Genomic DNA, 72,089 nt, shown 5'->3' on the forward strand with positions numbered 1-72,089 from the left:
CCTAAAAATACTGCCAAATCTGTGTTCTTATCAAATGTGTTTGTATTGCATTTTGGTAATAAAGTTGATGCTACCTAAATAAAAGAAAATAGAACTAAATTTTAGGTTCAAGGTGAACATGTCTTGTATTACTTTGATTTAATAATGTTCGTCTTTGTTTCTTTAATAAAAATATACCTGTATACATTACTGAACCTGCAGAGATGCATTCACAATGTGTAAGAGCGAACTAAACTCGCATTAGGCCCTACCTCACAAGATGATCGGGGATCATTTGCAGCACTCTCATAGACTACATTATTCTTCCAAACAGTTTTCAGTTTAATGAAACAGATAAAAAGGAGTGATAACTCTTTACATGGGCTTGCTCCACAAGACAGGGTCCCCTTGCACACTTCTGAACAAACAGAGAATCACACAGGAGCACTGACGACTTTTCTTAAAAATAGAATAAAGTGTGTTTGTTTAAGAGTGTCTTTTTAACTTACAGCATTTCTTGTCATGTGTCACTCGAGACGTCTTACAAGTCACCCACCTGTTGCATAGATGAACAAAATTACTTGTGTATGAAATACATTTGGACGAGGAACTCATGAACTGGATTCAGCCTCGTCGCATTTTGCGGGTGGCGGGATTTAGTTGCACACCCTGAGTGCACAAAAAAACAACAAACGTCATAAAATCGCTCATAGAAAATGCTCTTAACAGCTAAATTCAATAGTCATTGGGAAACGAGGCCCAGAACTCTATGCACGTGCGTGTCTAGGAAAAGCTTTCATTGCACTTATGAACAGCAGAGCCCACTGCCCACACAAATCAAATCAGACGCGCATCTGCGGCTTTTCTTTCGTCTGTTCTTTAAAATATAAATACATCTGCCATTCATCAAACTCATATCTTTGTGTTTAATTTCTTGTAATATGTAACTCTGAGAAGTCTTAATGGTCGACTTTCACAGTGGCTGGTACATCAGCAAAATACTCTGCATGAAAAATCCGCATTCGGCGGGTGTTTATTTCAAACCTTTTCACTAGGAGTAGCATTTGACAAATTCAGAAGAAAGGAAACTGTCATTGACTTACACTTTCAGTTGGAAAATTATGTCTAGAAAGTTTTAAAAGATCATGTGTTGGTTAATGGTGAGACACCTGAAGCCACTTGATTTTTAACAAAGAGCCACAGGTTCCCGACCCCTGTTCTAGCCTATTATTTCCTGCCGTAATTACTGTGTACATAAACTGCAGAAATAGATTTCATTTCGACCACTAGGTGGCAGCATCGCGCAAATGCAAACAGCGCGACCCGGTAATAACTGTCACTGAGTGACGTCTACACTTCCTCTTTGCTCCTGCGTCACGAGCCCTACAATGGTGTGTTATACTGTCCTGTGCTGTTTTATTGAAAATCTGTTGTAATCCTCAATTTCTGAACAACTTAGTGCGTACCAAATGGTATAATGTAAATATATACGCACTGGGCATCACATAAAATGTTTTATGGGGTCAATTACATTATATATTAAGTGATTAGTGTCGGTTTGCGCTGTCGTGTATATTTTTGCGTAGTAGCCGCATTTGAATGGAATGTGAAGTTGACAAAACACTAGCTATCTCATCTGTATTTTATATAGATGAACTTAATTGTCACAGTGCAGCTCTTCTGTGTTATCTGTATATTGAGTTTGTTTAGAGAAAAGCAGTAACGCTAACATAAGCTCGAGCGCTATTCGTGTTGTGAACTCATGACTAGCTTCATAAGATCATAGATATACAATGTGTATTTGTAGGTGAACGTGCCGAAAACCCGCAGGACCTACTGCAAGAAATGCAAGAAGCACCAGCCTCATAAAGTGACCCAGTACAAGAAGGGTAAAGACTCTCTGTACGCCCAGGGTGAGTTCATCAACCGCATAAACAAAGTTGTGGCCCTGACATCACTGACGGATTGATTAAATGTACATGTGTGTCTGTATCTTTTCCTTCCAGGAAAGAGGCGTTACGACAGAAAGCAAAGTGGTTATGGAGGACAGACAAAGCCTATTTTCAGAAAAAAGGTAAGTGGTATACCAAATGGACAACAGCAAGAGTTGTCAGATTTATAGTGAAAGCATGACAATCTTGATATCTGATCATGGTGAACTGTAAATTTAAAGGATTAGTTCACCCAAAAATGAAAATTCTCACTTATCCTCATGCCATCACAGTTGTGAATGACTTTCTGATGTCTTCAGCAGAACACAAATTAAGATTTTTAGAAAAATGTTGAAGCTCTGTAGGTCCTTATAATGTAATTATATGAGTGCCATCAAGCTGCTGGCTATTTGATGGTCAAAAAGGCATATTTAGTCAGCATAAAAGTAATCCACATGACTCCAGTTGACCAATTAATGTCTTGTGAAACAAATACAGGTTGGTGTTATAAATGCATTTATAAGAATGTTTTTTTAACTTTGTTACTTCCACCCAGCGCTGTATTGCTGTTTGAAATTAACTTCACATGCCGTTCGTTCCTCTGTTGTTTACAAAGCACGCTTCTGACTTCTCGCATGAAACCCTTCAAGTGGACTCGGAATATCATAATTACGAATTCTGAGCACATGAATGACCCAGTTAAGTTGTAAATTCAAGTGGGAAACTCTGAATTCTACATGATACCAGAGTTGCAGAGATGGGAGGAGTCCTAAACTTTCAACATGGTGGAGGAGAGTACAGTTTTTGTAGTGAATGACAGGTTTTGTTCATTTTTCTAAATACAGCTAATTGCTAGTGCTTGCCATTTTGCTCAAATTAATTTATGTATATCAGCAACTATTCTATGCATGTTGTAAATTTACACAAAAAAATAAAAATTACAAATTCCATTATTGTCAGCAAGCTAACTGATTTATATGTATTATGGTCTCAAAATAAGAGTTCCTCAAGAAATATAAAAGAATGACCTTGGCATCGTCCATGTTTACTGTCCTTTCCAACAATGCACATGAACACAATGTACTTGTAATTACCACTTCAGAATGGGAAGTAGGAAAATTCCAATAACACACAAATGCAGCAGAAATACTTGTGTCACTGTTGTGTCAACTGCTGGCAGGAATTAATTTTAAAATAAATTATCGATTGGTCTCTTACACCAACCTATCAATTTGCTTCAGAAGACATTCATTGATCGACTGGAGTTGAGTGGATTACTTTTGTGCTGCCTAAATATGCCTTTTGGACCATCAAACAGCCAGCACCCTTATGTGTGCCATTTATTTGCATTATAAGTAACTACATAGCTACAACCTTTTTTCTAAATATCTTAATTTGTGTTCTGCTGATGACAGTCATCTGGGTTGGCATCAGGATAAATGAATGAGAATTTCCATATTTGAGTGAACTATTCCTTTACGAATGCTAATTCATCACTCTATTGCACATGCAATGCATCTGCAGGAGACAAAAACAAGTGTCGTTCTGTGCATGTAAAGTTCTGGTGGTAAATCTAAAGAGATGAATACTTAAACACATTGAAGCTGATGTCTTGAGTCGTTGCCTAGTTACAGTTTTAAACAGCTGCCGCTTGTACTCACGTTAATGACTAATTCGGACTGTGGTTCGGACCCAAATAATATGATGTGAACAGAGAGACCAGCAGGAGGATGGGGTAGGAAATAAACTCTGGTGCAGTCCAAGCAATCGAACCAAGTGTGAAAGCCCCCTAATCCCCACCCATTCTCATGCAAAATATTTGTATGAATTACACTTAAAATTCAATGTTTTCAGTTGAACTTTTATCAAACAATGATGTGTTTTTTTTTTTACAAGTTTGGTATTATGTAGTTTCAGGTCACTAAATCTTTGGACATGGAATTAAGCTTTCAAGTAATGGAAATGTATCAGTTGAAAAGAGCGGGAACCCTGTAGATACAATGATTTCTTACTGAAGCTGTTTTGGTGTTTGTAGTGGATATATTTCATATTTTAAATGCATCTCTTCTGTATGTGATGCTGTCATTGTGTTTACTGGTTGCCAGTATGTCACAATGATCATTGATGGTGACAACAGAACTTAAAGGTTCAAATAAATGTTAGCATTTAATTAACAATTAATAAATAGTATGTAACTTTACAGTGTGGGGCATTAACAAAAAAACTACAGCAAATCACTTGCAAAAGTGTGGTAATGGGCACTTTAAAAATAAATATTGGTAATCAGATTGGTTTTGTATGATCACAGGGTTAAAATATAGGTGATTGGGATCGACCTTGAATTTTCTGTTTGTAGCACCACCATTTCTGTTTAAATATCAAATGTAACCGTTCTTTTGCTTTAGGCTAAAACCACAAAGAAGATCGTGCTGAGGCTGGAGTGTGTGGAGCCCAACTGTCGCTCAAAAAGGATGTTGGCCATTAAGAGATGTAAACACTTTGAGCTGGGAGGAGACAAGAAGAGAAAGGTGAGAGTAACAGGCATCAGCTGACCAATCATAACATTTGTTATGACAAACCTAGGATTGTATTTTTCTATCAGATGTAAAATCATACACGCAGACTGACACACTCTTGAACATTACTCTTGAATTACACAGGGCAAAGTGTCATGGAGGGACACATTCAGTTGGGGTAGTCCAATCAAATGTAATTTGTTGATCTTGGGTTATTTTAAAATGACCATTTGGGATTATTTGTAGAGTCGGTTAGTCATCAATTGCCTTTCAGTGTCTAACTTTGAGTTCAGTTTACAAGAATTGTCCCAAGCAGTTAAACCATGTTTATTGTTGGTACTGTTTGGAACATTTGATTAGGTTAATATCTTATTTCTGAAAGTGTAGACGAGGGAATGTTTTAGGTTGTGCATTTATCTAATTCACAATCTGAGTTGGTGTGTTTATGCATTGAGATGTCATTTGGTACATGAGAATGGGTGTTAAAATGTGACGTACAACACATGTATAATGAGTGGCAGAGAGTTTCTTCACTAGGCCAGAACCATAAAAAATTGTGTAACCGCAAGACTTAACATGTCTTAATTTCTGTTCCCTCTATCTTTTACAGGGCCAGGTCATTCAGTTCTGAGCTGGGCCATTGGCTGCTTCTCTGGTTTACCATCTGTCAATAAAAGTTGTATACAGTAATGCTGACTATGCCTTTTTATTGAGCATCAGTGTTTTTAAATGAAGTCCCACATGCAAAGTGCACCATAGGTGACTGACATAGCAACTTTTGCTTCATAAATACTTAACAGATTTGCTGTAAAAGTAAGTGTTCTGCATCTTATACTGTGGTTTGGGTTTAAGTATATTACATATCCCACATTGTAAGCCAGATCTTTACTTGGACTCTTACTAAGAATTAGTGTGTGAAGTCAAGAGAGAAATACAAGGAGACATCCTAGTCATTGCATAATTGAGAAATAATTATGACAGCTGAATGAAAAGCTCAGCCTTTTAAAAGAGCCACGTGAATTATTGGCGAAGGCATCGTTTGATCTTTTTGCTTACACTGGTGCATCTGTATTGGCTTTAGATCAACCTAAAAAAATACTTGATTGATTTGCACTTTATTTAAACACAAGCTTTGCAAAGGGTTCTGGAGATTTCAGTCTTTCTTGATTTCATTGAGGGTCATGGTCATGGAAAACAAAATGTCACAGAATTCTAAAATGACGTTCCAGGCCTGGAAAAGTCAATGAATTTAGCATTTTCATAGTGAATGTATATCTATTTTTTTTATTTTTTTTTCGTTCTAAAATATTTAATTAGCTAAATATTGTTTTTGTTTAACGCTCATGTAGTGTTTAAGAGCTTTTTTTTTTTTTTCTTGAGTGCAATTGGTGTAGACAAGCCTGTCTATATATACCAAACAAACCACAGGTTGATGTCTTGAGTCTGACACATGTGTGACAAATTTTATGATGGAATGATATTTGAAAAAAAAAGACCGGTAACAAAATAATTACTCTAATTTTTCTTTGTAACACAGTCAGATTTGACTATGGCAGCATGGTCAGGTTTGACAGCATATTGGAGGATCATTGCAAAATCTTACACTTAAACAACTGGTTTAGAAAAAAATGCTACAATTTGGCAAATAATCGTTTTTTATAATGTCTAAATAAATAGTCAATGCTTAACTTGTGATAATATCGAGAAATTACGTTTGTTTCAACAGTGATCAGCCAATGCATAGACCACTGAAGCCATCTATTAGCCATAGTTGTTATTTCATGGTTTTTTATTATTATTCCAGCAGATGTCACCAGAGACCCCAAATGCATGACAAATTGTGATGTTTTGACACTTTTTCAATTTCCTGAAATTAAGGTTTTTATTTAATTGAAAATGTGCTTATTTTATATGAAAATGAATGGTGTAACTTGGTAAAAGAGCTAAATAAGGTCTAAATACCATAAAATGCACAACTTAAATGTTTGTACATTAGTAAAATTTGTGTTTTTACATATCTTGGAGAAAAAAAAAAAAGTAAAATATTACACATGAATGCTCGGGTCATTTTTGACCAGCGAAGACTACAAGTGTGACTCACAAACTAGCAAGGGTTACAGAAATTTCATTGATCTCGGAATTGTGAGCGAGTTAGTTCTAAAGTTATTTGGTCGAAATAGTTCACAACTCAGTCTAAATTATTAATTAGCTAATCAGAATTAATATGATTTTTTTTTTTTTTTTTTTTTTGTCCGTTTGCAATTTTACGTCATGGAAAAGCTTTCGCCAAAAAATGGTGGGGATCATGTATCGTGAAATTTTTAAATTGTAGTTTCCATGCGTGGATGATTCATGGAAATTAATAAAAGCTTAAATCATTCAAATTTTTATGGTGAATATTTCTGAGCTTTGGAATATTTAATTGCCTAAAGATTGCTCATTTGGAATGCTATAAAATATTTACAAAATTACTTATCCAGTAGAAATTACATGGAAATGAATTGGTCAAAAGTGTGGGAACCCCTGCCATTCAAGTTGATTAGAGCTGGACATGCATGACTAGAAAACAGCTGCCTGGGGCTGTTACCAGGATTGCTGCCAATTGGACTGACTTGCTTAAAAATGTCTTGAATGACCTTGCCATATTTTTTTTAAATAACCCTTTCACATGACATCAAAATAGGCAGAGTGATTATCTCAGTCACTATTCACTTTCCTTGAATGGAACAATGTGTGGTTGAGTAAATGATGACATTTGGGTGAACTGTCTATTCAACAAGGCAGAACATTTTTAATACAATTTATTTATTTTTAACCACACAGACAGGAACACATGTTCTCAGAGCTAAATCAAAATGCTTTAAAAAAAAAAAAAATACTAAACCAAAATAGAAAATTTGTTGTATCTAGTAAACTATTCTGTAATTTTCCACCCGAACTCTGGCCTGCTACTTTTTTATTGCGCAGCAAGAGTGTGCTTGCATCTCAGGAGACCAAAGGCCAGAGTGATTCAGTCATTCTACATACAGAATAAAGGTCCACAAAGCCTCTTTGTAAAATGTATGTGGTCTTAGACACATGCATATAAGATCACTCATGCAGAGAGAGAGAGAATGTATATTGCACCTTTGCCTTTTCTAAGACCAAATGTCCTTGACAGGGGCAGGAAAACTCTGGACCCTAATTTTGACCACACAATGGTCAAAATTAGGGTCACATAATCTCAAGGTCGCAGGGCAGGGTGAATGTCCTCACGTCTAAGCACTTTGTACGTAAACCAGTAGAACACGTTGAAAACGAGGAAACTGAGAGGAAAGACGGCTCGTGAGATGGTGTCGATCCGTTTTGCTCGTTCCACAAAGCGCCAGCGGATATCAAACAGCATGTGGCCAGGGGGCAGACCCCCAAACATGGCAGCAGCCTCAGAAAGAGGCCCATCCCCAGAAAGACAGATGTCCATCCCGTAACTTATGAAGAGCAAGTCTTGATTCTGCGAGGTTAACTGCTCTTCCTGAAGATAAAAAAAGAACACAATTTTCTCAACATAGTTTCTGAACTGTGAATACATGTGCTTATGTGTAATTATACAACAGTTAGTCCGGTCCTCTAATATAATCTCTAATATGATCCTGCTTTGACTTCCTTTGGAACTATTTTAGTTGCTGGAGCAAGAATAAACAAAACTACAGGTAAAGTTTGTCAAGAATGAGAGGGAGAAAGACAGGTAAAATTTAAGCAGACTAAAGGTGCTGACTGTAAGTGATTTTAGCCGATCTGGAACTTCCACCAGACCATAGCTGTTTAATTAGCCACGCCTCTGCACTCCAAAGAGCACACACACAATTGAAGACAATTGTATTGGAGCAGATGGAGGGCGGGGATCTCGCTTAGCATTTCACCATCTGACCATGAGAGTTTTTATGGTTGGTAGGTAGAAAGTCTTCTGATTAACTAAACAAAGGATCTGACGTGACCCGTGGACATCTTTTTACCCACTTGTTCCCGGAATTTTTTGACAATTGGAGTTTGAAAAGTCTTGGCCCACTATAACATTCTGTCAATGCAAGTCTTTGGATTTTTTGATCGCACACTATGGGAAAGTCCGATCAGTTAGAAAAGTCATAGCACACTAGGTCAGAACAGTTCTAAAGGATGGCCTTCTGAAATGAATTGGAGAAATTGGAACGCCCAACAGATATAGAAAAGGAAGTCCCACCTTACAGGTAAAAGAGCAATTCACATTTTTCGAAACAGACATTGACTGTCAGTCAACTCAAGAACAAGCATGCGCATTATCTAGACAAGTTGGGAAAATTGTTGTTCTCTTTCATCATCTCATCTCTCCACTCGATGTTTCAGAGAACAGGGGTTACAGAATAAGTAACCTATGGTTTTTAGTGTAATCTAAGGTAAAGAAGCACAATTTATGACATCAGTTTTGCTGCTGATATATGTTCTTCATAATCTTGACCAACCGTTTTGGAAATTCGGTTTTTCCCCTTTCAGGTAAGTTGGAGCTGTACTTATATGGTGCTGGTTTACATAGAAAATAGCTGCCTAAGAGCAGCCAAAGAAGGCTGCAGAGTGGACTGACTCACATGCACAAAAGAATTTGATGTAACTTAAATGCTGATGTAACTTTAAATGCTGTAGGGGAGATACATATAAAGGTGCCCTCAGTAACTTTTTGATTGTATCATCTTGGACTTAAAGTGACACCTAATGGTGTGGATGCATCATCATTTTAAATCAATAGTTTTCAGTTACAAATGCCATTGTAGAAGTTCACAATCAACAACCATGATTAATTTAATCCAATAGTGAAAGTATCCAATAACAAAATGGTAACTGAGATTAAGCGAGTTGTATTCAACCTGTCATGTGATTCTAAAATGGCAGCCACCATTTGGGCACCCCTGCTCCATGTGTAAGGTTTCTGACATGAAGTGTCCTCATCTCGTATGAGTGGTCATGATTTTATACATGTGTTTCAAATTACAATTAATTTCTTAAGGAATAAAACATGTTAACTGGGAAAAAATTACTGAGTATGCCTTTAAGAATTTTTGACTTTGTTTAGGGATTTTGGAAAAATCCCAGTAAGTTTATCCATGTTTTTCCTGAATGCATAAGTGTTTCAAGAACAGTTTTTTACTCATATCAGTGTATGTTTAAGTGGCTAATGGCAGGTAATCACAGTTTTGCCTGCTATTTAATACAACCGTGATTGTATAAAATTGCTTAAATATATGTTATATGTTATAGTGTGTGTGTACCTGTGAACAAGCGCAACATTGGCCTTGGCATTGTGCATTTCTGCATGGAGTGCTCCCTATGACGTTGTTGCTTTTGTTTTTTGTCTCCGTGATTCCAGTCTGACCAGAGGCCTGAACACAACAAAAAGACAATTTATTTAAACAATAATAGATTATCTTCCCTCAACAGACTGGTCTCTCTGTAATCATGCATACTAACTTAATCTGAAACCGGGTCACAATGTACCTTATTACAAATCTCCAGTGAGCATGCACATTTTTGCTGTAAGACCTCTAATTTGTCAAGACATAACTAAGCCAGCGAGGACATGTTCTCACACCAGCAAATTCCACTCTGAACCATTTAGTGTTTAACAACTCATTTGACTCTAAGATTAATGTTCCTATGTGGAAAAAATTGTATCTATTATAGGGGAGGCTGGGGCTAGTTGTCACACTTTTCACTCCACTTATTATTTCTCAGCATAGTTTTATTTTTGAAAGTCAGTTTCTATATAAGCACACACCTTACATCTTGGCAACAAAATAGTGGGGTACAATAAAAATGTGCCAAAAAGATTTTTGAACCTAAAAAATTAAAATCATTGTCCTGAGAACAAACTTCAGAACATTTTTAAAATGTACAATCAACCTTAATTGTATAGTTGTACCTTGACTGAATGTATGCCAGGTTTTATTGTGTTCCCTTGTTTACCCAAGAGCTATTTCACATTAAATAGTTTTGTAATTTTTATATATCATTTTTATACATAGTTACTGAAATATAGCCCTTGTGACAACTTCCACATTTGACAATGAGCCCCGGTCTCCCTTATTCCATTTTTTTGTTTGTTTTTTTCTTTTTATATAACATTTTTTTGTTGGCTTCAGCTGCTCTTTCAGCTTTATGTTCCTTTTTGGACCAGCCTTCTTACACTCCTTTGTACTTTCTTAAGTTTTCCCTTTTGATTTCCAGGTTACATATTCTTAGTGATATCTTCAATATATATCTGAATATGTGTGCAAAATCAACAGTGACAGCGTATTATTTTCTTGGGGAAAAGCTTTTTTTCAGTATGGGATCTGGTCAGTTAGGTGTTTCGAGTGCTTGTGCTAAATCACTTAGTGTACAGGTCGTGTTAGTGTACATAAGATCAGATGACCTACTGCGCTGTGCCATCTAGAACCAAACTGTGTGTGTGTGTGTGTGTGTGTGTGTTTCCATATTTATGTACTCATGCACATTGGGTTGTGTGTTTTTGAATATACAGTGCATGCGCCTAAAAGCCTGAGTTCAGAAGTGTGTATGTATGTTTGCATATTACATGCCTAACGGCAACCCTTAGACAAGCGAGGGGGCACAGCACCACCAACTCACCCACTGGGACACACACACACACACACACACACACACACACACATACATATACACTGCCTCGCTGATACTGCATACGCATCCTGTCCTGCTAGGCAATGGAGGGAAGATGGAGGAGGAATAGAAAAGGACAGGATGGTGTAATGTTTATTCATTGTGCACTTTATGGCAGAGCAGTGTCCACTGTACTCACAGTTATCACAGTACAGTACTCACTATAATTTATGCTGAATTTTTATTTACAATTTATTTGTTCATCCTGATGCATAACAGTAATGAGAATGGCAGGCAAGTGTATTAATTTGTCATGATAATGCTCCTAAAATAGGACCAAAATCATTTTCTTAATACAAAACATTAGATATTATATAAAAGATTTTCATGTGATTTGGGGGGGAAATGTGACCCGCACATGTTCTTGACAGGCTTTGTCATGACAGCCACTGTCACAGAGTATAACAACACAAAACTAAATGGCCTTCAGGAAATACTGAAAATATCAATAAGGCCTATGTATAAAAAAATCTGAGTATTTACTAAAATTTAACTATAATGGGACCGTTTCAAGGTATTAAATTGTGCAGCTGCAAATTGTGCAGCTGTCAGTTTTTCTCCATTCATGTTGCCTTACAGTTGTGTGGAAAGAATACTATTATTCTGTCAGTCCAGTATAATATTTATGAGATCACGTTATACCATCCTTTATGGCATCACTGACCTTCCCTTGTCTCTGTTCTGGAGGGGGCCAGCAAGCTGCTCTCATGAAAGATCAAAAGGACACAGTGGGTGTACAGTCTCTTTAGGGCATGAATGCATGTGTGTACATGACAGAGGATAGTTTCTGATGGCCACTCACAGCTCTGCAGCGTTGTTCCTCCCGCAGTTTTCTCCTGAGTCTGAAGAATTCTTTGTGTTGCCGAGAGACAAAGTTAACAGCCGCATACTCCAGCAAAGCCGCAAAGACAAATAGCAAGCACACTGCCATCCAGATATCAATGGCCTTCACATAGGACACCTGTATGCAAATACACACACGTTTGTCCATATAACACTCACTAAAGGAATGTTCCGAGTTCAATACCAGTTAAGTTTTATCAAAAGTCAAAATGTCTGTACAGTAATGCACTTTGGATGTCTAAGGCATTGCACCAGAGTAAATGTTATAATATAATATAAGGGACGAGTCAAAATTATTGATGTGGTAAATGGTTGTTTAACTTGTATTGAAATGGAAACATTATTTTAGGCAAATCAACAGTTACTGATACCAGATGGATGGAGGAATGGATGGATGGATGGATGGATGGATGGATGGATGGATGGATGGATGGATGGATGGATGGATGGATGGATGGACGGACTGCTTTGCTTCCTCTCACCCACCTTAGGCAGTGATGCTCTGGATCCAGAGCTCTGTGTTGTCACAGTGAGAACTGTAGTGATGCCTAGACCTACACGGGCCGGGGCAGCATCCATGTTGATCCAGAAAGAGACCCATGACAGGATAACTGTTAGAAGGCTGGGGATGTACACCTGGATCAGGTAGTAACCCATCTGCCTTTCCAGATGAAACTTCACTTCTATACAAGTGAACTTACCTGGGTGAAACACACACTCATGATAAGCAGCAAAAGATACAAATTGTAAACAAATATAGCTGGGATTCCCACTACTCAGTAGGTCCTCATGGTGGCGCGATTAGTCAGCGTCAATACTCGCTGAGCTAGGCCCCCAAGTCAGGTTACTTATTAAATGTTTCACTGCAAAAACATATAAATAATAATAGTGGATTTGCAACAGCGCTATGTTGTACTAAGTACAGACTTGGAGTGCACTTAGTGCCGTACTGATGTTGAAGTGTAGTACTGCAGAGTTTAGCGCTGTACCAGTGTTGTAGTGTTTTGTACAGTATCCCAGATCTTTTTCCTCCTTCAGGACAAACTGGGGCAGCATAAGGTCATCAGCCACTTGCACTGGGCCTTCATCCAACCACTGAAATATCAGATCATTCATAGTATAGCCAACTACAGAGAGAGAAAAGAGAGAGATAGAGAATAATGGGCAGCTAAAAGAGAAATGAGAATAGAAAATGAAAGAAAACAATTGATTAGGTCAAAATGTTAAATCTTACAGCTTTCTAACTGCATAGTGCAGGTCTGTATGTCCATTGGAAAATTTTTCAGATCCATAGGACACGACAGAATCAGAGTTAGTCTGTGAGTGACAGAGAGAGAGAGATAGAGAGAGAGCTCTTACATTTCTAATTAAAGGGATAGTTCACCAAAACATTTCAAAGTTTTTCTACAGTTAAGGAAATGTACATTTACTCACCCTTTCAAAGTCATATGACTTTCTCTCCTCTGTGGAATACAAAACAAGAAGAATGTTCACACTGTTTTCCATACAGCAAAAGCATACAGTAACCAGGGTTTGCAGACTTCCCCCAAAAAAATAAAAACAGTTTAAGTATCCAGAGAGAAACAGACTGAAGCCCCTTGGGCTTAATTTCAAAAGCTGTGTGAACATCTCCTTTTGTGTTCCACAGTAGAGGAAATGTCATACAGTACATTTCTTTAATAGTTTGCAATGGCTTAAGAAAGCTCCAGGGGGCAACATTGCACCTGATGCTGTATAGCACGTTTCCATTCTGGAAAATCCTCAGCAGTTTGTTGTCAGTGGTGACCTCATGGAAGTTGGCGCCTTTCTCATTGGCAAAGAACAAGTCTGGCTTCCAGATGGAGTCCAGCATGGATGGGTCCAGATCCAGGGAATCATCTGGATACTCTTTATAAGCCAGCCTTGGGTCATTCCACTGCTGCCGTAGAAAAACGTTCAGCCGATAGTCCTGAGAATCAGATGATATTCACAGTCATACACATCTCTGCTTGGAACACAAAAGGAAATGTTAGGCAGAATGTTAGGAACACACGCCTCAGACATCATTTACTCTCGCTGAATGAAAAAAAAAAAACGAAAGTGAATGGTAACATTTAATTACAAGGGTATTATGCTATAAATGTGGTTTATGAGGACATTTGTAGTGTCCCCATTATTAAAATTGCTTAAAAAACATACTAAGTAATGTTTTTTTGGAAAATGTAAAAATACAGAAAGTTTTTTGTGAGGGTTAGGTTTAGGGGATACAATCTATATAGTTCGTACAGTATAAAAATCATTATGTCTATGGAGAGTCCTCATAAGGATAGCCGCAGCAACGTGTGTGTGTGTGTGTGTGTGTGTGTGTGTGTGTGTCTGTGTGTACCATGGTTGTCTCTGTGATGGAGCCGAAGCTGTTGATGAATATGTTGCAGGTGACATTTACAGGAGGACCTGAAAAAAGAACATCATAAAAAAACATCAACAATACTTTCTATCTGACAAATACACACACACACACACACACACACACACACACACACACACACACACACACATACTGACACACTGCATTCATGGACGAAATGTTCTAGCATCTAGCAGCCTTTCACACAGAAAAAAGAAACACACACATTTTCTCTGTCACACATTATTAGAGGACAAACAGAATCAAAAAGCCAAATGTGACTCATGCACACCATGAAAAAATACAATATTGGAAAAATTATCATTTGTGACCACCGAATTTACATTATTAGATTAGATAAACAACTGAAGCAGAATTGACATGCTGTGGCAGCTGTAGTTTCTAGAAAAAAAGAAGAAGAAGAAAAAAACTCTTACAGGGAATTGCAATAGTTTCCATGACAATATACTAGAGGATTTCAAAGGCTGTTAAATCAATTTACAAGTGATGGTTTAAAATGAAGCATTTTCATGAGCAAGTGTGTGAGAGAAAAAAAGAAAAACACTTAGCAAACCAGACAACTGTGAAATACCCCATTTAATTTACTTACATTTAAATGGGTTCTACAGATGGCTATGTTGATTTATCTTATATGTTTTCACAGCACTGCTATGCTGCGAAATATCTGCAGTAAATATTTGATTGTGGTACTTATTTATTTAACGTTAATGACATCAGAGATATTTATAGCTGATCAGAGGGGACATCCTATCACACGCACTTCAGCAACATCTCTGAGATGTAGAACAGATTTTTATGCTCCAAAATATTCTTCTAAAAATCTAAATTTGTGTTCTGCAGAAGAAAGAAAGTCACACACATCTGGGATGGCATGAGGGGGAGTAAATAATGAGAGAATTTACATTTTTGGGTCAACTATTCCTTTAAGCTCAAAAAATAAATAAAAAACAAATCAAAATTTAAATGCATTTACTGAAATCATTCACTCATCATTTATTTATTCACATTATTCACTCATAATCCTCCATTGAGTCATTAACTCGAGAAATTCTGTGACTGCATAACAGGAGTGTGTTGATCTCAAGAACCAGATCAGTTCAATTCGTGAATGCATCATTCAGTCCAATTTTATCTGTTTTTTATCTGTTTCTAACACAAATATATCATTTGTCTTCAGAAGACTTGGAACATATGGCCTACCTTTATAATTCTAGATGTTTTGTGTGTGTGTGTGTGTGTGTGTGTGTGTGTGTGTGTGTGTGTGTGTGTTTCATACAACAGTCAATGTAAAGGACAAATCTGCATGAAGATTCTTCCCATTTATTTTGTGTACCAAAGAAAAAAATATCAGCATATGTGTTTGGAACAAAATAAAGGTGAGTAAATAATGATAGGATTTTCATTTTTGGGTGAACTTTCCTTTTTAAACATAAGCTAGAGAAGACCAGTGAAAGAGAGGGAGTGATTTAGGTCTGTAGGTTAACACGCACTCAGGAAGACAGCGAGGAAAAAGAAATGGCCCTGCCGCCAACTGAGAAACTGCCCTTCGTAGATATGATGATGACAATTTTTTACAGAGGGAACTCTACAGTGAGCAGCCATATCGTCCATGTTTCTGAAATCATCCTCATCACCGTATGGGGCTGAAATTCTCTTAAGTTCTGTCATCTTGTTTAGTCAAAACAATCTATGAACATTTGATTGTTACGCTGCTACAGTTTTTACTTTTGTTCTGTGGTGATATATATTGTTTGAGAATAACCAAAATATCACAATATAGTAACAGAAAACAGTGAGAATGAATGGAGAGGATAATGAGAAGTACAAGAGTTCCAGAAGTGTTTATCCTAAAGCAGGATTCAGCAGAAGGCAATTCCAGAATAACAGAGCTTTGCTAGTGTCATTAAAAGCAGATTACTTTTTTAAAACCACAGTGGTAAAACAGACCATTTGTAAATATCATTTGTGACTCTTTACTTTGTAAAATTGTTAAGATAGCAACAAATAAAAATAAAAATACCCAAAATAAATTATTTTCTCAGCCAAAACCCATGTGATTCGCAAATGACTTTGGTGACATTTGATTCTCACACATCTGGTAACTGATCTCCACACACCAGGTTTGAATCTTTGCAGAAGCAAAAGACTCAATCTGACTCAAATCAGTTTAGGTTTATGTAGCCTGAACAGGACAAAATGAAATCAGATTTTCCTTACCACATTTGTAGGTGGTTTAAATGGAATAGTTCCCTCAAAAATGTACATTCTCTCATCATTTTCTCACACTTGTGCCATGCCAGATGTGTGTTTTTCTTTCTTCTGCAGAACACAATTGAAGATTGTATTTAGAAGAATATATCAGCTCTGCAGGGCCATTCAAAGCAAGTGATTTTTTTTTTTTTTCAATTCCAAAAAAGTTGGGGCAGTATGAAAAATGCTAATAAAAACTAAAAGGATTGATTTGTAAATTAAATTCACCTTTTGCAATATTGAAAACACTACAACTACACATTATATGATGTTTTTCATTGTGAATTACATTGTTGTTTGAAAATGTACAGTAATTTCAAATCAGATGATTGCAACATGCTCTAAAAAAGTTGAGACAGGCAATTTAAGACTAATAACAATTTGACAAGTTAAAATAACAAAGCGATGTGAAACAGGAGATGTTAAACATGTGAGGCAATCGTGTCATAGTACTCCATACTGTTTAGGGAGCCTCCAAAAACTGCCAGTCCTTCAAGAGCAAGGATCATTTGAGACTTTGCCAACAGATTCTTCAGCAAAGTATCCAGCACTTTGAGAACAATGTTCCCGAAGAAAAATGTAAAGGATTTTGAGCATTTTACCCTCTACATTGCACAATATAGTTAAAAGATTCAAGGAACCTGGTCAAATCTCTGTGCGTAAGGGCAAGACGAAAACCACTTCTGAATGCGCGTGATCTCTGATCCCTCACTGTCTTAAAAAACATCATTCATCATGGGCTTGGGATAACTTTAGTAAACTTTTGTTAGTCAGCACCATTCACTGCTGCATCCACAGATGCAAGTTAAGACTTTACTGTGCAAAGCAGAAGCCCTACATCAACACTGTCCAGAAGCACTGCTGACTTCTCTGGGCTCGGTCTCATCCTAGATGGGAAGTAGAATAGTGGAACCGTATTTTCTTGTCAGATGAGTTCCCATTTCAAATAATTTCAAAAGGACCATCCAAGCTGTTATCAGCATCAGGTCCAATAGACAGTGTCTGTATGGGCCTGTGGTGTGTCAGTGCCCATGGCTTGGGTAACTCACACATCTGTGAGAACACCATTAATGCAGACAGATATGTACAAATTTTGGAGCAGCATATACTGCCATCCAGCACCATCTTTTCCTGGGATGTCCTGGCATTTTCAACAGGACAACTTCAAACCACATACTGGCTGAATAAGCAGAGTGTGTAGGTGAAAGTTTGGCCTGCCTGTAGTCCTGACCATCTCCAATTAAGAATATGTGGCGCATTATGAAGTGTACAATACGGCAACAAAGACCCTGTACAATTGTGCTGCTGAAGACCTGCACAATGGATGAATGGGGGAAAATTCCACTTTTTAAACTTAAACTTGTCTGCAGTGCCTAAATGCTTAATAAGTGTTATTAGAAGAAATGGTGATTTTTCACAGAGGTAAACATTCGACTGTCCCAACTTTTTTGGAGTGTGTTGCAATCATCTGATTTTAAATTACTGTACATGAAACAAATATATGAAATTCACAAGGTAAACATCATATAATGTTTAGTCATAGTGCTTTCAATATAGCAAAGGGTGAATATAATTGGGGTTGTCACGGGGCAGCCAAAGCAGAGCAAACATATTTAACAATAATAAAGATATTGGCTTTACCCACACAAAGAGATGCACTAAGGTGTGGTAACCCATACCAGTTGCGAGCCATGACAATGCAATGTGACTGTATCACGTGAATATGGGACACTTTAGCAATTTGAGCGCTTCAATACAGGACAGGGGGCCTGGTACCCTTTGAGCATTTTTCTGCTTCAATACAGGACACAAAGCCTTCAATAGGGGACATTTGGCTGCCCGCTAAAATACGGGACAATAATTATGCCTAAAATACAGGACATCTTGGCTAAAACTTTCGTACTTTACAGAAGAACGTCAAACGTCATACGGGTTTCAAATGACAAGAGAGTGAGTAAAAAAAGACTGAATTTTCACATTCGTGTGAACTATTCATTGAACAGAAGTTACACTAAAGCAGTTTAGTGTGGAACGCATACCTTTAAATTTGGGTCTGATTCGAGCATCATATCCAGATGTTTTCCCCATAAGTTTATCCAAGAAATCAGATGGTGACATGGGCTTCACCCTACTGCTGGGCGATTTTAGCTCCTTACTAAACACACACCTGAGAGAGACAGACAATACACCTCAGAAACAACTGATCTTGACTCATCCACCAAACAGATTATCATATTTTAATAATTTGTGTATACAGTATATGAGTGCATGTTATTTATGAATAGGTCTGTACTCTATACATTTTGATCTATTGTCGTCTATTGTTCATTTTAATGTTCACCAGTCATCATTTGTATCAATAATGTTCCAGTTTTGATTGAATGCTTTGGGAAGAATGTATATCAATTTGAAATAACAATGTTAGGTAATCTGGTCACTAAAGAAATACTGAAGTGTAAAATGATATCATCATTTATTTAACCTCATGTTGTTTCAAACCAGTATGAATTTTTTTCTTGTGTGGAACACAAAATGAGATGTTAGGCAGAATGCAAGGGACTGATAGTCTCAGTCCTCATTCATTTTCATTATATAGGGAAGAGAACAGTTAACATTATTCAAAATTTTGCTGAAAGGTGAGTAATAATGAATAATTGAAACCTTTTAAGCCTAAATCGGGCCATTTGAATTTCTGTCCCATCTTTGTATTTTACTAGCACCCCCTTCTCCTGGACAATGTCCCTGTCTACCATCTATGTGTGACTCTAGTAAAACAGAGAGAGTTGTGACATCTCTACTGGCCTGGGCCTATTTGTGGGTCGTTGCATGTATTAATATTTCTTAAAGTATAAGTTAGGTAAAAGTGTAACATAAAAAAAAAATACAGAATGCTATTCTCACTCACACATCTCTCAAACACCATAACTCCTTCATTTTAAATCATAAATTAAATCAATTAAAGAAATTGTCTGGTCCAGTTCCTCTTCACTTTTCCTGTCTGTTTGTGAGCAGAACTGTCAAATCTGATTTTTGAATGTCTAAACTCCAAAGCAAATGGAGAATCAAAATAAGACACACAATGAATGCATGCTCAGGTCAGTGTTTGCACCCCATATTGTCATTCTGGAGAATTGAGTTGTTCTAGGTAGGGCAAAAAATTTTTAAATCTCATATGTGAATGAACATTACCACAGTTACAATGAAAATGACTTCAGACAGAGCTGTCTCTCTGTGTCAGCCTCACACTTCACAGACCCAGAACCATAAAGCTAACAAACACACAATAAACATAAGAACATTCTCTGGGATTAAAATCAACTTTTCACCCATGAAGGTTACTGAACTGCTAAACACACAAACAGCACAAGGATGTCAAGCTCATTTGTTTGTCTATTATGGTTGGGACTTTTTGACTTCTATTATATTAACTATTATTTTTTATAGTAGTTATGGATATAATTTTAATTTTTTATTTAATCCCCTAACACTGCACCTAAACCAAATTTTTTTAGGATGTTTGTTAAGTAATTTCCTTTGTGGGGACAATCGGTTGGCATTTGGTTCCCTCAACATTCCAAAACCTGATGCACAAACATACCCTACTAGAACTGTACATGGATATTTCAACATTAGTAAAAGAACAGGTCATTAGAGCCATTTTACACACCATTATACACACAAACATAATACAAACCCATATTTTATTCTTCAAAAGCAGCATCTACAAGTGTTTTACTGTAATGAAGCACTACCAGTACAAAATTATGGCACAGCAGTGGAAAAACTCACCTCACAACCCCTTCAAACATCCACCAAACCAGCAACAACTGCAACAGGATCCTCCACAACAGTGAAAACATCCTTTTACTATTCAGCTGCTCTTTTCTTCTCTCTAGTGTCCTGTGGCGAGTTCTCAATAAGCAGATGTGTTTTGGAGGGGCAGGGCGCCCATTGCAATGCACTCTGATCTCTCCACCACTGCCATCTGACTGAGCACTGCATCTCCAGACCGGCAGACTAAAAGATGTGTGTGTGTGTGTGTGTAGGGGGTCTTCCAGCTCTGTGTTTCACTCTCGTATTGGGCACATGCTAGCCTGAGGTGCAGTTATACCTTAGAGAGGGGAGAAGGCAACAGAGCGTAAGATGCGTTTAAAGACTTTTATCAGAATAAACAACTGAAACACTTCTCAACCTGAAGAGCTACAGATTCTCATACCAGGACGCAATGCACTGGAGGACAAACAGCCATCCAATCTGTCTCAACTGGCAGCTCATCTTTTTGCAGCATTAGTTAGGTAGTTGACAACATACACTCACCTAAATGATTATTAGGAACACCATACTAATACTGTGTTTGACCCCCTTTCGCCTTCAGAACTGCCTTAATTCTACATGGCATTGATTCAACAAGGTGCTGAAAGCATTCTTTAGAAATGTTGGCCCATATTGATAGGATAGCATCTTGCAGTTGATTGAGATTTGTGAGATGCACATCCAGGGCACGAAGCTCCCGTTCCACCACATCCCAAAGATGCTCTATTGGGTTGAGATCTGGTAACTGTGGGGGCCATTTTAGTACAGTGAACTCATTGTCATGTTCAAGAAACCAATTTGAAATTATTCGAGCTTTGTGACATGGTGCATTATCCTGCTGGAAGTAGCCATCAGAGGATGGGTACATGGTGGCCATAAAGGGATGGACATGGTCAGAAACCTCAGGTAGGCCGTGGCATTTAAACGATGCCCAATTGGCACTAAGGGGCCTAAAGTGTGCCAAGAAAACATCCCCCACACCATTACACCACCACCACCAGCCTGCACAGTGGTAACAAGGCATGATGGATCCATGTTCTCATTCTGTTTACGCCAAATTCTGACTCTACCATCTGAATGTCTCAACAGAAATCGAGACTCATCAGACCAGGCAACATTTTTCCAGTCTTCAACTGTCCAATTTTGGTGAGCTCTTGCAAAAATAAACAATAGCCTCTTTTTCCTATTTGTAGTGGAGATGAGTGGTACCCGGTGGGGTCTTCTGCTGTTGTAGCCCATCCGCCTCAAGGTTGTGCGTGTTGTGGCTTCACAAATGCTTTGCTGCATACCTCGGTTGTAACGAGTGGTTATTTCAGGCAAAGTTGCTCCTCTATCAGCTTGAATCAGTCGGCCCATTCTCCTCTGACCTCTAGCATCAACAAGGCATTTTCGCCCACATGCCGCATACTAGATGTTTTTCCCTTTTCACACCATTCTTTGTAAACCCTAGAAATGGTTGTGCGTGAAAATCCCAGTAACTGAGCAGATTGTGAAATACTCTGACCGGCCCGTCTGGCACCAACAACAATGCCACGCTCAAAATTGCTTAAATCACCTTTCTTTCCCATTCTGACATTCAGTTTGGAGTTCAGGAGATTGTCTTGACCAGGACCACACCCCTAAATGCATTGAAGCAACTGCCATGTGATTGGTTGATTAGATAATTGCATTAATGAGAAATTGAACAGGTGTTCCTAATAATCCTTTAGGTGAGTGTACATGTCCATTTTAGGTAAAAATTTTGTATAAGATGAATACAGGTAAAGTGGGACACTTAAGCTTTAAAGTGAGTCACAACTGTAATTCTATTACAAAGATGGGCTGCAATGTACATGAAAACATCTTTTTTGTTCCGCAAAAGAAAGGTCATACAGGTTTGGAGCGACATGAGGGTGAGTAAATTATGACAAGTTTAATTTTGGCCATTTAAGTGGTACTGTAGTATGACATTAATTATATTTATATGAATTAAATATACCATGTAGTCTTCTCAATTAATACAAGGTCTTAATATCTGCATTTATAATAATATTAATAATAGTTTTACATGTATAGTATGAGAATGTGTGTTCTTGGAAAAAAAATATGAGCAAATGAGCACAAAATGGGCTGGAAACCATTGTTTCCCCATGTTAAATCGGCAGCTTTAAAGGAGGATGACACGAATTACAAGAAGAACACGGCGAGGACATTAGAGTGGGTGAAAAAGAAATGACTGAAAGAAGAAACAGAAAGATGTCAAAGCTATGTGTGTGTGTTGAGTCACAGTGGATAACTAGGCCAGTGTAAATTTTAATGCATCTTCACTCCAGAGTGAACCAAACTAAAAAAAACTACAGACCCAGTTTCTATGTGAACACACATATGCTCAATAGTCACATTCCGTGTTCATGTCAACCAACCTGTCCAGGTTAGCATCTGCCAAATTTGTCTAGATTTACCAATGTGTGCCAAAACATTGTCTATTGTAGTTTGATTGGATTGCCCTTGATGTCAACAACAAAAGATATAGGAAGTGCTTTTTCTTCCCATTTTAACATTGGTAAGCATGTTTGTTGCGCCATCTTACCTATATGCAATTATGTGGTTTGATGCATTTTATTATTCGCATATAACGTAGTTTTTCCCAGGGTTTCCTCAACCCCATCAAAATGTTTCGCTCCACTTTTTGGGTCCTGAGTGACCCAATGATTAAGATCCACTACTTTAAGAATCTCAGAATCCAGAGGAAGTATATCAATGCAAAAAACAAAAACTGTACTTTGCTCAATGTTTGTGAGCTGAATGTATATCTTTTAAGGAATAATTCACTCCAAAATGAAAATTCTCTCATGATTTACACCCCCTCATGCCATCCCAGATGTGTATGTATTTCTTTCTTCAGCTGAACACAAACAGAGATTTTCTGAAGTATATCTCAACTCTGTAGGTCCATAAAATGCAAGCAAAAAGTGACCAAAGCTTTGAAGCTCCAAAAAGCACATACAGGCAGCATAAAAGTAATCCATAAAACTACAGTGTTTAATCCATATCATCTCAAGAGATCTAATCGATTTTGAGAACAGACCAATTTGTAACTCCTTTATCACTGCACATCTTGTCATTGCAGTTTATAGGCACGATTATGATTTTAAAATTGATTACACTTCCAAGCGCTTGACACATGCGCAGAGGAAGTTTAATTGATCTTGAAATCATTATCACCAAGGAGACTGCTGATGTCAAGATTAATAATTAAGCCACTTGAGTCATATGCATTTCTTTTCTGCTGCCTTCGTGGTTTTATTTTTAGCTTCAAAGTTTTGGTCACCATTCACTTGCGTTGTATAGGCCTACAGAGCTGAAATATTCTTCTAAAAATCTTAATTTGTGTTCTGCAGAAGAAATTCATACACATCTGAGATGGCATAAAGTTGAATAAATTATAGGAGAATTTTCATTTTTGGGTGAATTATCCCTTTAATATTAAAATTTACACCATCGGGCAGTGACAATGTACACTCACTGAGCACTTTATTAGGAACACTATACTAATATTAGGTAGGGCCATACCTTGCTCTCAAAACAGCCTCAGTTCTTCATGGGATGGATTCCACAAGAGGATGGAAACAATCATTTCAAATTCTGGACCATGTTGACATGATTACATCACACAATTTCTGAAGAATTGTCAGCTGCACATTCATGCTGCGTATCTCCCATTCTACCACATCTCATCTGGTGACTGGGAAGGCCACTGAAGTGCAGTGAACTCATTGTCATGTTCATGAAACCACTTTTTAAAAAACTTTTGCCTAGTGACAAGATGCATTTTCATACTGGAAGTAGCCATTAGAAGATGGGTAAATTGTGGCCATGAAGGAATGCACATGGTCAGCAACAATACTCAAATAGGATGTGGAATTCAAGTGATGATTGATTGGTATTAAATGCCCAAAGTGTGCCAAGAAAACATTCTCCACACCACCACCACCAGCCTGAGCTGCATTTCCCAAAAGCATTGCAAGCTTATGTTGATGGTAGAGACTAATTGCACCAATAGTTTCTATGATCTAGTTAGGCTTACTATGCTTTGGGAAAATGCAGCCCTGGACTGTTGACACAAGGCAGGATGGGTCTATGGATTCATGATGTTGGCACTAAATTGTGACCTCAGCAGAAGTCGAGATGCATCAGACCAGGATATACGTTTTTCCAGTCTGCTCAATTCAGAACTCTAGAAACTGTTGTGCATGAAAATCCCAGGAGATCAGCTGTTTACCAATATAATGTGCTTCAGCAAGGCTGAATTACAGGTTGAATAGTCTTTGTGAAGGATGCATGAATCAAGCCATGAACAAGGTTATCCTGGAAGAAAACTTGCTTCCTTCTGCTCTGACAATGCTCCTCAACTCTGAGGATTGGTTTTTCCAGTAGGACAATGCTCCATGCCACACAGCCAGGTAAATCAAGGTGTGGATGGAGGACCACCGGATCAAAACCCTGTCATGGCCAGCCCAATCTCCAGAGCTGAACCCCATTGAAAACTTCTGGAATGTGATCAAGAGGAAGATGGATGGCCACAAGCCATCAAACAAAGCCGAGCTGCTTGAATTTTTGTGCCAGGAGTGGCATCACCCAAAAGCAATGTGAAAGACTGGTAGAGAGCATGCCAGGACACATGAAAGCTGTTATTGAAAATCAGGGTTATTCCACCAAATATTGATTTCTGAACTATTCCCAAGTTAAAACATTAGTATTGTGTTGTTTAAAAATGAATCTGAACTTGTTTCCTTTGCATTATTGGAGGTCTGAAAACACTGCAACTTTGTTATTTTGACCATTTGTCATTTTCTGCAAATAAATGCTCTAAATGACAAAACTTTCATTTGTAATGTTGTCAGTACTTTAAAGACTAAAACAAAAATGATAATTTTACTCAAACACATACCTATAAAAAGTGGTCAGCAGAAATTATGTTAACATTCTGACACATCACAATTTTACATTATATGTTTATTTAATAAGACTCCAATCTTTTTTTTTTCCACAGCTATCAGTGACTTGAGATTAGAACAACGTCACACAATGAGTAATTTTCTCTTACTCAGGCCTGTAAATCAAAGCACTGGAGCATAAAGAAATAGGTCATGTCCATGTTTGCAGGCAATCACAGGTGTAATGAGCATATTGCATCTTCATTACAAATCTCAAAATTCTCAGTGACACCCATAGCGGGCATGTAAGCATTCACACACACTTGCTCAGGTCTTGCACTTGCAGAGGGTTGGTAAGTTCCTCCGACCTCTGGAATGCTCAAGCTATCAGAATACTGCATGTTGTTGTCGTTAGGTGGCAATCGTTCAGAAACTGGATTGAAATCAATCTGGAGACATCCTTAAAAATAATTTACTTTTATTTATGTTTTCATTTGAGTGGATTTGACCTTGCAGACAAAAATATTGTGCAACCAGGTGTCAGAAATAAGTTTATCCGATTTGGATTTCTATCATATGCAACTTTATTACAATATTGAATGAAAGTGGAGATCCCGGTCTGGTTTTGGGGATTTGGAGGGTGTGTTCTGGGCTGCCTTCAGGAAGACCACAACAGAAAAAATCTTTAAATACAAACAACAGGTATAAATTTCCCTTAAAAGAAGTTGGACAGTACCGTTTTATTAAGTCCAAGGGCACAATGAACCCACAGCGTCAGTTTGTGGCCCTGAGGCAGTACTGCATGTCCTGGTCTCAGAGAGTTCAAGGCCAGAATGGCAGATTCCAGGATCTGTGTGTGTGTGTGTGTGTGTGTGTGCCAATTTCACTCCACATAGATGTGGGCAGAGTGTCCTTGACAGAGGGCAGAGAAAATGAGAGAGAGATTGTTCAGTCTTCATGGATGTTGAAAAGCTTGGCTACCTCATTCAGATCGGCATGCTCCTCTCCATCTTTGATTATCTGCAAACACACAGAAATTATGATGAAACACCCATCACTGTGCTGAAGTCAAAATGAAATGGCATCCGTAACCCATTTAAGAGTGACATAATATGAGATATGAGAGAGAGAGAAAAGTAGAGAAGGATTGATTTTATCTATCAGGAATTCATTGGACAGGTGTTTAGATGGGAGAGATTGAAAAATATGGGTTTGGTGACTTCAATTTAAAAGGAAAGTTGTTTCAGAGGCAGAGCAAGACATTACAGTACATTTTGATAACTATTAATTATTAATAGTTCATTAATTACTTAATTATTCTTTGAAATAAAAATGTACCTTAAATTGTTCACAATAAGATTAGGAACATGTATTAAGCCAGCCAAGTCAGTTTTGATCATGTTATTGACTTAAAGAAATGGTTCACCCAAAAATGAAATCGTCTCATTATTTACTCACCCTCATGTAATCCCTGACATGTATGACTTTCTCACCCAAAACTAATTGGATAAGACATGGATTAAACCACTGGAGTCCTTTTGATAACTTTTATGCTGCCTTTATATGCTTTTTGGAGCTTCAAAATTTTGGTCACCATTTACTTGCATTGTGTGGACCTACAGCACTGAAATATTCTTCTAAAAATCTTCAATTGTGTTCTGCAAAAGAAAGTCATACACATCTGGGATTGGCATGAGGGTACATTTTGAAAATTTTTATTTTTGGGTGAACAATTCCTTTAAATCTATTTTAATTTCACATTTTACTTGGAGAAACACGGATTCATAAAAGATGGTCAGATACCGCAAGAACTTCTGCAGACAAATGCACATTGTGTAAAACAGAGAGAATGATATCTCTGCTCACCTTCCTCGCGATGGGCATTCTGTTGAAGACATTCCACAGGACGATACCGATCACCACTTTGTCCCTCAGGTAGAATATCACCCCTTTTCCATAATCCTCCTCCTGCTGGACAGCAGTGGGAGGTGACACTGTTCCTGCCTCTACCGCCCCGGCAACTGCCTCCGTCTCACTCTCAGAGCGGATTCCAGTCCCTGAGAACAGAGTAAACTCCTGTGAACTTGTGACTGGTATTGATATACAGCCAAGTACAAGTTGTTTGTGTAGCAAAGAGATGTCAGGGGGGGGTTGATTCTACAATATTCATGGAGGAAATGATCCAAATGTTGTACAAACCTGATTGTTCTGTTGCAGATTTTGGTGTGTCCTTGGCGGTGGCTTTAGCAAACACTCCTACAGTGGGCAAACTGCTGTCGACTATACCGATGGCTTCATACCCTACATCTGGCCCCAAATCACTCCTGTAGACAGGGACATATGATTTGCTGAATTATGCATTGAAGTTAAATGTGTTAATATATCAAGAAAAACATATTCAGGTGAAATCTAGGAGTATGCATCCTTCTAGAACATGGGAGTTGAAACGATCGGCCTCTCGACCGAGTTACACAAACTAAAATGAGGATCCTGATTGCACAGAGTTAGTGTGCTTATGTGAATAATCCATAACCCACAGTGCGAATAGTCTTGGCAAAGGCCAAGTAGTATCACCTCTCCCTGGGATACACATGGACTCTGAAGTACTTCTGTGGATTTACTTACCTTTGCTAAGACTATTTTGTTACGGAGTAAAGCCAGTATTAGTAGTTTAAGATGTGTGCATTTGTTTACCAGAACATGGACTGATGCCAATATGGTTTGCTGGCTCCGGTCATGTTCTCTCCGGCCAGTCTTCCGCTGACCACTGCATGATCATGATGTTCCACACGCCTGCGGCCCAGCCTTATGTCATAGAAACATGCAGCATCTCCTGCCTAGAATGCAGAGCAACCTTAGTTATGTTGTCAAAGACATGCGCTCCAAATCAGAACCAGAGCTTAATAACAAAACCAGTAAAGCACCCTAGTGCAACTGTGCCAATCATCTCTCTCATTTTTCAGGACATTCTGCATTGGAACTTTCACTTGACGACTGCTCTCATCAGTAGTTTTACAAGATCTTTCATAAGTTTTAATAAGTTTATAAAAATAAAAATATATATATAAAAAAAAACACACAAAAAAACATACCACCCAGATATTGGATCGAGCCTGGAGCTCTGCATTAACCCGGTACCCTCCGAAATCTGAGTCCACCTCTAGCCCACCTGATTTAGCCAGTTCAGTACTAGGTTCCAAACCGACTGCTGCCACAATGTGGTCTGTCTTCACCTAAAGCATCAACACAACAATAAAAGAACAGAGTGAGACCATTACATCTTTTTTCCCTGTCCTGTGTAATGACATAATATAGTGCAAAATGCGTGTGTTTACATAAGTCACAATTATTTACAAGCTAATATGACCATACATTATAATTAGTTGACGAATAATCAAGCCAGGTCAAGATTGGCTAATGGAAAAGTAGACTCACCAGTCGTCCATCCTTCAATTTGATCTCCAATTTGCCATTTTTGTAGCTCACATTTTTCACTAGAGCATCCGTAATAACATTTGCACCCTCTATGAAAGTTCAAAAGGTTAGCTGCATCAAACGTTGTCTAAACTGAAGTGTACCATTTAGATTAAAAGAACAGTTTCCATATATGAATTTCAATTGCCTAAAAGGGATAGTTAACCCAAAAATTAGATATTCTTTTAAAAATGTTCCTTTGTGTTCTGCAGAAGAAAGAAAGTCATACACATCTGGGATGGCATGAGAGTGAGGAAATGAGAGAATTTTCATTTTTGGGTGAACTATAGTTTGATGTGCTTCTTTGTCCTCTAAAACAGAAGTAATAAAACATTTCAATTCTAAAATGTGGTCACACCAACCTCTCCTGACTTTCTCAGTGGTCCAATTACTCAAGTATTCAGGCAGAACTTTTCCCATGTTCCCCTTCTCTGGAAACATCTGGATCACCTCTAAACCAAGGTCAGTGGCTAGAGAGAAAGAGTGGGGGCAATGAGAGAGTGTGAGCAAGGTTAGCAGCTAGTTTCATAATGACCTGTTTTAACCTAGAGGATCCTTCATCTCTATGTATTGTGAATAGATCATAATACCAACTTAACAAATGTTTTTATTTTATTTTTTTGGCAATCACTAAGTTTTTTTTTTGGTTGACTGACAGCAGAGTGATGTTGCTTGGACTCACATCTGCGACCAATGGCACATGCCAGCTCGCTGCCCAGAAACCCACCACCAATGATGGTTATGGACTTCACCTCTCTGGAGATCTTCTCTAGAGATCTAAAATCTTCAATCTGCCAAAACAACATATGAACGTAAGACTCTGGAACACACAGACAGATATCTAGATTTATGTATATTATATAAGCAGATGTATATAATCTACATACGAGCATATGGAAAAGCTGATAATTAGGGAGAAAGGAGTGTCACTACACAGTGTTTCATAATAAATACATGAGGCTTAATGGCTAACAGGCCATTGGTAAAAATCTTATCTCTTAATTCATAATGCTTTATGCTACACCAAGGTGATATTAAAAGATTAGCTGAATGATGCCCTCTACTGAATGTTTGGGAACATAACAGACTGTGATTTTGAGAAAGCCTGTAAATTACTTCAGAGAAGACATTAGCCATACATATCTTAAAACTGATGTTTAATTTTTTCGACATCAAAATACTTTCTTATATATGCAGAAATGATTATAAGTAAACAATTTCTAGGTTGATTTCCTCAAAAATGTGTAAATACAGTGGAAAGAATGGCCCAGCCATCTCAACACTGCAACAGTGGCTGAGCCAATGGTGTGAATTTTGGGCAGGACTACCAATTAGTTTGACCAATAGGAAGAGTGTATTTGAAGTCTGATATTATGTTGATCAGATTTATTAGAAACTGAAGATCTTTTCAAAGCAAAAGTAACAAAGAAAATATGACATAATTTTAGTAAGATATACACAATGAAAATAACACGTCTTGCAGAAAATAAACGTAAAACATATTTATAAAAATTTCTTGCAACAAAAAAACTGTTTGCGGATTAATTATTTTTTTATATATCTTTTTCTAATCCCTGTCAGCTTTTGTGACCCACCTGTCGCACCTGTTTTAATAACAAGCTCCACTTCATTTTCTTAACTTTTCTTTTGATCACATTAGCAAAAATTCATCAAATGATGGGGATGTACAGATGAGCGAAGTAGTCAAGTGCACCTCGGCATGTTAAAGAGATGATTCAGGTGGATAATAGTGATGCTGTCCTGGCAGTGAGTCAGTCAGATCACGGTAGATTTCTGCCTCCTCTGCTGTAGAGTACTCAGAACCATCCCGCAAAATCAGAATAGCAAAGAATCAGCCACGAGTTTGTTGCCATGTTTGCGCTGTAGCCTGATCTGCATAATACCTTTAGTGAATCTGGCGTTAAACGAGCGCACGCAAATAACCGGTGAATTCATACCCCACTCAAGCCTGGTTTCAGTTTCATGTGAAGCATGCCCACTGATAGATATGTTCATGCTGCACACATGGAAATTTACATATTGCAATAAACACGATCTAGCAAAATCTCTGTCGATTGACACTTTATATAATCCGCACGATGCATATTCAGTCATATCGCCCAGCCCTATGATGAAGAAAGAAATTCATACACATCTGGGATGGCAAGAGGTGAACTATCTTCTTTAAACTATTCTTCGTTTTTGGGTGAACTATCTTCTTTAAATTAAATCACTATTGTTTACTAATTGCATAATCAGAATGAGCTTTATTGCTGTGTGCGCTCACATATACAAAAACATATTTTTGCTGATAGGACAAATAAGCAAGCGCACACAGAACAGTACAGTGAGACACAGAATTAAAAGGTAAGAGTATAAATAGACATACAAAAAAAAAAAATAGGACATAACATAGAATGGCAAAATGTACATGTGGTAAAATATGTCATTTACTGTTTTCTAGAGTTGCATGTTATAATATATTCAATATCACAGATTATATATTCTAGAATTGGTTTGTACATAAATTCTGTTCTGAGAACATTCTGGAACACGAAAACTTCAGGCAGCTGGTGCTTCATGATGACTGACCACAAGAGAGTCACTGTGTGTGTGTGTGTGACATACTTTCCTAAAGAGCGTTGTCCTCCTCATCACCTCTTCTCCTGCCCTTTCGATCACTTGGAGATTCCTAGGCACCCCACCTAAAAAACAAACACACATATATATAAATATCCACAACAGCCAACAAGTTAAAAAAGTGTTTGTGTGCTAGTTTTACCTGTGGCAATCAAGCACTTTTCATAGGAGATCTCTGCACCATCACTCAGTCTGACTTTATTTTCTCTGACATCCATGTGAACCACCTACACAGTGGAGGGTTATAAGGACAACTCATCCACACACAATTATGCATCCATAAAACATTTCCGCCTTTCTCAGATCTAATTTGTTCTGACTTGTTCACATACACGTGATCAGGAGCCAAGAAGATCTTCACAATAACTTGAGATGCTAAAGTCAGTGTCTCACCTTACAACCTGTGAGCACAGCCACACCCCCATTCTCCACTTTAGTAAGATCCGTGGGACTGACGTAGAATGAGGGAGGCTGGAAGTAAACACTAAAACATACAAACAAAAATACAAATAAATTAAATATCACAATATCAGAAAACAGTCTAAAAATATTTTATGCACTGATGACAGGGAATCTATAACATCATCTAAAACACAGGTGCATTTGGGTAGTATCGGGCCATGTCCACACATCCGTTTTTGACTGTTTTTGTTTTCTAAAGTATGCAGTGCTAGAGTGTGTTTCGAAAGTCTGAACGAGGGAGTCAACGTAGCAAAGACAATGCTTTTACAATCAAAAAAGTATAAGTGTGGACATCAGTGGCCTGAGTGTGCGAGTAGATCTGGAACAATCGGACACACACCTTCTCTCTTTGCCATTCCATTGTTTGAAACGCAGTGTTTCTGCAACCTGGGGGTCATCGGAGAACCAGAGTTCTTTAGAGAGTGGAGGTCTCATGTAGGGCAGGTCAGACTCCTCCGTAATTATCAGCACCTGTTTATGTATACAAACACTTTTCAGAGATAACAATCAACATAAACAAGGGTTGACCAAGTAAAACCTGTTAACGCATGTGGTTGATTAAAAGGTACATTAAGGAATTCTGGGCTTTCTATCAACATTGGTCTCTGAAACATACAATTGCAAGTTACTTCCAGAGAAACAATGTTTTGGTTTTTATGTCAGTTTTGCTTTGGCACTGCAAATGAATCTGTTGGTTTGAGGTACTGTATAGACATGTTGAATGTAAGGGCTTTCTTAAGTCCAATTTTAATCCAAATGTAAGACACCAACCTGGGACTAATTGCACCAGCTAAACAAGTTACAATTTAGCCTAATTGTGACATAAATGGGCACTAAACATTTTAGTGCTGCACCATTAAACTTAGGTAGAACACATAAAAACATAAAATACACAAAATAAATATTTACGTAAGCCTCCAGTGATGGTGAGCCTGTGTAACCGTCTCTCATCATGGAATTTACTGTGTTCCATGCATGGACTTAAAATTGTCAATATTTATTTTATTGTGCTAATGTTTTTATCTGTCCTATATATTGTATTTATTGGTGTTTTAACTCTCATTTATCTCTTGTTCTTATGTATTTATTCCATGATATTGTATTTAAGAATGGAGAGCTTAGGGTTAATTTTATTTAAAATAATGGTTTGTTCCAATTAGTAAAGGTGGGAAAATTGTGTATTTAAACCAGCCACGACTAGGGGAGAGGAAGAAAAGATGGACGATTGTTTGAGCACATGGACAAGGTTGCTAGCGCATCCCAAGCGTTCAGTTAATATTCACATCAACCATCAGAATGGGGGGAAAAAAAATCAGATCTCAGTGATTTTGACCGTGGCATGATTTGTGGTGCCAGACGCGCTGGTTTGAGAATTTCTGTATCTGCTAATCTCCTGGGATTTTCATGCCCAACAGCCTCAACAGCTTACTCAAGAATGGTGCCAAAAACAAAAAAACATCTGACAAGCTGACAAAGGCAACGGTAACTCGTAAACCACTCTGTACAATTGTATTGAGCAGAGTAGGATTTCAGAATGCAAAACACTTAAAACCTTGATGTGGATGGGCTCAAACAGCAGAAGACCATGTTGGAGACTTTATTAGGAACATAGTGTTCCTAATAAAGTGCTCGTGAGTGTAATTTATTACAGCTGACAGTTATGTGAGCTAACAAGGATTGAACGTCAACTATAACAAATTGAAACTCAAATTCACAGCTTTTTAACACTTCGGTGTACAAATTTGAAGGCTGCATATTGGATCAATACAGATAATCATCATATTATGCGAGTAAGAATTCCTTTACAGAGAGCTTTCAAACTACTAGCTAAGCCTTGCCTAAAAGTTGAAATGTAAATTTTCTTTGTTAAAATACCTTATCCTCTCCCAACTTAATATGCAGAGACAACTAAAAGTAAGCCACTCATATTTTTATTTACAGAAACTGTAAGAACTTTGTCTGTGGCACCAATGGTCTCTACGATTTACTTAAGCTTGCAATGCTTTTGGGAAACGTAGCCGATTGTTTTGAGTAACCCACCCCAACAACGTTACTCAATCAGTGGCATGAGTTAGGGGCAGGACTATCTCTTTGTTTGACCAAAAGCAGATGGGGGCATTTTCATCAAACATTTGAAAACATGGTTTATTTTTGCAATTCCGTTTGGTGGCATAGAAATTGCACACTCCAGCTTTAAGAACAGGTGGTGCAACCAAATTAAGCAATGAGTTACAGTTACAAACTAACTAGTAGTTACTAAGCCCTTAATGTGAAATTTACATCCCAACTTAAGTGAGACCCTTCCCACAGCTGATGCAACCCTCCCCTGGAGTAGAAGGTTGAGGGATATTACAACACATATCCAATAATGATATCCAAACAAAAGTTGTTGATGATAAAATTAAGAATTAATTTTCCAAAAAAAGAAGTAAAGGTTCAAAATAGACAGAACAGCCTCAACCTATGCAAAAGCAATGCTACAGTTGTCCGTGCTCAATACGCACGCACGCACACACACATACATACATACATACCTCAGCCCTCTAGTGAAGCTCTCCCTTATCACTTAATGATGGAAATAGACCATATTAATTGTTCATTTATTTCTAAAATGAATCAATTTGAAACTTATTCATGACAGGTTAAATGAGATTCACCCATTAGTGTGTGACTTACCCTGGCACCAGGGTCTCGTGCACGAATGGACCTAGCTGCAGCGAATGAGGCAGTGCCCCCACCAATCAGCAGGTAGGGGGCATGTTCAGGCACAGCAGCAGCAGCAGCAGCAGGCTCAGGAGCTGCCACTGGTAAAATAGAGAGAAATTTAGTAAACAATGTATAAAAACACAAATACACAAGTGCTTATGAATGACTTGGCCTGGGGCCAGTTGCATAAACATAGCAATTAACTTAAGACTGCGTCTAACAATTAGTCTGAAAAACTGAAGCAGCCAGAGTAAGCATGTTTCATAAAACAAGCTCACATCTTTTCCTTATACATGGCAACATAGAACGTAATTAAAGGTTAGCCAAGAGATATGCAGTCTTACATTTTGGTCTTAAATTAGACTGATCAAAATTTTTATGCAACTGATTTAAAAAGTTAAGACTAGTCTAAAACAGTTTTATGCAACCAGCCCCTGAACACTGAAAAAGCCATGTGAATGCACTTTACATTATCTTCACAAGAATATGTTAGAGTTCTAAGGATCTCTAAGCTAGATAAGGGGAGAGATTAGGAATATATAGTAAAATTAGTACAGATTTTACCTCAAATAACCTTCCATGGAAATGAAGCAGCAAATCAGCTGTGTGACCTCTTACCATTAGCATTAACTATTAGCACTACAACAGTCACGCTTTCGCCAAAACAACCGTTCAAAAAGAATGATACGACTGTGTGGGAAAGAAAATAACGCCTTCAATGAAGAGAGGACAATGCGGTTTATATAATGAACAGAATACTAACTAATTATCTTCAAAGAAAACAGCTAAATCCATACTAAAGTCAGACCAAAACACAATCTGGTCAAACAAACAAAGTAGCCATAAACATCAAAAGTGTGGTAACAAAGCTTTGAAATAGGTGTCCATTAATGTGAATTATCGGTATCCTTATCGGTATTGTGCTTTAAATGTACGATGTATTCCCATCCAGTTAAAACTGGACTCTTACCAAGCTCAGAAACAGGTGGCGCCTCTGGCACATGCTCAGCGATGGTTACAGGTGTGGGCTCTGTTTATTAATCCAGATGTAAGAGGAGAGGAAAAATGTTAACCTCAATTTTCAAATAATAAAAATATATCCCTTGTTACTTGTGGGAACAAAATCCTGGATTTCCATGCAGATGTTTCAAGCTTACCACTCTCAACTACAGGAGCTAAGGGCTCTTCATTCTGTATAACTTCTCGCGTTTCTGTGACTGATTCCGTTATGGAAGCTTCTATGACAGGTTCTCTTATGGGAGCTTTCACAATTGGTTCCGTTTCAGGAGCTTCAACAATGGGTTCAATTACGGGAGCATCCATGGCAGGTTCTGTTTCAGGGGTTTCAACAACAGGATCTGTTACAAGGGCTTCTGTTATAGGGACTTCAATGGTAGTTTCTGGTACAGAAGCGTCAACAACAGGGTCCATTATGGGGACTTCAGTGATGGGCTCAGGTATGGGGGCTTCTACAACAGGTTCAGATACAGCGGACTCCACAATAAGCTCTGTTACGGGAGGTTCTTCAAGTTCTGTTTTGGGAGCTTCTGCAACAGGCTCTAGTTCCACAGAATAAGCAAGACACACAAGAATGTTTAAAAGAGCAGAAGCACCAAAACAGTCCTCTGCTTTATATCCTTCGGTCTTACCACTCTCAGCTAGCTCTGAAGATGCTTCAGTGACAGTTTCCACAGGTGCTGCAGCATCTACTAGCACAATCATGCATGAAAAAAAAGAGATTGAGAACTCAACAAATCGTTTTAATGAAAAACATTCTAGCATATTTCCACTCCCCTAAATCTTAACACTCTTGGCACCGTTCATTGTCCATGATCAGGACTGACATTGTAGGGTAGAAAAGGGTACAGACACAAGGAAGAGGATGATATTTATGAGTGGATTTGAAGGTGTCTTCATCCGCAGCTTTTTTTATATATTCCTGCTTCAGCTGCAACATTTTTTTTATGACCTTCCACAACGTTGTCTTCAGGACTTGAAGACAGAAGCAACCTCAGCTTCAGGGAGGGAGGGGAATTTAATGATGCATATCATATCTTCTTACAGAATAGTCTCTACACATCAGAGTCTCTCAGGCAGACTCTTCTTGTGATGTTCTGAAATCTTTAATCAGATTTCAATTCCTTCACATTCAACGTCCTCAATTCAACTATAGAAACTCAAAGCTCCAATTTGTCCTTTTCTCTTAACAGCCTGTGCAGAATGTTCTGTATAAGCTGAATTTGAGTCTGGGTGATTTTCTGTCAGTGATCACAGAAGTGTCAAAACTTCAAAAACCTCAGCTTCATTTGTGCTTGGGAGTACACGGCAGTTGGTCAAAAGACCAATCTTACTTTTTAATATGAACAAAGCAAGACAGTAAGTAGAAGAGAAAACATCTGATAGTTAGTGAGCTTAACCGAAAGTGGTGTCCTTGCAGTGGAAATGTTTGGTTGGTGACAGAAAATATGTGATGCAAAGAAAGACAACCGACAGGTAAAAGAATCACTTCAGGAATGCAATCGACAATGAATAAACTTCATAGAACATCACCTGAATCCAACCATTATAGAGGCCATTGGCTGAAAGAAAACTCCAAAACACTTAAATTTCTATCTTATTACAGTATATTCTCAAATTGAAAAAGCATACTAAATAAAATAGAGAACACAAACAATTTCACATCTATTGGTTGGGTGAGGAACGTCAATGGAGTCTCATATGATGAAATCACACAAAAACAAATGCTCAATTCAAACACTTTACAAAGTGGACAGATCACCATGTACAAGCAGAAAGTCATAAAACTTAAAGTTCAAATCTAAAGATAGCTGAAAGAGTTTACATTTACATTTCTGGCAGATGCTTTCTTATAAAGGTTATTTAGAAGAAAGTGCATGAATAGTGCAAAAACATTAGGAAAGAGTAAGAGGAAATTAAAAGAGAGTTGAAAAGGAACATGGCAGACACATGCACATGCATTGTCCTAAGAAGCTTTCAATTTTAAATGTGATGCAATCCACCACATAGATAGGAATGTACATGTTTTCTGGTTAATAAAAGACCACTAGTCAGGAGAGATGAGTACAAAGTTATATGGCCAAATATTAAATTGCTCAAGCATTTCCCAAATTACAGCCTATACTGTTTAGGCAGCTAAACAGGAAATAGTGATGATTTGAAATAGGCCATGATGCTTCCATAAAACCTGTTGACTCTTCCTCTGCTGTTTCAATAGAGGATGCTGGTTCCTCTGTGAGCTCGTAATAGGAAATCAAACTAATAATGACAACATATTAAGACCAAAGATCAAACATTAAATCTGAAACTGGATCCAGTTTGTTAACAGGGCCAGTCCTGAATCCAACATATTGCACACTGACTGCTTGGCAATACGAGTGCACAGCCAATCAAAGACTTATTTAACGAAGATTGTAGGTCAAGGTGAAGAATAGCAAAATATTGCATCTAAGATCTTATTTGATGGTCCTAAACCTTTTCCTAATTTTTACATGTTGCAGAGACAGCTGTAGAACTTGTTTGCCCAAACCTACCTGTTAAAAGAATGGATCAAAGAAAAAATAAAATTCTGTCATCAATTACTCACCCTCATTTTGCTCCAAACATGTATGACTATCTTCTACAGAACACAAAAGAAACATGAGGGTGAATGTTAGCATCAGTCAACACACACTTTCATTGTATGGAAAATGATGCTAGATACTGCCCATCATCTCATTCTGTGTTCCAGAGAATTAAGGAACTCATATGGTGGTGGAACACAAGGGTGAGTAAATCACAGAATTTCCAAAATAAGAAAACTTGACTTGGAAAGAGCTGTCTTGGTTTTTCCAAAATACTCCTAGTAATATTCCTAGTGAAAACCTAATTTATGTTAAAATCATAAGATTACAATAAAGGTCAACATTTAAATGTAAAAATATACATATTTGCCCCATCCTGATTTCTTCTGTTTTTGTGTATCTCTCATCCTAAATTGTTTAAACTCTTCTAACAAATACTAACATAAGACAAAGGCAAAGGCAATCTGATTACACACAAAATACTTTTTTAAATGATGTTAAATGATGTTATTGTTTTTAAATGATGTTATTTATTGAAGCAAAGTTATCCAATACCAACTTGGCCTGCGTGGAAAAAGGTGATTGAAATACATCAGTCTGGGAAGGGTTAAAGCTTTTTCAAAGGCTTGGGGACTCCAAAGAACCACAGTGAGAGCCATTATCTCCAAATCGAGAACACTTGGCACAGTAGTGAACCTTTCCAGAAGTGGCCGACCTTCCAAAATTCCTCCAAGAGCACAGCAACGACTAATCCAGGAAGTCACAAGACAACATCCAAGGAACTGCAGGCCTCTCTTGCATTAATAAAGGTCACGGTTCATGACTCTATTGTCAGAAAGACACTGGCCAAAAATGCCATTCGTGGAAGAGTGACGAGGCGAAAACCACTGCTAACCCAGAAGAACATTAAGACTCATCTGAATTTTGCCAAAACATTCATTGGGAGAATGTTCTGTGGACTGATGAGTCAAAAGTGGAACTGTTTGGAAGACAGGGGTCCCGTTACATCTGGAGTAAATCAAACACAGAATTGCACAAAAAGAACATCATATCTACGGTAAAGCATGGTGGTGGAAGTGTGATGGTGTGGATGCTTTGCTGCTTCAGGTCCAGGGCAACTTGCAATTATTGAGGGAAACATGAATTCTGCTCTCTACCAGAAAATCCTTATTGAGAGTCCGGTCATCAGTCCTTGAGTTGAAGCTGAAGCGCAACTGGATTATGCAGCAAGACAATAATCCAAAGCATAGGAGTAAGTACACCTCTGAATGGCTCAAAAGAAGCAAAATTAAAGTTTTGGAGTGGCCTAGTCAAAGTTCTGACTTGAACCCGATTGAAGCAGAACCTTAAACTGACAGTTCATGCTCGAAAACCATCCAATGTGGCTGAACTAAAGCAGTTCTGCAAAGAAGAGTGGGCCAAAATTCCACCAAAGCATTGTGAAAGACTGATCTCCAGTTATCGGTACCATTTGGTTGCAGTTATTGCTGCTGACGGTGGCACAACTATCTATTAAGTTTAAGGGGGCAGTTAGTTTTTCACATGGGTGATATGGGTGTTCATTTTTTTTGCTTCAATATATATATTGTGCTTACTCAGGTTGCCTTTGTTTTATGTTTGAAGACCTAAAACAATTTAGTATGAAAAATTCAAAAAAAAGAAGGAAGGGGCAAATACTTTTTCACAGAACTGTAGATAAAGGAAGATCGTCATGTTAATGGACACTTAAATAGCCAGTGAGTGCAATTACATACATATTTATCTGGCTGTGTTGGAGACAACATTCAAATAAACAGCTCAATTAATCAAATCAAAATAAATGGGCAAGAGAGAATAATCAGAATACCGCGTGTGTGTGTGTGTGTGTGTGTATGTATATATATATATTACACACACACACACACACACACACACACACACACACACACACACACACACACACACATCTGATTGGATGAGACATTCCATGAGCACTGATGTTCTGACACCATCAGCACTCCGACGCTTCACTGTGTGTGTGTATCACTCCGCTTGTGTTTGTGCGGTTCTAAACTAAAGTGTAAGAGCAGTGCAGTGTTTGTCTTTTGTTTTTGACATTACATATGTTAGCCAACAGGTGTTGAGATCATTTAAATGATCATTTTTGTGTGTTATATGAGCCAGTAAGTTGATGTGAAGTGAATCTGCATCAGCTAGTGTCTATAAAACAGCTCTTCGTGATCGCTTGTCTAAACTACACTACTAAAGCTAGGGGATAGCTTTAAACAAACAACTTTAGCATTACGGTTCATCACAGCTGAGTGGCACAACAGACTGATTAATAACACAATGGGTGCTGTTTAAAATGGCAGAGGACATTGCTGTTTCTATAGTGATTGACTCTTGCACACTGGCTACTGCAAAATAGGGAGAAATGCCCCCGCTTAGACACTATTTTTCCACTGAGAAAGCTGATCTTCAGAGAGCTGACAGCATCTCTGCTTGGGAGTGGCAACGGATCACACAGATCACACAGATCTCACACACACGCACGAAACAGCACAAGCCCTGATACTATTTCTGAAGTGACGTTTTTGCATTACAAACGGAGGCTTGGACGCATTTGTTTAGAACCAGCAACAGCAGATTCTGCTCTGACACGTAAATGTTTTTTTTATGACATACTCAGTTTTTCCTAATTTTGACAAATTTACTAGTTCATTGAACTGTTGTATACAAGCAATATCTCACTCACAATCAAGTTATATGGCCCTACATCATCATGCTGATGTAGGGCCATATCGCACTCTTGCTCATGTGATATTGCTCATATATATATATATATATATATATATATATATATATATATTTATCTTATATACCTTATCACATGGCTCTCTGGAATACTCTGTTCTGATTGGTCAATGACACCATCTAGTGGTTTGAGATTACTCAATAACAACCACATATTCAAATACTAGACAGCTAATACAGGTATTTTCAAGCCATCGTTCCTGCTTCTGAGATCAATGAGCAATCTCTACAAGCACAAAGCAATAGTTCGTGTGCATTTATTTGGCAAGTAGTCTTGTAATAAGATGCACAATGAGCTGTCAGACAAACATTAATTACATAATAAACACCAACATATCTCAAACTGCAAACTGGAGGTGGGTTTTAGATCTTCAGTGACTTTGTCACAAAATTACATAATTTTAAAGAAAATCAATATTTTATGTCCATGTATTCAATTATTTGGTTAGTGGCCCTACAATAATCTGGATATTGTGAAGTCTAACGGTTGTTATCGCAAAATAAACCACTTCAGTGTGATAAAGTGGTTTATTTTGACCTCCCTGTCAGGGTTTATTTTGCGATAAGAACCGACTGCTCATTATCCCTTACACAATGTTGCAAAAATGTCATACCATACAGAGGGGTTCAAAAGTGAGTCCACATTGCATATTTGGGATTTATCGATCAAATGTAAGCCTGGACATAAAACCAGTTTTGTTAGTTTTTGTATTTTAAATTTTAAACAAAGGAATGTTAAGACAAAAATATTTATAAAAAATATTTAAGATTCTGCACATATTTCAAAGTCACTAATTAGAAAATAAGTAGATTTGTGACATTGACCTTGTTAAAGGTGCTATATGTAAGACTGACAACAAGCATTTGAAATGGGTACTGCAGTCCAAATTCAAAATATTGGAGAATTGTCTGCCCTGCCCCAGACTAGAAGCTCATGCGGGTTGCCAGAATGTTGACATGCAAACTCAGCATCTGTTTTAAAAGGATTTCTGGGTTTTAAGTGGTTTCCATGTTCCAAAGGCATCTCCAATATTTATCCTTGTTTTACTACACCTCTGGTCATGGTGGTTTTTAGACAGATGGTGAGGCTTTTTATGTCGGGTGGACAAAAAAAACTGATCCAGTTCGTTTGCTGGCTTCCATGGCTGCAGCACGCAGTTTTGTTTGCCTGCAAACGTGTTCAAATCTGGCAACTTGGCGGTGTCAAATACTATTGGTGAGTGGGCGGGATCACACGGGCCAAACCATAAACAGAAATTCCAGCCGAGAATGGAAATTTCAAAGTAGAATATACTGGCTGTAGCATTGTTATCAGAGAAGTTTCCTCACTCTCTAATGCCATTTTATAGTCATTTAATTATTTAGTACAGTAAAAATATTACATATAGAATATTTATCTTCTTTGTACAAAGGGTCAGATTTCATGCCTTCCAATAAAGCACACAAGGTGATCTGTGGAACACTCAAGTCATGCTGGATAACATGGATCATACAGTTTTGCACAAACTTGTGAAATTCTTAAATGTAAGCTTTCAATGGAACTTTTTACTCATAGTTTTCTGATAATTTAATTTGTAATGTATTATCATTTGATTAGTCAAATGCAAAACAGAAGCATTTTCTTTACTGGATTTTTGAACCTCTGTATGGTAAGCCCTTATTCAGAGTAAGTACAGTTAAGAATTCCCAAGACTGAACAGAACATTCTGTGCGTGTAAATGCACTCACTGAGCAGCACATTGGATAACTGCGTGTCTCCCAAGAATTTAAGCAAATTAAGACCAGAGATGCAAATTAATTTCTTATTTTTCCAATCAAATCAGAATTTTCAAATTGTTAAAGAAAATCTTCACATAAGTGGGAAATTTAAACCAAGACTAAAACTTTGCCTTTGAAAAATATAAATGAAAATGCAGATCAACAAGAAATCTCAGAGGCTCACTGTGAATTCAGTAGCCAATGAGCAGGGAGAGGAATACAGTGCTCTGTGTGTAAGGTGTATTCACTTACCTACAGCCTCAGATGATGGAGGCTCTTGTTTTGTTCTGCTGGCAATTTCCATCATACGCTCATTATACCTTTCCTTGTCCCCTGAGACAGTACGGTAAACCTTCAAACACACAACAAAACACACAACAAAACAAAACATATTCACTTTGAATGTCTCATATCTAGAATTAAACATTACATATGAAAGACTGAGATGACAAAGGCTGCCTTAATTCATTTTCCCCAGGTCTTCTACCATATGTCAGGGCAGGGGTTTTCAAAATGGGGTCCTGAGAACCCCAGGGGACCGCAAAGGGTGCTAGGGGGTCTGCAGAACATTTTACAAACAAAAACAGGCCTAAACAAAAAACAAATTTGAAATGATTATGTTTCAAATTCAATCTGCTTTTTGAAGACTACAAGCTAAATTTAATTGAATTGAAAATGTTTCTTTTCAGGTTAATACATCTAACATTACTTTAATAGTGGGTAGAAAAAAAATGCTGTCAACTTAAAGTAAATATTTTCTGCATAATATTTTATCATTTCTATTGGCCTTTAGTACAATGAAGATATAAGATTGAATTATTTAATTTTGCATACGCCCACTTGATATCATTATTTCTCTCACACAGTTTAAATGGGTCTTTATTCATGAAAATATATAGCTGCCTTTATATTTCAATAAGGCAGTACTTTGCAAACGGATCATCATATTCGAGGGTCCTTGGCATCAAAAAGTTTGAAATCCCCTGCCATATGTGATTGGTCAAGTGCAATGTGAAAGAGTTCATGAATAAAATTAACATTACTACCTTGATGAAAACAGATGCACCCAAGAGGAGATATTGTTATATAAATGTCTACAATAAACAAGCTAAATAACATGTGGCCTAAATATGAGCAGTTATAAGTTATCCTCATGCCACACTCTGATTTAATTGCCTCTAACTTCATCAGATCCTTTAAACAGCATCTTAACCTGTACCTCGATCTGTGGTGCTAGCAACAGCAAGGTCATGGGTTCATTTGCCAAGGAACAAAAATACTGATAAAATATATACCTTGAATAAGCCATAAGTCACTTCAGATAAAGGTGTCTGGCAAAAGCAATGTAAATGAACATCAACATCATTCACAACCTAACTACAAAATCATGCCCAAAACTATCATTTGTGTATTTTCAATATCTGAGGTTGATTATGAAGCAAGTTATAAAGGACTACTTACATAAACTCCAGCACCCAGACATGTTGCTCCAACCAGCACATAATAAAGAGTATTTTCACTGCCCCCTCCTGTTGCCCCTGATGACATCTTGGCCCTCTGAACCATATCCAGCCTTCTCTCATGTCTCAGCACTGAGAAATCAATAAACAAAAACAATGTATTAATTCTTTAAAAACAAGTGAACAATCAGACTAACTGAGGTGCACTGATGTCCTATTTCCAAACTATACCTAGGTTAATTTCATCAGTAAACTCTGGGTACAGAAGAAATGTTTACACATATAAGCCATGTTTTACTGTTTCCATAGTACTGAGTTTCACCCACTGACTGAAAGCTTTCTTGCTTTCTTTCTCAGAAAGTGGAAGGGCTTTATTACCACTAAATAAAAGTGGGGAGTTTTGTTATAGGATTTTTCATTTATCAATCTGTCAAATCCAAATATCAGGGTCTATCAGATACACACATATGTTCACATTAAAACCCCAAATGCAGATTCAGTGCTTTATTTAAACATCCATCTGATTCTGCATATTTTATTTTTTTTTTGGCTAAAAAGGCATTTAGTCATTTCACCCAGCTGAGCCTCAGGTGTGTGAAGAGACAGACGTGTCCTTGGCAGAGTACATTGCCATGCCGATCTCGGCCCAAAACTTACTGAAACACTTTACGTACTGGAGCATTACAGGGATAGTTGGCCCAAAAAATGACAATTCTCTGCTCATTTACTCACTCTCCTGCCATCCCAGATATGTATGTTTTTCTCTCTTCTGCAGAAAACAAAGTTTTTTAGAAGAATATCTCATCTCTGTAGGTCCAGTCAATGCAAGTGAATTGTGGCCAAAACTTTGAAGCTCCAAATAAACAAAAACAAAATGCAGGATAAACATAATCCATACAACTCCAATGGTTAAATCCATGTTTTCTGAAGCAATATAATAGGTGTGGGTGAGAAAAATATCATTATTCATGTCCTTTTTTTTACTATAAATCTCAACATTTGACCAGCCCCGACCAGTAGGTGGTGATATGTACAAAGCATGCAAATCGCCAAAAAAAAAAAAGAAGAAAAGATTTATAGTAAAAAATTACTTAAATATTATTCCGTTTCTCATCCAAACCTATTGTATCACTTCAGAAGACATGTATTTAACCACAAGAGATATATGGATTACTAGTATGCTGCCTTTGTGTATATTTTGGAGTTTCACAGTTCTGGACAGTATTCCCTTTCATTGAATGGACCCACAGAACGAAGATATTCTATTAAAAATCTTCGTTTGTGTTCTGCAGAAGAAATTAAGTCATAAAGATCTGGGATGGCGTGAGGGTGAGTAAATGATGCGAGTATTGTAAATTTTTTGGTAACCAATTCTATTGTATTCAATACATAGCTTTCGTGTCATTTCAAATATTTGACGGGACGGTCTAACTCCGTGCAAGAGTTTGACACGACTGGCCAGCTGCCGTATGACCGGAGAAACGGAGCAAATGTTTATAAGCAATTTTAAGCAAGAATGATGTAAACACAGAGCGCTAAGTTCACAGGTGATCCACAGCTTCCACAGACTTCAACCGCCTTCCTCAACTTGCCTGATCTCCTCGCATTCTGCACACACAGAGTAGATGAGACCCGAGCCAGCGGAGCCAGTTTATTCCATACTGTTTTGCACTTAAACATCGCAGCACTGCTGTGTTCAGCGGTCACGACAGCCCGGTAAAGTTCACCGCCACGCTCACCGTGAAAATTCTCTCACAAGGCCGGAGACCTTCTCAGGTCATTCAGCACCAGCGCGTGCAGAGGCTTCCGTTCTCCGCTTTCGACCCGCTGCACTGATTGGCTCCAGCATTTCCTACTATTTTGTAATTGGTTCATGTTCCTGCTTATTATAACTTATTAGGGTCACCCAGCGATGATTGGCTTTTGTTAAGACACGCATTACAGACGCCACAGGTCATGTGACTTGTTGCCGCCCAGTTAATAACCCGCAGTAATTCAATTAATAATCTGCTACTGTTTGAAAACTGATATTCTGGCATTTTTGACGACGAAGAGTATTTAAAAAAAACACACAAATCATCTAAATAGGTGCCAACGATATACATAGGATACCGTTGATTGTATTTTATTTGTATTTTTCCTACAAATTTAGGTGTTTTTTTAATTTGTATTCCTTAATATTTGCATAGGAAATAACTGTGATGGTAAACCCATCACTCATTCTGTAAAATATAAACCCCTGTACTTGTGTGTAGAGCTGACTTGGATGTAAACATTTACACAATTGTAAATTGTTCATTGGGAAAAAAAATGAGGTCAGTGTGGTGGAAAATACTTAGCAATATATTTAATGAAAACAATAATGAAGGACACAAATTATTGATATTGACACATTTCATATTTTGGGACTTATAGTCTGCCATTCTACAATTCTCTATATTCTCCTTAAGAGGAACATACAAATTTGTAAATTCGTTTATATAATTTGTGTAGCCTACATCAAGTTTTTTTTATAAACTATTACTAATTACTAATATTAATTGAATAAAGTTCCTTTTCCCACATTTGCCCAAGTTACAAACGATATACATCCACATTAAAAAACTAATTTTTGCAAATATTTTATATTTATATAGTCATAAATTGGGGTAAGCCTCTGGCAATGCCAAAATAAATGCACAATGGTTTTAGGGTGCTGCTCACAAAAAGAACAGTTAACGTCAATATCTCTTTTTAATTTAGTAATGACAACCTATTATATTCTGTTCTATACTATTGTATATAAATCAGAAAATATTATATAACAAAAAAAAGTTTAAGCTATATCTGAGCTATAGGCTGTATCAGAAAAGCTGTCCATCAGTGATTGTGTGCGCGCGTATCTCTAGTCATGTCTCGTGACCACAGTTACCTCTGGATGATGATGATAATGAGGCGTTCCAAAAAGATGTGAACAGAAGTCGTAATTTTCATATATTGTGGTCATATCTGTAATCGTATGTGTTGTAAATCTCCTGAGCGGGGCTGTGCCTTGACCGAGGGAATTTCCAGCGAGGAAAACGACTCGGTTACTAACGTAACCTCGGTTCCCTGAGAGGAGGGAACGAGTATTGCGTAAGTAGCTTACGCTATGGGAAAACTCCGTTTCTCGAGAAATATTGAAGTCTTTATGTAAAACGCATTGCAGCTGCACAGCATACAGCAATGAGCGAGGCAGCTCGGTCATTGGCTGTGCTGCGGCAACTTGCTCCAACCAATGACTGGGCGACTCTGAACGCGCTCGCGCGCTCAGAGCCCGCCAAGATGGGCGTGGCTAGGGCCATATATATTAGGCGCCCAGTCATTAGAGTTCTTTAGGTTCAATCGACTGAAGCGAACTGACCAAGCACAAGCACGGCATCTTACGCAATACTCGTTCCCTCCTCTCAGGGAACCGAGGTTACGTTAGTAACCGAGTCGTTCCCTCTCGAGAGGTCTATCCTATTGCGTAAGTAGCTTACGCTATGGGAACACCATGCAAAACGCCGTGCGTGCTGACTTAACTCTATAAAGCCAGAGGCGGATGCCTGAGCCTTAAAGGGTAACTAAACCCTAAACCCTAAACCCTAAACCAACTTTTTTTAGTTAATGATCTGTAAGCATGGGGCTTTATTAGTTACGGAAGAGGATTAGGGCCAAGCAATAATAAAAAAAAATAAAACCATCTCGAGATTAAAGTCATTATAATGCGAGATTAAACTCGTTAAATTTCGAGAAAAAAGTCGAAATACAATCTCGAGAATAAACTCATTAAATATCGAGAATAAAGTCATTATAATGCGAGATTAAACTCGTTAAATTTCGAGAAAAAAAGTCGAAATACAATCTTGAGAATAAACTCATTAAATATCGAGATTAAAGTCATTATAATGCGAGATTAAACTCGTTAAATTTCGAGAAAAAAGTCGAAATACAATCTCGAGAATAAACTCATTAAATATCGAGAATAAAGTCATTATAATGCGAGATTAAACTCGTTAAATTTCGAGAAAAAAAGTCGAAATACAATCTCGAGAATAAACTCATTAAATATCGAGATTAAAGTCATTATAATGCGAGATTAAACTCGTTAAATTTCGAGAAAAAAAGTCGTGTTTTGAGAAAAAAAGTCGAAATGAAATCAGTGTTCACAGCATAGCCATACTGATAGAGGACATGGCAGAGTTGGATCTATGGATCGCTTAGTTAAACTATATTTTAGACTTTCTTTCAGTAACAAAGAAATACTATCGACTTTAGCTAACTTTGACAGAATAATAATTACCATACGAACTTTAAAGAGAATTTGCAAGCGGCTAGGTCTTTTTAGAAGGAAAAATCTGTCCAATTTGCGAGCTGACTCGTTTGGGCTAGTAGCTATGTAGAAGCGCAAATTTGGCAGTTTCACTGCCTCATGTATTGTGCCAATGGAGACATCACTGGGAAGAACGTTTTGTCTGAAGTCCCAAACTTCAAATGTGAAGTCACATTCATCACCCTTACAAGAATTTCCATCTGGGAAGAAAAGTTCTTTACCTTCTTTAAGGATCTCATTGTATCCTGCATTAATGTCCATTGCAACCTTTCTAGTACCACCTCCTTGTTTTGTTCTGACCTGTTTTGTTTCTTTGTTTTCTGTATGAATCCAGCCAATTTCAATCTGTCGCTTACATGCTTTGGCTCTGGATTTGGGTTTAGAAGTCTCAGGTGTCTCTTCAGACTGGGGTTCAGTTGTAGATTGCTTTCTCAGTTTCATCTTTTCTCTCAGTCTTTCAAACAGACCCAACTTCCTTTTGGAAGCAGGGTTTTGGTTGCGGAAAAAATTGAAAAGAGCAAGTCTATCTCCATATGAGGGAATATAGTTGGCCAGAGCTGAATCCTCCATTAGCAAGATAACATCTCTGTCAATCTGTGGATTAAAAAAAAAATTTCATTTGCCTTTCAAAAGTACAGTGGGTTCGCTGTGTCCATTTCTTTTACTGTCTATGGAAATTATCCAATTGCGTCTGTGTTGTTTAATATACATGTGCGTCATCAGTAGATCACGCACAGAACTGACTCCCATGCCGCTTTGTGGAGTTGCGCTCTCACGCTATTTGCCCTGCTTACTAGTAAATCTGGGCCCATAATACAGTGGGTTCTGAAAGGAAAACAACACTGACTTTTCAATAAAGCACTAAATATGTGTTATTTTTAATCAGATGTTCCAATCGTGTTTAATAGCTACCCTTTCTTCCTCCAGAAGTGAAAGTATGTCCTCTGAAATACCACGGCCTCGTAGAAATTCTGTCACAGTGATGATGGACATAATTGTGCAGTCTGCTCCCTGGGCCTTTCAAATTGATATTACGTTAGAAAATGACTCGCTTAAACATAGGCTATATACATAATAAATGGGTCTAGCGTTAAAGCTACAACATCATTATAGGCTAATATATTTGTGTATGCTATACGAAGAAAGTGGAGCTATAACCAGGTCTGTAACGGGTTTGTTCTTGGACCATTTTTAGGAACTATTGATACAGCTAGCACTATTGCAGCGCACATGGTATACAAAGTCACTAATAATCAAGATAAATGTTTAAGTCAAAAATCACTCACTCGCTCGCGTGTCGATGGCCGAAACGCACGCAGTAGGCTCGATGTTAGGATGAATGTGGCCTCAAATCGGTCTCAAAATGTAACGCGTTCATTCTCGAAATGTAATGAGTTTATTCTCGCATTATAATGACTTTATTCTCAAGATTGTATTTCGACTTTTTTTCTCGAAATTTAACGAGTTTAATCTCGCATTATAATGACTTTATTCTCGATATTTAATGAGTTTATTCTCGAGATTGTATTTCGACTTTTTTCTCGAAATTTAACGAGTTTAATCTCGCATTATAATGACTTTATTCTCGATATTTAATGAGTTTATTGTCGAGATTGTATTTCGACTTTTTTTCTCGAAATTTAACGAGTTTAATCTCGCATTATAATGACTTTATTCTCGATATTTAATGAGTTTATTCTCGAGATTGTATTTCGACTTTTTTCTCGAAATTTAACGAGTTTAATCTCGCATTATAATGACTTTATTCTCGATATTTAATGAGTTTATTCTCAAGATTGTATTTCGACTTTTTTTCTCGAAATTTAACGAGTTTAATCTCGCATTATAATGACTTTATTCTCGATATTTAATGAGTTTATTCTCGAGATTGTATTTCGACTTTTTTCTCGAAATTTAACGAGTTTAATCTCGCATTATAATGACTTTAATCTCGAGATGGTTTTATTTTTTTATTATTGCTTGGCCCTAATCCTCTTCCGTAATTAGTACTGGTCATTGATTCAAGTAATTTTTTTGACATTTGTGTATAAAGTGTTTTAATTCTACAATATATGGTGTAAAAACGTCTGAGTGCTGCCCTCTTCAGGTTGAACGGTGGCTACTGCAGTTGAATTTTCCTATTGGCTGTTGCGGTACTTCGTGACGTATGCGGTGACAGCTGACGTAAGCAGGTTCCAGCTCACCATGCCAGATTCATGTACATGTCGTCTTGCGACCGTGTGAGGAATAATAATAACATAGAGTCTGACAGCAGCTGTCAATTAATCCGTCACAATGAGTCTCAGGTGCTATGTATTGATATGCATAAAAAATCCTCTAAGTCAGTCAGAGACGGACCTATAAGGGAGGAGATAATGCTCAGCATATACATACTCCAGTCCATTCTACAGTCAGGCTGATAGACTGTTGGAATGCAATGAGGGGACCTGTAGGTTATAAAACCTGATAAATGTCGAAGGCGAGGCCCAGCCTGCCGCCGCACAAATATCTTCAATGGGTATCCCACTCGACCACGCCCACGAGGAGGCCATGCTCCGCGTAGAGTGAGCTCTGACGCCTAAGGGGCATTGAAGGCCCTTGGCTTCATAAGCCAGCGCTATAGCATCCACTATCCAGTGCGATATTCTTTGCTTTGAAACTGCGAGACCTTTAGTGCGGCCGCCAAAGCATCACGAATAATTGTTCCGTCTGTCTGAGCGGGCAGAACGTTCCAAATATACTCTGAGCACCCTGACCGGGCAGAGTAAATTAGCGTCGCTTTAGATCCGCTGGGGACGATAAGCTGCCAGAGATATCACATGTACTCTGAAGGGTGTGGAGAGCACTTTAGGAATATACCCGTGCTTTGGCCTAAGGACAACTCTGCAGTCGTTAGGTCCAAATTCCAGGCAAGCAGCTTGATGACAGTGCGTGCAGGTACGCCCACTCTCTTGACTGAGGCGAGCCAGCAAGAGCGCAGTTTTGAGCGAGAGCTGTTTAAGGTGCACGGTTCGGAGAGGTTCGAACGGGGCACTCTTGAGTGCGTCCAGGACCGTGGCCATGTCCCAGATCGGCACCGAGGGGGTGAGGGGGTTCATCCTCCTAAGCCTCTTAGGAAACGAATGATTAGGTCGTTTTTCCTAATGAACGTCCTTTATCAGGATTGTGTGACGCCGCTATGGCAGCCACATAGACTTTGAGCGTGGAGGGTGTGCGGCCCGCCTCCAGCAGCTCTTGCAAAAAGGCGAGTACACTTGGTATCTCGCGACGATTTGGGGTTCAAGCTCTTGGTATCACACCAGTCACTGAACACTTTCCACTTTTGGGCATATAAGCGTCTCGTAGAGGGCACTCGCGCCTCCGTGATGGTTCTCAAAACTCCACTGGGGAGGTTCTCGGGAACCCGTTGAGGGGCCATGCATGGAGGGCCCACGGATCGGGGCGGGGATGAAGAATCATCCCGTTGGCCTGCCTGAGGAGGTCTAGCCTCAGCGGAATCGGCCATGGGGCAGATTGCATCATCTGCATCAGTTCTGGAAACCACGTCTGGTTTTTCCAGAGAGGGGCTACCAGGAGCACTGCACATTTCACTTCCCTGATCTGACTGATGACCTGAGGTAGCATCGCGATCGGGGGAAAGCATACAAGGGATGGCTCAGCCAGACTTGGGCGAGCACGTCCGTGCTCTTTGAGAAGAAAAGGGGGCAGTGCGCATTTTCCCTGGAGGCGCAGAGGTCGACCTCCACCTTGCCAAAGGTTTGCCATAACCACTGAACCGTCAGGGGGTAGAGAGACCATTCTCCTGGGAGAACCTTGTCTCTGGACAGCATGTCCGCTCCCTGGTTCAGGACGCCTGGCACATGCACTGCGCTCAGCGAGCGCAAGTGGTGCTGTGACCATGAGATGAGCTCCCTGGCCATAGAGTGCAGGGAGCTCGACCTGAGTCCACCCTGGCGATTTATATACGATACTACCGTCATGTTGTCCGTTCGGACCAGGACGTGTTCGTTTTTCAGGTACGGAAGCAGGGCTCTGAGAGCCAAGGCTTTCATTTCCAGACAGTTTATATGTAGGCGCTTTTCCGGGTTTGACCAAAAGCCGGAGACAGGCCTGCCCTCGTAAAGGGCCCCCCATCCTATTTTGGAGGCATCTGTCGTGATAATTTTTCTCTGTGTGTTCACGCCCAGACTCACGCCGGTTCGATACCAGTCGACGGCTTTCTAGGGCGTCAGGGCTTTTATACAGCCGTGATTTGCTCTGATTAAAAAGTGGCCCGAGCGCCACGCGTGAGTGGGGACACGGCTCTTGAGCCAGCGTTGGAGAGGACGCATGTGCAACAATCCTAGCTGGAGTACAGCTGATGCCGAGGCCATGAGACCGAGCATCCTTTGAAATCGTTTGACGGGGGCGCGCGCGCCCGGTCTGAATGATGTTGCAAGGCGTCGAATAGAGAGCGCGCGCTCTGATGAGAGGCACTGAGTCTAGCACTATTCCCAGAAAGGAGATATTCTGGCTGGAGGATAGCACGCTCTTTGCAAAATTGATTCTCAGACCCAGGCATTCTAGATGGCTGATAATCCAAGATCTGTGCGTCGTTAACTGACTCTCTGATTGTGCTATGATTAGCCAATCGTCGAGGTAATTCAGTATTCGCGACTCCCGCTGTCTCAGGGGAAAGTGCTGCGTCCATACATTTCGTGAATGTACGGGGGCCAATGATAGGTCGAATGGTAGTACTGTGTACTGGTATGACTGTCCCTCGAGCTGAATCTCAGAAAAGGCCTGTGATGAGGCTCATCGAATGTGAAAGTAAGCGTCTTTCAAATCCACTGATAGAAACCAATCCCGGGCTGAACTTGCGTGAGGATATGTTTGGTCGTTAACATTCTGAACGAGCGAATCATTAAAGCTTTGTTCAGATGTCTGAGATCTAGGATGGGGCGGAGGCCACCGTCCTTTTTCCGGACGAGAAAATAGCGGCTGTAAAAACCTGCCTCGCTCATAGAGGGAGGAACAGTTTCTATAGCGCCCTTCTCTATTAGTTTGAGCACCTCGGTGCGTAGAACATGTGGCACATCTCTCCTCACTTTCGTCTCGACCACCGCTTAAAAGCGGGGTGGTCTGCGAGCGAGCGAGTAACCGTGTTTTATTATGTTCAAAACCCATTTCGGCATGTCGAGGATTTTTTCCCAGGCTTTTGCTCGCACAGATATGGGCTGAATGCTGGCTGGGGGCGTGTGGCAGTGACGTATGGGCCCCACCGGCCCATGCCTTGTGCTAACACTGAGCTTACAGCTGTCAGAGGCGCGGGCGCGTGCTGAGCAGCCTTGTTGAGTGCCGAGTGCAGGGGTGCATGTGAGATTACAGGCACGTGCGCTATCTCCGAAATGCTCGCAGCATGAGCTGGAGAAATGTTTGAAACTGTATGGACAGTGTTTTCGGGTGGGGGTGCATACATCGTAATAGGCACGCATGCCACTGTCATAAAGCTTCCGCTCTTAGCGGGAGTTTCTAGCTCGCTGCGTCGCATCCGTGATGCTTGCGGCATGAGACAGAGAAATGTTTGAGACTGTATCGACAGTGTTTACGGGTGGGGGTGCATACATTGTAATAGGCACGCCGCCACTTTCATAAAGCTTCCCGCTCTTAGCGGGAGTTTCTTGGCTCGCTGTCGCATCTGTGATGCTTGCGGCATGAGACAGAGAACTGTTTGAAACTGTATGGGCAGTGCTTATGGGTGGGGGTGCATATACCGTAGTAGGCACGCAAGCCACTTTCATAAAGCCTCCGCCATGGGCGGGGGTTTTTGGCTATGCATACAGTGTTTGTGTGTAGGGGTGCATGCAGGACAGCAGGCACGCGCGCTACATTTATAGTATTTCCCGTTTTACTGGGGAAGTGTTTATAACTGTGGGAACAGTGTTTGCGTGTAGTGGTGCATACATGACAATAGGCACACGATCTACATATATGGCGAAGCGAGCGCGCGGCTCGTTGAGGCCCAGGGAGTCACATTCGGGGCATCAGGTCCCAGGCAGCGAGTGCAGATAATGTGACGGTCCCTGTCAGGAAGAAGGCCTCTGCATGAGGCGCAGGTCGAAGGCATTTGGAACAACGCCTCGAATTTGCTCTTTTACTAAATACAAAAAGTGTCGCAAAGGCGAACACTTGCAAAGTAGCTTAGTAAAAAGGATATAGTGATGCGCGCCGGATGGCGTAGCAGAAGGCTTCGAAGGCGGCTGAAGGCGCCAGCATCCTCTTAGCAGTCCTGCTGCAGGCTTGTCAACGGCGGGCGAAAGACTCCAACAATCCGGAGGATCCAGCGAAGAGGAGGTCTTCGCTGAAGATTAAATCTAAAGGAACTCGTATGATGGGGTGCCCATTATATAGCCTGGCTATACTAATTTCGGGCGGGCTCTGAGCTGCGGAATCGGTAGCGCTACCATTGGTCGCTGCTCAGAGTCGCCCCGTCACTGGTTCGAGCAGTTGCCGCAGCACAGCCAATGACCGAGCTGCCTCGCACATTACTGTCTGCTGTGCAGCTGCAATGCATTTTACATAAAGACTTCAATATTTCTCGAGAAACGGAGTTTTCCCATAGTGTAAGCTACTTACGCAATAGGAGAGACCTCTCGATAGGGAACAGTGCATGTTTGATGAGAAGTTATGATTAAACCTTTTTAACTCACTCTGTGAATATCCTCGGAAATGTCGTAAAGAAGAAAAGCTGTGATAAATATCTCCGTGCTTCATATTAAAGTCACAGTGAAGAACAATATATGCTGTCCGCTTGAATTTTTGTTTTCGTCCAGTTGGCTGTAACTGGGGCTGATTGGGAGGTTTGATGTCATGTTCTGGTAATGTTTTACAGAATATTCGCATAGAGAAAGTCTCGCTGATATCCTGCACGAACTCAAAGGTATGTGCACTGTTTAGCTTTCTTCTGCAATGTGAGGGTTCCCTCTCGAGAGGTCTCTCCTATTGCATAAGTAGCTTACGCTATGGGAAAACTCAGAAATATTGAAGTCTTTATGTAAAACGCATTGCAGCTGCACAGCATACAGCAATGAGCGAGGCAGCTCGGTCATTGGCTGGCGGCAACTTGCTCAACCAATGACGGGCGACTCTGAACGCGACCATGGCGCATGCGCCAGAGCCCGCCAAGATGGGCGTGGCTAGGGCTATATATTAGGCTCCGTCATGAGAGTTCTTTAGATTTAATCTCCTTCAGCGAAGACCTTCTCTTCGCTGGATCCTCCGGATTGTTGGAGTCTTTTCGCCGCCGTTGACAAGCCTACAGCTGGACTGCTAAGAGGACGCTGCGCCTTCAGCCGCCGAGCTTTCTGCTACGCCATCCGGCGCAGCATCACTGATATCCTTTTACTTACAAGTGTTTGCCTCTGCGACGCTTTTGATTTAAGTAAAGAGCAATTTTCGAGGCGTTGTTCCAAATGCCTTTAACCTGCGCCGTGCAGAGGCCCTCTTCCTGACGGGGACCGTCACGTTATCTGCACTCGCTGCCTGGGACCTGACCATGCAGAAGCTGCTCTCATTCAGGGCGGATGCCCCGAATGTGACTCCCTGGGCCTCGCTTCGCCGCAAACGAGCCTGCTTCCACCGTGCTGCCGTCTCCTCCGTTCGAGCCGCGCAAGAAAAAGCGTCCCCAGCAGACGAAAGCGACACTAATTTACTCTGCCCTGTCAGGGCGCTCAGAGTATATTTGGAACGTTCTGCCCTGTTCAGACAGATGGAACAATTATTCGTATGCTTTGGGGGCCGCACTAAAGGTCTCGCAGTCTCAAAGCAAAGAATATCGCACTGGATAGTGGATGCTATAGCGCTAGCTTATGAAGCCAAGGGCCTTCAATGCCCCTTAGGCGTCAGAGCTCACTCTACGAGGAGCATGGCCTCCTCGTGGGCTTGGTCGAGTGGGATACCCATTTAAGATATTTGTGCAGCGGTGGCTGGGCCTCGCCTCGACATTTATCAGGTTTTATAACCTACAGGTCCCCTCATTGCATTCCAACATTCTATCAGCCTGTCTGTAGAATGGACTGGAGTATGTATATGCTGAGCATTATCTCCTCCCTTATAAGGTCCGTCTCTGACCGACTCAGAGGATTTTTTATGCATGCCAGTACATAGAAAAATGCATTCCAACATTCTATCAGCCTGACTGTAGAATGGACTGGAGTATGTATATGCTGAGCATTATCTCCTCCCTTACAAGGTCCGTCTCTGACTGACTTAAAGGATTTTTTATGCATATCAGCACATAGAAAACTCAGTACATAAGATATGTGCTTGTGTTTGTACTATGAGCGCCCCACCATGGACCACCTTGGAAGGGCGCTCTATACTATCCCATTATGTAGCGCGCCGTATGCCGGCTCGTTGAATAATCACTTTGCTTTAAGGCTCAGGCATCTCAGGCATTTACAAAAAATGTATGGTTTTGAAGAATGTTTTGGTCATTTTAGTCAGCTTTTTCATTAAACCAGAAAGAAACTTTGAGAAGAAGGATAATGGAACGGTCTCCATGCTACACTACAGGTGAAACTCGAAAAATTAGAATATCGTGCAAAAGTTCATTAATTTCAGTAATTCAACTTAAAAGGTGAAACTAATATATTATATAGACTCATTACAAGCAAAGTAAGATATTTTAAGCCTTTATTTTATATAATTTTGATGATTATGGCTTACAGCTTATGAAAACCCCAAATTCAGAATCTCAGAAAATTAGAATATTGTGAAAAGGTTCAGTATTGTAGGCTCAAAGTGTCACACTCTAATCAGCTAATTAATCCAAAACACCTGCAAAGGGTTCCTGAGCCTTTAAATGGTCTCTCAGTCTGGTTCAGTTGAATTCACAATCATGGGGAAGACTGCTGACCTGACAGTTGTGCAGAAAACCATCATTGACACCTTCCACAAGGAGGGAAAGCCTCAAAAGGTAATTGCAAAAAAGTTGGATGTTCTCAAAGTGCTGTATCAAAGCACATTAATAGAAAGTTAAGTGGAAGGGAAAAGTGTGTAAGGAAAAGGTGCACAAGCAGCAGGGATGACCGTAGCCTGGAGAGGATTGTCAGGAAAAGGCCATTCAAATGTGTGGGGGAGCTTCACAAGGAGTGGACTGAGGCTGGAGTTACTGCATCAAGAGCCACCACACACAGACGGGTCCTGGACATGGGCTTCAAATGTCAAACGTCTTACCTGGGCTAAAGAAAAAAAGAACTGGTCTGTTGCTCAGTGGTCCAAAGTCCTCTTTTCTGATGAGAGCAAATTTTGCATCTCATTTGGAAACCAAGGTCCCAGAGTCTGGAGGAAGAATGGAGAGGCACACAATCCAAGATGCTTGAAGTCCAGTGTGAAGTTTCCACAGACTGTGTTAGTTTGGGGAGCCATGTCATCGGCTGGTGTTGGTCCACTGTGCTTTATTAAGTCCAGAGTCAACGCAGCCGTCTACCGGGACATTTTAGAGCACTTCATGCTTCCTTCAGCAGACAAGCTTTATGGAGATGCTGACTTCATTTTCCAGCAGGACTTGGCACCTGCCCACACTGCCAAAAGTACCAAAACCTGGTTCAATGACCATGGTATTACTGTGCTTGATTGGCCAGCAAACTCTCCTGACCTAAACCCCATAGAGAATCTATGGGGCATTGCTAAGAGAAAGATGAGAGACATGAGACCAAACAATGCAGAAGAGCTGAAGGCCGCTATTGAAGCATCTTGGTCTTCCATAACACCTCAGCAGTGCCACAGGCTGATAGCATCCATGCCACGCCACATTGAGGCAGTAATTAATGCAAAAGGGCCCAAACCAAGTACTGAGTACATATGCATGATTATACTTTTCGAGGGCCGACATTTCTGTATTTAAAATCCTTTTTTTATTGATTTCATGTAATATTCTAATTTTCTGAGATTCTGAATTTGGGGTTTTCATAAGCTGTAAGCCATAATCATCAAAATTATATCAAATAAAGGCTTGAAATATCTTTCTTTGCTTGTAATGAGTCTATATAATATATTAGTTTCACCTTTTAAGTTGAATTACTGAAATTAATGAACTTTTGCACGATATTCTAATTTTTCGAGTTTCACCTGTATATAGTAGTAAGGCTTTCCTCGGTGTACACGTATCCTTGCAAGTACAATTTTGCCTGTATTATTGGTGTCCCCTTCAAAAATTGCTCTTGAGAATTGTTATGTTTATTGTCCCCCCCAACATTTTGATGAAATTTTCACCCGTGTGTGCCTATTCTAAACCTTCTCAACAGTCAATAATATACCATAAACATTGTTGGCAATATAAAAACATAACAGGCAGATTTGCAGTCACAACACTTTATTTAAAACGTGTTATATAATAAAATATACAGAATGACTCGTGATGAAATTGGAGTTCTCTCATAGTGATTATGACTTCTGTAGACTTTAACTAAAGCCGCTTGAATGCAATACTTTTATATACCCACACTTTCTGTTGGAAAATGATCTCTAGTCAATTTTAATCGCTCATGAATTGGTGAATGGTGAGACACCCGGAGCCACTTGATTTTTATCAAAGAGCCACTTGTGGCTCGCAAGCCATATGTTCCCGACCCCTGGTTTAATGCCTAATAAAGTATTGTTTATAAGCGCATGGCTGCTTTGTGTACAGGCCTTACCAGGATAACAGCTATATTTCTGCTGCATAAGCGCCACCTACTGTCAGAGAGCAAATTTGCATTTTCATTCAGCCCATCTGCCGTTTTTGTTAGATCAATGTGAAAATCTGACCGCATTTTTACACAGCATACACGCAGTGTTATAAATTTTAACCGGTTAATTCAAAAAATCTAAACAATTTGGATAATAAATTATCTAGAAGTATGCACAGTATTTGTAAGTGCCCACGATAAAAACACTGCATGTTCATTAACGCAATTTACGTAATTATATATATACATATATTGTATAACACATTACTGTTATACAATTCATATAAAAAAATGATGTAAAGATATATATAAAAATACATATTTATTTTAGTACTGTGGCTTGACTTGACTTGAAATTCATCAGGACTCGACTCGCTTGAGGTGAGTCACTGACTCCACTTGACTTGCTTGAGGTGAGTTACTGACTCCACTTGACTTGCTTGAGGTGAGTCACTGACTCCACTTGACTTGCTTGAGGTGAGTTACTGACTCCACTTGACTTGCTTGAGGTGAGTCACTGACTCCACTTGACTTGTTTGAGGTTAGTCACTGACTCTACTTGCTTGAGGTGAGTCACTGACTCCACTTGACTTGCTTGAGGTGAGTCACTGACTCCACTTGACTTGCTTGAGGTGAGTCACTGACTCCACTTGCTTGAGGTGGGTCACTGACTCCACTTGACTTGCTTGAGGTGAGTCACTGACTCCACTTGACTTGCTTGAGGTGAGTCACTGACTCAACTTGCTTGAGGTGAGTCACTGACTCCACTTGCTTGAGGTGAGTCACTGACTCCACTTGCTTGAGGTGAGTCACTGACTCCACTTGCTTGAGGTGAGTCACTGACTCCACTTGCTTGAGGTGAGTCACTGACTCCACTCCCTTGAGGTGAGTCACTGACTCCACTCCCTTGAGGTGAGTCACTGACTCCACTTGACTTGCTTGAGGTGAGTCACTGACCTCACTCGCTTGAGGTAAGTCACTGACTCCACTTGCTTGAGGTGAGTCACTGACTCCTCTTGACTTGCTTGAGGTGAGTCACTGACTCCACTTGACTTGCTTGAGGTGAGTCACTGACTCCACTTGACTTGCTTGAAGTGAGTCACTGACTCCTCTTGACTTGCTTGAGGTGAGTCACTGACTCCGCTTGACTTGCTTGAGGTGAGTCACTGACTCCGCTTGACTTGATTGAGGTGAGTCACTGACTCCACTTGACTTGCTTGAGGTCAGTCACTGACTCCACTTGACTTGCTTGATTTGTCTGCACTGCATTTGAGACTTGCTTGTGACTTGAACATGCGTGACTTGCTTCCACCTCTGGGACTTTCTTCCCATCTCACTCAAAGCGCATGGCGTTAAAGAGTTGCATGCTATCATAGCAACCACGTTAGGTTCCATTTCTGTTTGTCCTACAAAGGCTGTCTCGTTTAAACAAGGCTTGCTTAAAGGAGGACACTCGGAATACTGCAGCCTCCAAAGGACGTGTCCTACCTAGCATGCAGCCTTCCAAAAGAGAGACAGCAACAAAATCATATTGAAGTTGATAGCTTTTTAACACTTCTGTGTGCAAATTTGAAGGCTGTTTATTGGATCAATACAGGTAAACATCATATTATGCGACTACACGTTACTGTACGGAGAGCTTACGACCTATTAGTTAAGTAGAACAAGTTGAAAGAACTTTGGAAATCTCTCTTTTTTTTATAGTAGACCATCTCTGTTTAGTGTATCTTTGAAAATGTACTTTATTGCCTTGCTCTACCTCGAATTTCCCGTTTTCTTTAGTGTTTTCTTTAGTAATTTTTTGTAAAAAAAAAACCTACTAGTTAAATATTGCCTTAAGAACAGGTGCTGCAACCACTGACTTAGTTACAAATTAACTAGTAGTTACTAAGTCCTTAGTGTGAACTTTTGGCACTTTTCCACTGCACGTTATGGTTCGACTCGCCTCAACTCTACTCGCTTTACTTTTCTGAGCTTGCATTTCCACTGCAGTTTAGTGCCTCATCAGCATGGGTGGGATTATAGGCTGATCATCAGTTGCGCCGCCTCTACTGCCGTGACATCTTAAACATGACACAAATTGACTAAAACAATAACACAACCGCTAGCTGTTAGCTACTAGCTCATTGTGCTGCATAAAGCAGTTGTTGCATGGTGATTTTACACTAGAGTAACAGTTAAATTGGCATGGTTGTTTTAGAAGCAAGCTTTCAGTAGCTGGTCAACTAAATAAAGTGAAGCTTTAAAGCAGAGTATAGAGTTAACTTAACAAAACATACAATCCTCCATCGTGGCTGAGTCCAGGGCACTCTCCCTCCAAATGCTCACAAGTCTAGATAGCGTCCATTTGGTCGAACCATTTCCACGTTTCCTTGATGGTTCTGTAGTCACTTTTAAGTTTTTTTTTATTAACTTTTCCATACACTGTTGGTAGGTCCGGTAGAAGAATAATTCGTGATTAACTAAATCACAACAAGAGAAACAACTTTGTTGATTTTTTTCTTTTCATCAGCAGCTACGAAATCAGAAGACTACAGAGGACAGTTCGGACTGCTGAGAGGATTATTGGTTGCCCCCTGCAAGAACTATACACTTACAGAGGAAACAGGCTGGTAAAATCACTCTGGACCCCACTCATCCTTCCCACTACCTTTTAGAACTGTTGCCTTCTGGCCGACACTTCAGAGCTCTGAGCACCAGAACCGTCAGGCACAGGAACAGTTTTTTCCCTCAGGCTATCCATCTCATGAACAGTTAAATTGCCCCATTGAGCAATAATTATGTGCAATACACAGTTAAATCTATTTATATTGTCCAACATATTCCAGCCATTACATACAATGCACTGTACATAATATACTGTATTTTTGTTCTTTATATAACAGATTTAAAATAGATTTGCAGTACATGTATGAAGGTGAGTGTATGTAGGTATATGTATAATTATTTATTTTTATAATATTTTTGTTTTTAATTATCTATGTCTTGCTGCTGTATTGTACACTGGGAGCTCTTGTCACCAAGACAAATTCCGTGTTTGTCTAAGCATACTTTGCAATAAAGCCGATTCTGAGATTGAAATACGATTCTTGGCTATTTACGTAAAACTAATACATATTTTTACATTAGCAAAACAGCTAATGTTATCCACATCATGGCTTAATAAAGCTTACCTAGTGATGTTTCATGTAGGGTACAACGAGGCTAAAGAGTGGAAAAAAAGGCCCCCGCGCTACCTTTTTTTAAAAACTATTTTAATCAAAACAACCTATTTATTTTTACAAAAATTGTTGATCTAACAATATTCCATAAAAGGAACTTTATTTTATTTTTCAATCTCTACATTTTGTGGCCAGAAAAAAAGCAATTTTTCCTTAAGGTATGCCTTTAGCCCTGGTATACCCTATAAAGAATCACAAATTGCGGCTGAAATTTTATCCAAGAACACTGTCAACAACATAGGACCGTGTAACATGTAGTTCTGAATTTATTTAAAGTTGTCTAGAAATGCAGGTGTTTCAGAGGACAAGACAGACAAAAGCTAATCTCTAAAATAGAAATAGGTCACTGCTGGGTGAAATACAAAACAGAAGAAAATAAAATGGAGAAAATAGGACTATACAAAGCTGAATGTCCACACTTGGGCTGTTTCCATAGCACAGATAAACCCTCATCATGAAGTGGAAATGCTTCAGAAAGGAATAATTAGCAAAAGGATCTATTATACCAGAACTGGGCTTGATGAGTTACTGGAAATGATCCCTTAAAGACTCCTGGAGCTGGGAAATCTCAGGGAGTAAATTAAAATGTATATGTTAGCCTAAGTTTAAAACATATTTTGCCAACACAATTCCCATTTGTGAAATGCATTATCAGGCTCTACAAACCCATAGTCTGCACTTAAAAATATCTTACAGTGTGTAAAAAAACAAACAAAAAAAACAATGTTTGGCTGATGTTCTCAGAATCTGCGGCGTTTGTTGGTGCCAAAGTCAACAGGAGGTCCAGGACGAGGGAAGGGAAGAGGAAGACCAGTTGGATTACTGGCAGACCCCTGCTGAAAAAGAGAGAATGAAGCTTGTACTGTACCCTCTGCATAATGTACTGAAAATTGTGTGGATGAGAATGATCTGTACCTCGTTGGAAGCCAAGCTGGTAGCTCCTGCTGCGGTGGGATTTCCACCCATTGGGTTCCTAGCCATTCCTTGACCTTTAACCCAAGTGAGAAAAAATAAATAGTGTTAAAATCAAATGGATCCTAATTGGGTTTTTTTATTGTATTGACAAAAGAATTATCTAGCATTATATACAGGTGCTGGTCATATAATTAGAATATCATCAAAAAGTTTATTTCAGTAATTCCATTCAAAAAGTGAAACTTGGATAATGTATACATTCATTCCACACAGACTGATATATTTTAAGTGTTCATTCCTTGTAATTTTGATGATTATAACTGACAACTAATGAAAAACCCCAAAATCAGTATCTCAGAAAATTGTAATATTGTGAAAAGGTTCAATATTGAAGACACCGGGTGCCACACTCTAATCAGCTAATTAACTCAAAACACCTGCAAAGGCCTTTAAATGGTCTCTCAGTCTAGTTCTGTAGGCTACACAATTATGGGGAAGACGGCTGACTTGACAGCTGTCCAAAAGACGACCATTGACACCTTGCACAAGGAGGGCAAGACACAAAAGGTAATTGCTAAAGAGGCTGGCTGTTCACAGAGCTCTGTGTCCAAGCACATTAATATAGAGGCGAAGGGAAGGAAAAGATGTTGAAAAAAGTGTACAAGCAATAGGGATAACCACACCCTGGAGAGGATTGTGAAACAAAACCCATTCAAAAATGTGAGGGAGATTCACAAAGAGTGAACTGCAGCTGGAGTCAGTGCTTCAAGAACCACCACACACAGACTTATGCAAGACATGGGTTTCAGCAGTCGCATTCCTTGTGTCAAGCCACTCTTGAACAAGACACCGCATCAGAAGCGTCTCGCCTGGGCTAAAGACAAAAAGGACTGGACTGCTGCTGAGTGGTCCAAAGTTATGTTCTCTGATGAAAGTAAATTTTGCATTTCCTTTGGAAATCAAGGTCCCAGAGTCTGGAGGAAGAGAGGAGAGGCACAGAAGTTTCCACAGTCAGTGATGGTTTGGGGTGCCATGTCATCTGCTGGTGTTGGTCCACTGTGTTTTCTGAGGTCCAAGGTCAACGTAGCCATCTACCAGGAAGTTTTAGAGCACTTCATGCTTCCTGCTGCTGACCAACTTTATGGAGATGTAGATTTCATTTTCCAACAGGACTTGGCACCTGCACACAGTGCCAAAGCTACCAGTACCTGGTTTAAGGACCATGGTATCCCTGTTCTTAATTGGCCAGCAAACTCGCCTGACCTTAACCCTATAGAAAATCTATGGGGTATTGTGAAGAGGAAGATGCGATACGCCAGACCCACCAATGCAGAAGAGCTCATAACACCCGAGCAGTGCCACAGACTGATCGACTCCATGCCACGCCGCAATGCTGCAGTAATTCAGGCAAAAGGAGCCCCAACTAAGTATTGAGTGCTGTAAATGCTCATACTTTTCAGTTGGGCAACATTTCTAAAAATCCTTTTTTTGTATTGGTCTTAAGTAATATTCTAATTTTCGGAGATACTGAATTTGGGATTTGCATTAGTTGTCAGTTTTAATCATCACAATTAAATGAAATAAACATTTGAAATATATCAGTCTGAGTGTAATTAATGAATATAATAAAGTTTCACTTTTTGAATGGAATTACTGAAATAAATCAACTTTTTGATGATATTCTAATTATATGACCAGCACCTGTATAGCATAACTAAAACAAAAAGTTAAATTAAGGAAGAAAAGACCATACATTTCTACTAAATATATTGATTACGTGATTGGCGTGACACTTGGGTAATTGCTTTGAAGGGATAGTTCACCCAAAGAGTCTTATGGTTTAATTACATGTTTCCTTTATGTGCTTTTAGGAGCTTCAAAGTTTTGCTCACCATTCACTTGCATTGTGTGGATTTAACCTGTTAACCTGCACCCCCACTCAGGGGCTCACAGCTGAAAATGACATACCTGAATTAAAATAAATATAGCTCCTGAGAACAGTGTACCACAGGCACAATTAAGGTCTCTTTGGAAAGAAGACACTTGGCACTCTACTAACAATGAATCAGAGTTGATAATGCTCAAACAAATAAAAAGTTATAAAAGTTGAAGTGCCTCATAAATAATGTGAACTTCAAAAAATGTTTTATTATTTCATGTACAAATATATAAAAATAGACCTGGAGGAATCCAATTAGGTAAAGGATTGAAAGCCACAAGTCTCATCAGTTTATATTTCAAATTTGAGGAAGATATAATGAAAAATGGGGTTCCTGCAAGCTTTTTTCCAAGACTATGTTGGTTCCATTTCTCTGTTCACCTGCCCGAGGCACATCCCCAGAAATGACATCCCCAAACTAAAATAATTGTAGTTACTGAACAATTTGCTCTACATGCACAATTTAGACATATTTAAAAAGAAGACACTTTGGAGTTTATTACCCAAATGTAAAAGTTGAAAAAACTTACACAGACAAACATTTATAGAATTTAAAGTGTCTTGAAGATAATTTGTACTGCAAGTAACATTTCATTATTTTATGAAAAAATAAATGAACCAACCTGGAGGAATCCAGTTAGGCAATTGATTGAAAGCCACAAGTCTCATCAGTTTATATTTCACATTTGAGGAAGATATTATGAAAAATGAGATTTCTGCAATATTTTTTCCAAGACTATGTCCAGGTACCAAGAAGCCTCCTTGGATACCTCAAAAAGCATCCTAATGACCAAATGTTATGAAGGGTACTGCAAGCTATTTTAGTCATCATATACACTATTCATACCGATAGTCAGCCCATTCAACATTCAATGGCTGGTGATGGCCAGTGATACAGACAGCATTCATATGGATGGTCAGACATAGAATCAACAATCACACTGATGGCCAGCCATCAGACAAGCCATTGTTTTATAAGGTGCAGTACCTTATCTTTTCAGACCACAATGCATTTACCTTATAAATCAAATGGGAAAACAAACACACACACACACACACACACTCTCTCTCTCTCTCTCTCTCTCTCTCTCTCTCACACACACACACGTATAATGTGTGCATGTTACATAGCAACTCACCGATGTAAAATTGGACCATGTTTCCGTCCTCAAGCATATCACCGTCGTCGCTGTATTCACTCCTCAATTTCAGTCATCGCTGCTTCGAGTGATCTCAAATAAAACATCTTCAGCAGAAAAAACTTCTTTTGACGATCCATTTGATGAGATAATCCGTCCAGTAAGTAAGACGCGAAAACAGATGTTGACTGGGGAACCGTCTTTTACTATGGCTCGTTTGTTGTCAAATGGCGGGGTGTGGTCACAGCCTAATTCGCAGGTTAGTGGCTGATTCAAATAAATAAAAAACATCTTGTTCGCGAGGAATTTAAACTTCCGGATATCGTTGGAATCGTGCACTGCTTGGCTACATTTTCTATCAGTCATATCATTTCAGTTCTTTCATTGGCTTTCATTGTAAAGACAAAACAATAGGATCAGCATATCATGACGTCAAAAAACTGACCGCAGTGTTTGGATATTTCGACCTATATATTGCCTATCTTTGTATTTGTGTGTGTGTGTGCGGTCTTAATTTGTTCATTACACTCTAAGCAACACACCCATATAACGTTCGCTACCGGAGTCTGTTTTTATGCATAATTGTATTGCATAACCGACAAGTATGATACTTCACCCTGAAGAAACTTCGATGTAAACAAAGGAATAACCATCGATGTTACAACGTTATTGTTTCTTTGGACTAAAAATGCTCTATGGGATGTTATTCAGTGGACCCTCACCTTTCCATTCAATCTGGAACTTTTAGCAGTGGATGCGTGTGTGGCTCGTTATTACGACACTACTGGTATGTACTCCGTTTTTGATTACGAGTGTTTGATCTGTATTGCTTACATAAATGCAAGAAATACATTCGTTATAAGCTTTTCATCGAAAAACAGAGCTCTATCATCGATGCTTGAGGCTTACACCTTTAAAATGATATATAGTTTGCCAAGATTAATGATGTTCTTTCACGTTAAATCTATTCATAAACATTAAACTGGGGGGGGGGGGGGTACTCTTCGGTGCGACTGCGCACTGGTGCAGGTTAACAGGTTAAACAGCTGAAATATTGTTCTAAAAATCTTTGTGTGTTCAGCAGTAGAAAAAGTCATACACTTCTGGGATGCCATGAGAGCGAGTAAATGAGAGAATTTTCATTTTTGGGTAAAATATATCTTAACATTTTTTCTTTTAGTCATGTTAAAGGGATCATTCACCCAAAAATACTTTTAATTTACTCACCCTCCTGGTATCCCAGATGTCCATGACTTACTTTCTTCTACAGAACACAAACTAAGATTTTTTAGAAGAATAGTTCAGCACTGTAGGTCCATACAATGCAGTGAATGGGTGCCAAAATGTTGAAGCTCCAAAATCTACACAGAGCATAAAAGTAATTCATATGACTCCAGTGGTTAAATCCACATGTTCAGACAGGATATTATAGGTGTGGGTGAGAAACAGATCAATATTTCAGTCATTTTTTGTCATAAAATGTCCCCACTGCCCAGTAGGTTGCGTTATGCACAAAGACTGAATTTCCAAAAACAGGAGAAAGTGAAGGAAAAAGGAATTCAATATTGAACTTTTTCTCACCCACACCTATCATATAGCTTCAGAAGTTATGGATTTATCCACCAGTCATCTAGATTACTTTTATATTGCCCTTATATGGACTTTTGGAGCTTCAACATTTTGGCACCCATTCACTTGCATTGTATGGACCTACAGAGCTGTGATATTTTTTTTAAATCTTGATTTGAGTTCAGCAGAAGAAAGTCATCTGGGATGGCATGAGGGTGTGTAAATAAGAGAATTTAAATTTTTGGGTGAACTATTCCTTTAAAAAAAAAAAAAAATTATGTTCACTGGTGAGAGGGTAAGATGTGGAGTTTGTTACTGCAAAATTTATCAGATGTGTAAAGATTGTGGTCTCATTCTTACCTCCCATATGCATCCTCATGTCTGGATCTCTCTGAAACAGCAAATGTACAACAGGATATTACTTCATTATGTAAAAAAAAATTGGTTCTAAAACACAGCTACATTTATGTTGCCCAGGCAGTGTGATGTGGACACTAACCTTCTCAGGGAAGTTGCCTCCCTGTCCCTGCTGCTGCCTCCTCATCATGTCCTCGCTGTGGACGCGGAGCTCCTCCTCTCTCCTCCGTCGCTCCTCCTCCTGACGCAGCTCCATCTGCTTCCGTTTCTGTACCTCCTGGCTGTGAGCCTCCTCCATTCTCCTCAACTCCTCTTGCCTGCGCAGGAGATCTGAAAGAGAGGTAATCCGGCAAGTTAAATAAAGTACAACTTTCAAAAATGCACCTTGAGACAGGCATTCAATGTCATGCCGTCTAGCTGTATTTGAATGAAAGAAATGTGTCTTAACGTTCCTGAACAAACATGTTTGAGTGGTCTCAGGTAAACCAAAATGATCTTAATTAAACAGTTTAATTAAGCCAATTAGTCAACTTCGAAAATATCTGAAAATGATCAAACTCCATCTTTAGGTGGCTATCCCTTTAATGAGTAATGTGTGTGCGCGTTTGTGTGGTCACCTTGTCTCATCAGCATGACTTGGTGCTCGTGTCGTGCTGCTTCCATTTCTGCCTCCAGTTTCTCTTGAGCTTCTTTTATGTTTCGGTCCACCTGCTCGTACTGCTGCTTCTCCATCTCCATCAGAGCCTTCCAGCGCATTGCATACTCATACTCAAATGAGCCTGGCTGGGCAAAACGGGGTGGCTGCTCACGCTCCCTGATAAAGACAGATACAAAGAATGAGTAGAAAAGAGCAAAAGAAAGAGACAGAGCTTTAATTTTGGATCAACAAGTAGAATAATGATGTTTTAGACCAATATTACACAGCTTTTTGGAATACTTGATTCTGATTGGTCACATCGCAGAACTCTGTAGTCAAATTTGTATATTTAACAGCTATTAAAGGGATAGTTCACACAAAAATGTAAATTCATCACTCTCATCATGTACTCACCCTCATGCCATCCCAGATGTGTGTGACTTTCTTCAGCAGAACACAACTGAACATTTTTTGAAGAATATTTCAGCTCTGTAGGTCAATACAATGTAAGTGAATGGTGATCAAACCCAAGTAGCTCCAAAATGTAATTTTTGTTTTTTTAATGTAATTTATGTTTCCTTTAAGTGATTCACTTGCATTATATGGACCTAAAGAGATGATTTTCTTCTAAAAATCTTCCTTTGTTTTCTTCAGAAGAAAGAAACTCATACACATCTGGGATGACATAATGGTGAGTAAATAATGATAATACATTTTTGGGTGAACTATGCCTTACATTTGTTATTGACAATCATCCCAGGCAACTGTTTTTTAAATAGCTGAGCTAGCTTTATTCATCTTGTAATAAAATATTTTAAATAAACTCTTTAAATGAAATTCTGACACAAAGTGAATTAATAGGCTAAACAGACGAGTATGTGTTCTTCACAGTCAGCTGGTCATTTTTCCAAAATAAACCCCTTTATCAAGACATGACCCGTTCGTTGTGGTTTATTTTGCGATAATGAGCAACTCACTGACTATTATCACTTGCATATACTGTATATAAGAACATGAGAAACTTACTTGTGGAATAGAGGGTTTTTGTTAATAAGTTTCTCAGGAAGTCCCTCATCCTCATCCAGATTTTCCAATGGCTCAACGGTAATAGGCCTGGGAAATCTGAGTTTGGGGAAGAAAGATTGACTTAGATACCTGACTTCACTGTACAAGTACTCCCTAAACGTGTAGCAGACAGGCTAACTCACGTAGTAAGAAGAAAGGCTCCATCTGCACAGCGGTCCAGAGCTTTCCTGGCAGATGGTTTGTTGGCAAACTCCACAATGCCCTTCCCAGTAGGCCTGCCACGATCATCTACGATGACAATGGCCCGTTCGATTGGGCCGAACGTGGAGAAGCCCTCCTCCAAGAGCTCGTTCGACACAAACTGTGGCAGATTCTTAACCGCCAGTGCAGCACCGTGTGTGGCAAAACGCACGCGGATCTGGCGACCACGGAAGAGCGTGTCATCCAGTTCTGCCTTTGCAATGTCAGCAAGAGTCTTTGTTTCCTAAAAATTAAGTGGAATGCTATGGTTAATAAAATGTTTCAATTGTTAAACTAAAACTATACAGGCTACATAGATCCTATTTACATGTGGTATTAAGATGTGTTTCTGGTAATCCAATCACAAGTAGTTCAAGTGAACTTCATTTTCTTCAACTAGGTTTCCCACACCTTTTGACAAACAAATTTTCATAAATTCTGATACTGAGAAAAAATACTTTTTCAAATAATTTTATAGAAATTGCTCTCTGGAAAAGCAATTTCTAGTCAATGAAATATTTTAGAGCAGAGCATAACTATTTACTAGCACTGTCGGCATTAAAGCATGCGATTAATTTCAAATACACAACAAATGATTTTTTTCTTAGTCGTAATTAAGGAATGTACCGATTTGACATTAGATTCTGATATTTTATTCAGATCTGTGAGTTCTGAACACTTGTTAGAGGGCAGAACCCTTGTGATCCAGCAGGACATTACACTAGATTACACACTACAACAAACACACAACATTGAGTCCATGCTGGAGAAAGGACCTCTTATAAAACAACCACTGATGGGACTTGTGACAAAAGTTCTTCACACCTTTTGTAAAATCACATAAAAATTTCCTAGACATTTCTAGGTTTTTAAATGACAGTAGGATCCCAGTTGGATTGGTTCAGAAGATATGGATTTAACAACTGGAGTCTTATGGATCACTTATGCTGCCTTTTTTGGTATTTTTGGAGCAACAAAGATCTGATCACCATGCATTGTATGGACCTACAGAGCCGAGATATTCTTCTAAAAATCTTTGTGTTCTGCTGAAGAAAGAAGGCCATACATATCTGGGATGGCATGAGGGTGAGTAAATTCGGAGAGAATTTTCATTTTTGGGTGAACTATCCCATTATTAATAAAAAGGTTTTGCGTGTGACAAAACAAAGCTTTATTTATTTATTTTTTTAAAGAGTTGTGATTATGCTGTATCATATCAGTTGTTTTGTTTCTGTGAACAATCACAGTCACTCTCTCCTGATTTAGTACCGATTTTAAACTGCTGACTGGTCCAACTCACCAATCTGATGAAGCCAAATCCCCTGTCCTTATTGATGAAGATCTCAGAAGGTTTTCCATATTTGGAGAAGAGTTTCTCCACATCCTCCTCTGTGGTTCCCGTGGGCAGGTTCCCCACAAACAGTCTGCTTCTCTGCGTGTAGGTCTTCTCTCCTGGCTTCCTGAAGTTCTGCAGGTCTATAGTGAAAGCAGCATCTGCAGGAGAAACATTTCCAACACATTAATGAGCAATATTAAGCCAGATTTGCAGACTTGCTAATTATGTGCTCTAAATGCTCTACAAACCAAGAGAAACCACACCATACAACATCATAACACAAATACAGAGCTCTTAAAGGCTTATAGACAGCAAATGCTCCTACTTGCCTACATAAAACATGCCTCCGCTGGTCATTCTTTAGTGGTTACATTTATTAACTTACTGTATGCTGTTAAGTTTTGCGTCCAAGCTAATAAGCGAAATAGAGAACAAATCACATAAGACTTTGATAT

General features: G+C 39.1%; 4 protein-coding genes across 9 annotated transcripts in view; 1 reads left to right on the forward strand and 3 right to left on the reverse strand.

Moving 5' to 3' along the window:
* The first annotated feature begins 1,309 nt into the window (after positions 1-1,309).
* Positions 1,310-5,116, forward strand: LOC127643141 (60S ribosomal protein L36a). The gene is made up of 5 exons (XM_052125731.1): positions 1,310-1,370; positions 1,787-1,892; positions 1,986-2,053; positions 4,316-4,438; positions 5,037-5,116. Exons 1-5 carry the CDS (start codon positions 1,368-1,370, stop codon positions 5,055-5,057), a joined length of 321 nt encoding a protein of 106 aa, XP_051981691.1. The 5' UTR covers positions 1,310-1,367; the 3' UTR covers positions 5,058-5,116.
* A 2,134-nt stretch (positions 5,117-7,250) lies between these two features.
* LOC127643135 (glycine receptor subunit alpha-4-like) lies at positions 7,251-20,524 on the reverse strand. The gene is made up of 10 exons (XM_052125724.1): positions 20,400-20,524; positions 18,650-18,777; positions 14,319-14,386; positions 13,678-13,901; positions 13,188-13,270; positions 12,943-13,080; positions 12,440-12,654; positions 11,913-12,071; positions 9,703-9,813; positions 7,251-7,937 (listed from the first exon to the last, which is right to left on the reverse strand). The coding sequence occupies exons 1-10, from the start codon at positions 20,468-20,470 to the stop codon at positions 7,650-7,652; spliced, it is 1,485 nt and encodes a 494-aa protein (XP_051981684.1). The 5' UTR covers positions 20,471-20,524; the 3' UTR covers positions 7,251-7,649.
* A 4,917-nt stretch (positions 20,525-25,441) lies between these two features.
* On the reverse strand, positions 25,442-46,018 carry LOC127643133 (apoptosis-inducing factor 1, mitochondrial-like). 4 transcript variants are annotated; one of them, XM_052125717.1, is made up of 20 exons: positions 45,806-46,018; positions 44,215-44,345; positions 43,006-43,105; positions 38,226-38,258; positions 36,271-36,327; positions 35,779-36,180; positions 35,592-35,651; positions 34,592-34,719; positions 32,256-32,386; positions 31,847-31,937; positions 31,596-31,680; positions 31,442-31,518; positions 29,496-29,604; positions 29,176-29,283; positions 28,775-28,863; positions 28,432-28,572; positions 28,034-28,176; positions 27,539-27,663; positions 27,206-27,396; positions 25,442-26,359 (listed from the first exon to the last, which is right to left on the reverse strand). In XM_052125717.1, the coding sequence occupies exons 1-20, from the start codon at positions 45,891-45,893 to the stop codon at positions 26,288-26,290; spliced, it is 2,361 nt and encodes a 786-aa protein (XP_051981677.1). In that variant the 5' UTR covers positions 45,894-46,018; the 3' UTR covers positions 25,442-26,287. The 4 variants fall into 4 exon arrangements, with proteins under 4 accessions (XP_051981677.1, XP_051981679.1, XP_051981678.1 ...); XM_052125719.1 differs by lacking the exon at positions 38,226-38,258; XM_052125718.1 differs by lacking the exon at positions 38,226-38,258 and having other exon boundaries at positions 36,271-36,330.
* Positions 46,019-62,593: 16,575 nt separating this feature from the next.
* LOC127643134 (non-POU domain-containing octamer-binding protein-like) overlaps positions 62,594-72,089 on the reverse strand; it is an 11,893-nt gene continuing 2,397 nt past the window's right edge. The window contains exons 4-11 of one of the 3 annotated variants that reach the window (XM_052125721.1): positions 71,599-71,792; positions 70,241-70,542; positions 70,059-70,154; positions 69,013-69,209; positions 68,538-68,725; positions 68,399-68,429; positions 63,392-63,465; positions 62,594-63,312 (exon numbers count right to left, since the gene is read on the reverse strand). In XM_052125721.1, coding sequence (XP_051981681.1) covers positions 63,217-63,312; positions 63,392-63,465; positions 68,399-68,429; positions 68,538-68,725; positions 69,013-69,209; positions 70,059-70,154; positions 70,241-70,542; positions 71,599-71,792 — 1,178 coding nt within the window. In that variant the 3' untranslated portion in view covers positions 62,594-63,216. The remainder of the gene's footprint in view (positions 63,313-63,391; positions 63,466-68,398; positions 68,430-68,537; positions 68,726-69,012; positions 69,210-70,058; positions 70,155-70,240; positions 70,543-71,598; positions 71,793-72,089) is intronic. The other 2 variants (XM_052125722.1, XM_052125723.1) reach the window with 2 other exon arrangements.

Source organism: Xyrauchen texanus, chromosome 4 (genome assembly GCF_025860055.1).
Source record: "Xyrauchen texanus isolate HMW12.3.18 chromosome 4, RBS_HiC_50CHRs, whole genome shotgun sequence".
Lineage (NCBI taxonomy): Eukaryota > Metazoa > Chordata > Actinopteri > Cypriniformes > Catostomidae > Xyrauchen > Xyrauchen texanus.

Excerpts from the sequence above, each read along its gene's own strand:
- LOC127643133 (XM_052125717.1), bottom strand. The coding sequence starts at position 45,893 with ATGTTTAAGTGCAAAACAGTATGGAATAAACTGGCTCCGCTGGCTCGG. Across the intron at positions 38,259-43,005 it reads TCCATCATCTGAGGCTGTAG|AAGATAGTCATACATGTTTG; the intron begins GTAAGTGAATAC and ends TGTGTTCTGTAG. Across the intron at positions 27,397-27,538 it reads ATCTGCAACAGAACAATCAG|GGACTGGAATCCGCTCTGAG; the intron begins GTTTGTACAACA and ends CTCTGTTCTCAG.
- LOC127643141 (XM_052125731.1), top strand. Across the intron at positions 1,893-1,985 it reads AGACTCTCTGTACGCCCAGG|GAAAGAGGCGTTACGACAGA; the intron begins GTGAGTTCATCA and ends TTTTCCTTCCAG. Across the intron at positions 2,054-4,315 it reads AGCCTATTTTCAGAAAAAAG|GCTAAAACCACAAAGAAGAT; the intron begins GTAAGTGGTATA and ends CTTTTGCTTTAG.
- LOC127643135 (XM_052125724.1), bottom strand. The coding sequence starts at position 20,470 with ATGTTTTCACTGTTGTGGAGGATCCTGTTGCAGTTGTTGCTGGTTTGG. Across the intron at positions 12,655-12,942 it reads TACAAAACACTACAACACTG|GTAAGTTCACTTGTATAGAA; the intron begins GTACAGCGCTAA and ends TGTTTCACCCAG. Across the intron at positions 7,938-9,702 it reads AATGTTGCGCTTGTTCACAG|GAAGAGCAGTTAACCTCGCA; the intron begins GTACACACACAC and ends TTTTATCTTCAG.